Source organism: Microcebus murinus, chromosome 11 (assembly GCF_040939455.1).
Source record: "Microcebus murinus isolate Inina chromosome 11, M.murinus_Inina_mat1.0, whole genome shotgun sequence".
In the NCBI taxonomy this organism is placed as follows: domain Eukaryota; kingdom Metazoa; phylum Chordata; class Mammalia; order Primates; family Cheirogaleidae; genus Microcebus; species Microcebus murinus.
Window position 1 is genome coordinate 461,413 of NC_134114.1, and position 67,823 is coordinate 529,235.

Consider the following 67,823-nt stretch of genomic DNA (forward strand, 5'->3'; position numbering starts at 1 on the left):
GGAGGCACACCTGGGGGGAAGGTGACAGGAGCACCTGGGGGGAGACACACCTGGGGATGGGACATGGAACACCTGGGTGGAAGCACACCTGGGGGGTGACAGGGGCACCTGGGTGGAGATACACCTGGGGGAGGTGACATGGGGGCACTTGTGATGGAGGCACATCTGGGAAGGGGGTGACAGGGGGCACCTGGGTGGAGGTACACCAGGATCGGCTTGGCATGGAGTGGCACTACACAGTGCAGGTGTGAACACACTCTGTAATTCATATCCGTGGGGAGTGGTCCTGGTTCAGCACCTAAGCACTCACCTCTGTCTTGAGAATAGGTTTTACTTTTAAACTCTTATCTGAATCATATTGAAATAATGCACTGCACCTGAGTAAACCATACTTCTGTGTTATTAGCATTTAATCATTCTGTTACTCAGCCCTCTCTTTGCACAAAGCCAGTGTTTTGTTTTGTTTTGTTTTGTTTTGTTTTGTTTTGTTTTTTTGAGACAGAGTCTCACTCTTTGCCCGGGGTAGAGTGCCATGGCATCAGCCTAGCTCACAGCAACCTCAAACTCCTGGGCTCAAGTGATCCTTCTGCCTCAGTCTCCCGAGTAGCTGGGACTACAGGCATTCGCCACCATGCCCGGCTAATATTTTTCTATATATTTTTAGTTGGCCAATTAATTTCTTTCCATTTATAGTAGAGACAGGATCTGGCTCTTGCTCAAGCTGGTTTCGAACTCCTGACCCTGAGCGATCCTCCCGCCTTGGCCTCTCAGAGTGCTAGGATTACAGGCGTGAGCCACCTCGCCCGGCCCACAAAGCCAATCTTGGTGGGAACCACGTGCAGCTGTGTCTGTCTCAGGTGCGTCGTGTCTCTAGCTGCCAAGCACTGCCAGGCCGAGCTCCTTCCTGCCAACACTGAGGTCACCTCCCGTCACATCTGGAAGACAGGGCGTCCTCTCCTCCAGCTCCTACAGCCGTGCCTTTGGTTTTCAGCAGGAAACGATTTTGACGGTGGTGGTGGGTGGATGCTGGGCCCGCCCTGACCCAGGACCGACGCCCTGGCGCCTGCGGGCTGGAACAAAAGACCTGTCTTTGCGTGATCTCAGGGCCTACTCCACTTGTCTGAGTGCTCTGGAAAAGTTTTCTAGAGCAGTTTTGAAAGCTTGCAGCAAGAAGGCGCCCAGCTCATTGCTTGTTTCTTGAATGTCTGGGTCAAAACTTCCAAAGACGGGTGTGGAAACCTGGATGTCCTCGCGGTCTGCGCGGAGCAGCACGGCACGCAGCTCCTGGGCGATTGCGTCGTATTTCTGCTGGTCAAACTTGGACATGGCCAGCTCGTCCTGGGGGTAGGGGGCCCCCTCAGGGTAGCAGTCCTTGGGCACCGGGAACTCAACGCACCGCAGCTGGGGGAGCTCGCAGAGGGCCGTGAAGAGGCGCCTCAGGGCCCGGGCCGACAGCGGGTTCCCGAGGAACTTGAGCTCCCGGAGCTGGTGGCAGGGGCTGAGCCCCAGGACCATCATGCTGACGTGGCCGTCTGTGAGTCCACACTCCTCCAGGGTCAAGACCCTCAGAGTCTGGGCCGCCCGGCCGAGCAGCCTGAAGAAGGTCGCAGGGTACAGGCTGGCCAGGTTGTGCCCGCTAAGGTCCAGCACCTCCAGGTGGGCAGTGTGGACACAGTCTGCCAGGAAGGCCATGTCTGCGTGATTCAGGGCACAGTTGGCCAGGTCCAGTGCTCGCAGTGGGGTCCTCAGGGGGCTGCAGGGCAGGGTGGGAGAGAGCACAGGTGAGAGGAGGGTCCCAGGAGGGAGCTGGGGATTTGGGTGGATGTGAGTAATCCATTCATCTGTCACGGGTCGGGGGGGTGGGGGGGTGGTGTCAAAATCCAGCCTGCCATCTGGTTTCCCACAGCCTATGAGCTAAGAGTGGTTTTTGTATAGAATTTTTTTTTTTTTTTTTTTTTTGAGACAGAGTCTCACTTTGTTGCCCTGGGCTAGAGTGCCATGGCATCAACCTAGCTCACGGCAACCTCCAACTCCTGGGCTCAAGCAATCCTCCTGTCTCAGCCTCCCAGAGGCTGGTTGGTTTTGTATTTTTAAATAGCTGCACCTGGCCTGGTTTTTGTATTTTTAAATAGTCAAAAAAATCAAAGCAAGAATAATAGTTTGTAAAATTCAAACATCGGTGTCTGTGACTAGTGTCACTGGGGCATTGCCTTAGGTGTCCCTGGGACTGGCTTTGTGCTGCAATGCCAGGGCTGGGCGGGCTGCTGCCAGAGCGGTCTGGCCTTTGTCCTCAGCACCTAAAATGATGAATGGTCTTATCAACACCCTTTCTGTGTGTGTAGAAAGCTCAGTGCAGGGCCGTGCAGGGGCAGTGAGTCAGCAGAAAGTGCCATGACACCATGTACCTCTGAGGGGGGACAAGGCACATAGTTTCAGAGCTGGGAAGGGCCGAGCATCTAGTCCAGCCTAGACCCACCTGGGGACCTAAAGAGCCCCCGACTTGGCCCCAGACCCCGTATCCCGATTTGGCTGGCTGGGGCGGCCGGGAGGACTCTCAGGAAGGGTTTGGGGTCAGCATTCACCCGGGCTCGTGAGAAGTGCACACTCTCTCCCACCCTGTCCCCATGGAGCGAAGTGGGGGGGGGATGGCTGGGCCCCTGAGCTCTTTAATGCCCTGCCTGAGGCTGACCCCCTCTGTTCCTCCCTGGCCAGGGCCCTCTCTGCCCTCCTCAGGCCTCCTGCCCCACCAGGCCTGCAGATGCCGGTGACAGCTCCCGGCAGCCTGAGCCAAAGGCACCTGCACATTCGGATTTCTGACTCTGCAGTTGGGGTAACTTGTTCTTCAGCAACAGATAACAATACACCTGGCTACTTCTGCCTTGTGTCCTTGCTGATTGGCACGTTCTTTTGCCAACTAGTTAAACCATGTCCCTGGAGTTCTGTCATGTCCCAGGTCACACACAGACCCACCCGGTTCTCTTCCGGGGGCTCCGACGCAGGGTCGCCCCACCCTGAGGCGCAGCTCCTCTCCGCCTGCCGTGGGGGCAGCGCAGGGGAGGGCGTGTGTGGCCTTGTAAGTGAGCGGCCCCGGGGCGCTGTCTGCCTGCCATCGGGGCCCTGGGCTGGCCCTGCCCTCAGTGCCGTCCCCGGACTCACCTGAGCAGCGTCTGCACCTTCCCGGTCAGCCTGGAGAAGGCCACGCCCAGCTCGGTGAGCTGGCTCATCTGGCTGAGCTCCCCGGCGATGGCGGCGAGAAGGGCGTCCTCCCCGCCGGGAGTCGAGGCACAGGCAGGAGGAGTGTCGAAGGCCTTGGTGGGCAGGGTGAGCGAGGCCAGCTGGGGCAGGCCCACCCGCAGCAGGTCGCGCACGTGGCCGGCGTGCAGGCGCACGTTGTGCACCACGGCGAGCTTGCGCAGCGTGCCCGGCCCGGCCAGGCGCAGCAGCTGCAGGAGCTGGCGGGGGCTCAGGCTGTCGGCGCGCAGTGAGGCGCAGCGCACCCGCAGAGGGGCCTGGCCCGCCGGCCTCAGGGCCTGCACCACCGCCTCAAAGTTGCCCTCGGTGACAAAGAGGTCGGCGAGGACGTGGACGGGGCGCGCGGCCTCGAGGGGCTCGGCCTGCAGCGCGCAGCAGGTCTCGGCCAGCAGCCGGGTGCGGCCCCACTTGCCCAGGGGCCTCCCGCAGGGGCACCGCTGCACCTGCACGTCACGGACGCCGGTGAGGTCGGCCACCCGCAGCCGCCGGCGCCTCCCTCCCCGCAGCACGTGGTCCGCGAGGCCGCGCACGCAGGCCTCCAGGCAGGCCCTGCAGGCGCGGTCCCGCAGGTCCTCGGCGTGGTCGCTGCTCGGCCCCAGCAGCGCGCCCAGCCGGAACTCCTCCGCGGGCCAGCGCGCCAGCACGGCGCGGATCACCTGCGCCTGCTCCAGCAGGTAGCTGGCCTTGAACAGGAGCGGGTAGAGGTTGTGGGCCACGCTGTCCAGGCTGTGCAGGGCCAGCTGCGGGCAGGACACCAGGGCTCCCGCAGCGATGAAGCGGAGCGACCGCATTGCGCCCGCAGCCCAGGGCAGGGCTCTTCCCGAGGCGTGTGCCCTTCGTGCCTGTTTTTAGCCTCAGCAGCTGTGAGCAGCTCCGCACTGGGCAGAAAGTGGCTGGCCCGGTGGTCATCTGACTGCTATTTTCGTCCTGGACATGTGTTTGACTACAGCCGAGGAGTGTCTGTCTGGCCGCTAGGCACCCACAGCAGGGCTGGTCAGAGAAGCCCCTGCTGGGGCTGCAGGAGGCCAGGGCTGGTCAGAGAAGCCCCTGCTGGGGCTGCAGGAGGCCAGTGTGGGCAGGTGCCGGCCGGGGAGGCCAGGGGGCAAGGCCCGCAGATGGTCTGATCTCCACCCGGGTCTGCTGCCCGGGCCCTGGGCCCGTCCCACACCAGAGCAGAGGATGCAGTCAGGCCCCTGAGCCACATGTCCATGGTGGCCTTTGAGGGCTGGTCCCTCCCTTGGCCTCGGATCTGGGAGTCCTCGGGCCAGGGATGGGGCGGGCGCCTTGCACAGCTGTTTCCTGATTTCAAGAAGAGGCAAGTAATGCCAGACCCAAGGGGTGCAGAGCTGCTGTGTCCCTTCTCTGTGACTTTATTCTCCACTCTTCTAGGGCAGGTGGGAGGGGTAGAGCCTCCTGAGGGGTGCGGGCAGCTGCCGGACCCCTGGACCCCACTCTCCCAGCACTGCTGCGATTTGGGTCAGGGCCAGCACACGTAGCTCACAGGGCCCCAGGAGGGGCACAGGTCTTGGAGGGGCTTAACCATGAGAGACCCACAGAGAGAGACAGAGAAAGAGAGACAGAGACAGACAGAAACAAAGACAGAGAGATAAAGAAGGAGAGAGACAGAGATAGAGACAGAGATAAAGACAGAGACAGAAACAGAGAGACAAGAGAGACAAAGAGAGAGAGACAGAGATAGGCAGAGACAGACAGTGGGAGGGCAGGAAGGAGCTGGCGGGGGTGAGCCTGGCTGGTTTTCTGCCTGTGGGGCCCACCTGGCCTCACCATCGACCCTCCTAGGCCTGTCCCCGCTCAGCCTTAGCAGCACCTCTCCCAGGGAGGCCATTGGTGGGACACGATGTACCCATGGGGACACTGCCAGGAGGTGGTGGGACTTGGCCCCAACATCGCCCTGCAGCCTCAGCTACCCGAGCCATCCAACTCCTGGGCCTCCAACTCCCAGGCTCAAGCCATCCTCCTGCTTCAGCCTCTCGAGCAGCTGGGACTACAGGTGTGAGCCACCCACCCTGCCAGGCCAAGAGGTTTCTTTTTTTTTACAATCTTCAGAGTTTATTCAAATTTAACCAGTTTTATACATCTTTTTTTTAAAATGTTTTATTTATTTTTGTTTTTATTGATACATACTAGACGTACATGTTTCCAGGGTCCGCGTGATAATTTATGACATCATGTGACTTGTAAAGATCAAACCTGGGCCACTCAGGGAGGGGCGGGGCCTCACACAGAAGCACAAGCCGTCTGAAAAGATGGGACCTGGGGCCCCACACCTCCCCGAGTGGGCCCAGGGCTCCCTGCCCGTCTGTGTATGGCTCCTGCCCGCCCGGGGGGGGGTCCCAGAGGCTGCAGGGAGAGGCTGTTCTCCTTGAACAAACTGCTCGGGGGGCCTCTGCTCAACGAGGCCCTCACTTCTGCACTCTGTGTCCATCTGCAAGCACCGTTCAGTTTTAGCAGGAGTCCTGATCATCAGCGTGACCGGAATGTTCCACCCTGAGTGTCTGATCACCCTCCATGTCCATGTTAGCCATTGCATGTCTGTCTTCATCTGACATGCCCACGTGGACTGATTTGCATGTGGAGCCATCCTCGCATCTCTGGAACAGAGCCACGTGACTGTGGTGTGTCATGGTTTTTATGTCTTGTTGGATTTGGTTTTCTGGTGTTTCGTTGAGAATTTCTGCATCTGTGTTCAGCAGGGATACTGGCGTGTAGTTTTTCTGTGCGTGTCATCGTCCGGTTTTGGTAGTCGGCGTAATGCTGGCCTCATCAGAATGAGTTAGGAAAAATATCCTCCTCTTCTCTTTTTTGGAATAATCTGAGGAAAAATCTTTCAAGTCCTTATTTATAGGTTTGGTAGAAATACGCAGTGAAGCCATCTGGGTATAGGCTTTTCTGGGGGGAGCCTTTCTATTACCGATCCAATCCCATTACTCATTATTAGTCTGTTCAAGTTTTCTACTTATTCTTGATTCAATCTTAGTAGATTCTATGTGTCTGGGAATTTATTCATTTCCTCTAGATTTTCAGTTACCATACAGTTGTTCATAATAGTCTCTAAAAGTCTTTTTTATTTCTTTGGTATCAGTTGTAATGTCTCCCTTTTCATTTCTGATTTTGTGTATTTGCATCTTCTGTTTTTCTTGGTTAGTATGGTTAATGGTTTATCAATTTAGTTTATGCTTTTAAAAAGCCAACTTTTTGTTTTGTTGATCCTTTGTTTTTGTTTTTTTCAGTCTCTATTTTGTTTATTTCTGCTTTGATATTTATTGTATCTTTTCTTCTACTAATTTTGGGTTTGGTTTGTTCTTGCTGTTCTACTTTGGGCAGGTGCTCGCTGGGCTGTTCATCTGAAATCTTTCTGGTGTTTTTTTTTTTTTTTTGAGACAGAGTCTCACTTTGTTGCCTAGGCTAGAGTGAGTGCCGTGGCGTCAGCCTAGCTCACAGCAACCTCAAACTCCTGGGCTCAAGCAATCCTACTGCGTCAGCCTCCCGAGTAGCTGGGACTATAGGCATGCACTACCATGCCCGGCTAATTTTTTCTATATATATTAGTTGGCCAATTAATTTCTTTCTATTTATAGTAGAGATGGGGGTCTTGCTCTTGCTCAGGTTGGTTTTGAACTCCTGACCTCGAGCAATCCGCCCACCCTGGCCTCCCAACTTCTTCTTAATTTCTTCATTGACCCAGTGGTGGTTCAGGAGCCAATTTTCATGTATTTGTAGTTACCAAATCTCCTTGCTATTGATTCTACTTTTTTTTTTTTTTTTTTTTGAGACAGAGTCTCGCTTTGTTGTCCAGGCTAGAGTGAGTGCCGTGGCGTCAGCCTAGCTCACAGCAACCTCAAACTCCTGGGCTCGAGTGATCCTTCTGCCTCAGCCTCCCGAGTAGCTGGGACTACAGGCATGCGCCACCATGCCCGGCTAATTTTTTATATATATATCAGTTGGCCAATTAATTTCTTTCTATTTATAGTAGAGACGGGGTCTCGCTCTTGCTCAGGCTGGTTTTGAACTCCTGACCTTGAGCAATCCGCCCGCCTCGGCCTCCCAGAGAGCTAGGATTACAGGCGTGAGCCACAGCGCCCGGCCTTGATTCTACTTTTATTATATTGTGGTCTGAGATGTTTGATATGATTTTGATTTTTTAAAAAAATTTGTTGAGACTCATTCTGTGGTATAACCATTTTCTATCCTGAATAATGTTCTATTAAGAGGAATGTATACTCTGGAGCTGTTGGATAAATGTTCTGGAAATGTCTATTAGGGCCATTTGGTCTAAAGTCCAGTTCAACTCTAATGTTTCTTGTTTGATTGTCTCAATAATCTGCTTAGTACCAAGAGTGAAGTATTACATTCCCTATTACGGCACTGGATTCTGTCTCTGCCTTTAGATCTAATGATACTTGCTTTGTATATCTGGGTGCTCTGGCATTGACTGCATATATTTCTAGAATTGTTATATTTTCTTGCTCAATTGACCCCTTTGTTATTATGTACTGACCATCTCTGTCTCTTTTTTACTGTTTTTGACTTAAAGTCAGTTTTATCTGATCTAAGTCTAGCTAGATTGTGCTTGATTTTGGTTTCCATTTGCTCCTGAGGAAGAAACTGCAGAAGGCGCCAGGGCACTGCCCATGGGCAGGACGCACCCGCATGTGCTGGGCCTGCTCCCACCTCCCGCGAGACTGCGCTCAGCCTGTGTCCCCCATGGGCTGTCCCTGTCCCGTCCACCCCACTGTCCCCCACCGGCTGTCCCTGTCCCGTCCACCCCACTGTCTCCAACCGGCTGTCCCTGTCCCGTCCACCCCACTGTCTCCCACCGGCTGTCCCTGTCCCGTCCACCCCACTGTCCCCCACCGGCTGTCCCTGTCCCGTCCACCCTACTGTCTCCAACCGGCTGTCCCTGTCCCGTCCACCCCACTGTCCCCCACCGGCTGTCCCTGTCCCGTCCACCCCACTGTCCCCCACCGGCTGTCCCTGTCCCGTCCACCCCACTGTCCCCCACCGGCTGTCCCTGTCCCGTCCACCCCACTGTCTCCCACCGGCTGTCCCTGTCCCGTCCACCCCACTGTCCCCCACCTGCTGTCCCTATCCCATTCACTCCACTCTCGTTATGGCCCTCGGGCTCTTCTGCAGCCCACTGAGCTCTCACCTGCTTTCTGGCAGGGAGCCCTGCTCACCTGCGCCCCCCCACTGCTGTGCTGCCCTCCCGGCTGCCCAGGGCCAGGCTGCGGCGGGACCCGTTTTCTGGCCCGTCTCCAGCCAACCACACGCCCTCTCCGCCGCAGCACGCGCTGCCCCGTGTGGCCACTGGGGGGCGCCAGCGCCACTCGGTGCCTGCGCGCCCAGGCGGGCCTGGGGAGTGACGCCGGGCCCGAGCGCGGCCAGGCCGGCGGGAGCGGGGCGCGCGCCCCGGAGGGGCCGAGCGCGGGACCAGGGAGCGGGCGGCGCGGGCGGGAGGGCCGCGGTGAGCGCGAGTGCCGCCCGCGCCCGCCTCCCGCGGAGGGAGCGGCTCCGCCGGGGTCCCGGGCGCCGCCAGGGCGGGGCCGAGTCCGCCGCGCGGGTCTGGAGCGCCGGGTCTGGAGCGGCGCGGGCGGGCCGGCGCGGGCGGGTTTGCGCCGAGCGCCCGGCTGCGACTCGGGGCGCTGCGGCTGAGCGGTCCGATCCGCGCTGCAGGACGACGCGGGCAGTCCCCGAGAGCAGCTCTGCGGCCCGCCTCCCCTTCCTCCCGCCGGGCGGGACGGGAAAGGTTGCCGGTGCTAGGAGGGTGAAGGGCGTGTGTCCCACTGTTTGTTTTCTAAACACAGATTGTCGCTAGGGAACGTGGTTCTCTCCGCAGCTCCCAGACCGAAACTCGCAGAGGGCAAACGCCATACCTACACACCACAGTCCATACACACCTGCACACACCCATATACACTTAACACCCTACCTGCACACACCCCACACCTACATACACCACACACCTGCACACACGCCATACAAACCTGCACACACTCACATACACCTGCACACACCCATATACACTTGTATAACACCCTACCTGCACACACCCACCTACAAACACCACACACCTGCACACACCCCATACAAACCTGCACACACCCCACATATATCTGCACACACCCATATACACTTGTATAACACCCTACCTGCACACACCCCACACCTACAAACACCACACACCTGCACACACTCCACATACACCTGCACACACCCATATACACTTGTATAACACCCTACCTGCACACACCCCACACCTACAAACACCACACACCTGCACACACCCCATACAAACCTGCACACACCCCACATACATCTGCACACACCCATATATATATACCTGTACAACCCACTTGCACACCAACACTCCGCATACACCTGCACACACCCTTATCCCTTTGTGCTATGACAAAATACCTGAGACTGGGTAACTTAAACAACAGAAAGTTCTTTACTGACGTCTGGACGTCCCAGATCAAGGCCGCAGGTTTGGTGTCTCGCGAGACCCGGCTCTGCTTCCTTGATGGCCTGCGTCCTCACAGGACACAGCGGAAGAGCAGACCGAACACCTATGACGCCGCCTTTACAAGCCTTAATCCCATCCCCAGGCACAGCCCTCCCGGCCACAACCTCATAAAGGCCCCACCTGCCGCTGGCATGTTGGATGTGAAGTCACCACACCTGAACTCTGCAGGACACACGAACCACAGCACACCCACACGCCAGCTGACAGGAGTCCTGGCCTGGGGGTCAGAGCTGCTGGCCCTCACACGCCAAGGCCTGCTTCCTGCTTCCTTCCAGGGCCCCGTCCTGAGGCCCTGCCCACATGACAGCTGGGCCCAGCACCCCATGGCCAGCCCAGAGTGCAGGTCATCATGGAACACTGGCCAGGGTACAGAGGGCCAGCCGACAGCTGCCCCCAGGCAGTGCCAGGAGCAGTGCCAGAGCCAAGGCTGCATCTGCTGGGTCCTCCTTGGAGAGCTCTCGTGTCCTGTGGGAGACACAGGTGTGGCCCCACCTCTGGCCTCCACATGAGAGGGCTGCCACAACAGCAGCCACCTTGCACCCATGAGGACAGGGCCCAGGGACCACAGAGATGCTGAGCTCAGGGAGGCCCCATCCCTACCCTGCCAATAACTGTTGAACTCCCTGTGGCTCGAGAGAGCCCTGAGCTGTCAGCAAGGTCAGAGAGCTGCTGGTCACCCCATCCTGGAGAGCTCTGGCCTGGCCCCAGGGCCTTTGAACCTGCAAGGTCACAGCAGGCCAGGGTGGCTCCACACTGTGGGAGCTCAGCTGGGCTTCTGGGGGCCCCTGGCTCTACAAATGTCCCCATCTCCCTCTTGGTCCTACAGGACGCTGGCAGACCCTCTCTCTAGTCACCTTCACTGAGCACTACAGCCCAGTGCACGGAGACTGCCCACAGTGGCGGCCTGAGCTGCGGGGCTAGCGGCCAGGGACTGCCCAGTGCCCTATGGGGAACTCCACTGGGCGGGGCCCAGGCCCAAAGGCCAGAGTACTGGGGTGGGGTGGCTGCCCCCCCCGTGGCCCCAGGTAAGTAACCACCAAACCCCGTTTCCATGCAGAATCCCAGCCCACGGTGAGCTGCTTCGAGCTGCTCTAACAGAACACCTGAGACTGGCGACTCAAAAAACAGGTTTATTTAGCTCATAGTTCTGGTGACTAGAAGGTTCAAGACTGGGCATCTAGTGGGGTCCTCGGGCTGTGTCCTCTCGTGGTGGGCAGTGGACACGGAGCCACGTGCAAAGAGAGCAGGTGGTGGGTGGGGGAAGAGGGGGGCGGGTGCACCCAGGACGCTGCTCTCTGGGAGCTAATCCTTCCTGGGGGCATGCAGAAGGCCCTCATCCTTCCAGGAGGGACCCGCCCTGTGCCCGCACACTTCGCAAGGAGGCCCACCTCCCAACCTGCCATCCTGGGACAGAGTTTCGACACAGGCTTGGTGGGCGCAAACCAACCCGCAGCACCCACCCTGGGTGCCAGCAAGCAGGCCCGGCGCAGGCGTGCGGCCCCACCAGTGTCTCGGGCCCCAGCAACCCGCCAGGGCACGACAGAGGCTGTGGGTTTCTGGGAGACACGAGAAAGTCACGATTAACTAGAGAACGTCACCAGCACCCCCCCAAAAGGGTGGCGACTCTTAAGGCCCATCGCCTGCACAGGGCTCGACTCTGAGAAGAGGGCAGTTCTTGGAGTAGACTTCACAGCCGCTGCACAGCGGAGGTGTCGCCCAGGCTGCGGATGAGCGGTTGTCGTGCCTCTGAGGAAGAAAGTCCCCCACGTGACCCAGCATTCATGGGTCCCCGTCCTTGGAGGCGCTGACGTCGAGGCACACGGCAGCCTTCTCCAGCGGAGCAGCCCTCGGGGCCCTCAGACGGGCCAGGCCCTCGGCCACTGACCAGCACGACAGACGGGGTGCGGAGGAGCAGGGCAGCCTCATGCGCCCTGAAGGCGGCCAGGACGCCCATCTGCCTCACCCCAGGTCCACAGAGTGTCAGGGACCTCCCCAGCTGACCGGGCAGCCTCGGCCACTCAGGCCCTCCCCTGGGGACGTCTGTGCTCCAGAAGACAAGCTCAGAAGTGCGCAGGACCAGGGCCCCGTCGCCACACATGTTGGCAAACATGCAAAAGCCATGACCCCCAGCCCAGGTCGACAGGTGAACGCAGACACAGGCATCTCACGATGCGCTGCCCAGCCAGACCGAGCTGACACCCACCTGCGTGCCTTCTTGTGGGCACACACCGGGCCGTTCCCATCACAGCCCACGTGACGTGCTGCCACCGGCCACATTCCAGCTGCACAAATGACACTTCTGGGAAGCTCCCAGCAGCTCTGCTTTGACGTGGCCAGATTGGCCCAGCGCTGGCCCACCAGGCGCCACGTGGCAGGCCAGGCGTGGGGAGCAGGTGACGCCAGTGCACACGCACCGTGGTGGTCCTGTTTGGAGTTTAACTCCAACAGAGAGGAGCCACATGTGTTCCGCCACCCAGTGCTGCACCCAGACACCCGCAGGGGACAGCCCGGGCTTCTCTCCTCCCCAAGCACCTGTCAGCTCTGAGGCGTGAGGACCCCGAGCCAGGCTGGCCTATGACGCCCAACCAGTGTGGCCTGAGCAACAGCCCCTCACCCCTGCCAGCCTGGCCAATTTTTCTGCCCACCAGGAGTCCCTGCAGGTCTGGGCAGAGACCGCCAGCTTCCTCAGGCAGGGACTGGCCAGGGCTGGCCCCAGCCCCAGCCCCTTGCTGCCGAGCCACAGGCCCGTGGAAGGCACAGGTCACACCCAGGCCCACGCTGACGCAGGCTGCAACGTGGACAGACCTTGGAAACACGCTGCGCAAAAAGCAGCCAGACACAAATTGGCACATCCATTGTGATCGCATGGACACGTGTGCAGCATGGGGAGGTCTGGAAACAGTGGACTGGCGGCTGTCGGGACCGCCAGCAGGTAGGGGCTCCTTTCTGGGGTGGTGAGAGTGCTCTGGGGCCTGACAGGGTGGTGGCTGCAATGGGGCAAATGGCAGGGAATTGAACACTTTCAAATGATCAATGGTTAATTTTATGTCATGAATTTTACCAAAACAAAATAGATTTTAAGACACGAAGGCCTTAGGTCAGGTAGGTCTTTCTTCTTCCATTCTGAGCGGCAGGGTGGGCGAGGTGCCAGGCTTCCGGAGGTCCTCACCTGAGCAGTTGGCAGCTGTGCCGCACCTGGGGCTGGCGTCCAGGAAGCAGCAACATCCCTGCACCCAGCCAAGGACAGCACCCCAGGCAAAGACAGCAAGCTGGGCTCTCGCCGCACGCCACCCCGACGTCCTGAGACCCCAGTGGCTCCTGCACAGCGCACACCACACCCCACGCTGCCCCTGCAGGGCAGGGAGGAAGGGGACGCTGCGGGAAAGGGAGGGGCACTGCCCTTGGAGGTCACCCGGGGGACCTGCAGGAAGCATCTGCCCTCCTCCCAGGGAGCCCGACCTCTGGAGTCCTGTGGCGCAGAGGCACCTGCTCACCAGACTCGACATGGGGCTCATCTCCGGGCCACGGACCTGCACACCCGACCCCACCCGACCCCAGACTCCTTTCGGCTCAAACTAGCCACAGCTGCACTGATACTCCATCCGGCAGGACCGTGCCGCCCGCTCTACAGGGCTGTGGCCATGTGGCTCGCTGGCAACACCTGCGGCAGCTGCCCACTGCCCATGGGGCCTCTCCAGCCACGGCCCCTCCCTCCGCAGGACAGTGGGCTTCGGCGTGTGCCCGGCCGCTAGAGGGCCAGGGCGCCTGGCTCTCTCGACTCTGGACGTCCCACAGGGGCAGGGCCCCAGCAGGAGGTCCTGCCAGACGCACAGGCGAGACCCGACATCACCGTGGGTGTGAGAACTGGGCTGGGTGAGCAGGAAGAAGGGTCTCGTGGAGAAGTCCCGGTGAGGGGCCCTTGCCAGGCCGGGAACAAGCATAAGCCCTTGAACTCTGCGCAGAGCTCCACTAAGGTCTGTGTTTATAGAGCTCTGCGGACACACAAAGGCGTCCGGCCAACACGTCCAGTTACCAATGACTTAGACACCGCGTTTTGCGGTGACAGGCAGGCTGTTTGTTCTTCCCTGCAGAACACGCTCCTTCCTCAGGCTTGTCCGTTACACAGAAAGCGGGAGGCTGCCCGCACCCCAGCCCATGCTGCGTGCTCCCCGCACGACCCTGCGCAGCGTGGCTTCCGAAAGGAGCATGCAGGGCCGACAGCAGACTGGGCCACCCCAGGAGGACGGTGGGGCAGAGACAGGCGTGTCCACACCGTGATGCTCAGAACAGACCACACACGGCTCCACAGTCCAGCCTCCCCCTGTGTGTGTTATTTCCACTGTCGAGGTTTGCAGGCTGGTGTCCCTCTGCTGCTGGCAGGACAGTACTCGCCTTCACACCTCCCGGCTGCACCCAGAGGCCAAAGGGAACAAGATAAAGGTCTTCGTTTAAAAAGAATAACCTCTGCACATGCAAATTAAAACTTACAAAAGAAATAGCAACAATCAGAAACTACCTACAAGGCTAGTTCTTTGTAGAGGCGGCAGGTTCTGGAGACTGAAGAAACTCGTAGGGGTCGTGGGTCACATCCTGCTGCTCCCCAACGCTGAGGCGAGAAGGGCTTCCTACAGTTTGAGAGAAACATGGGAGTTCGACACACACGACAGGTTTGCCACGCAGGGCTCGTGAAGCCAAGTGTCTGCCTGGGTGGGCCTCGGTCAGCAAAGCCAAGACTCAGCCAGCCAAGCTCCCACAGCTCGGCGCCTCTCGCCATTCCGGCACCCAGAGGGCCGCCTGTGCCTGGATGAGGTTGGCCCGGCCGCCGCTCCACGGGAGAGGAAGCTCCCAGGCCAGGGTCCCTCAGACAGAGCCCAGGCCCAGTGAGTGGCTCCCACGTCACCCAAAGGTCACTGGGTTATTGGGGCCTCAGGTGTCAAGCTGACCACAGCCACCCGGAACTGAGCACTCCTGGCGCTACTCGGGCTCTGGATGGAAAATGGTGGTCCTTCCTCAGACAGCTGCAGCCACGCCTCTGCGGCTGGCTACTACTTGGGAAAATGTCGGGGTCCACTCTGCTGAAGTAACAACTCAGCATCCACACGGGAGGGCTCCAAGAATACCACAGGGACGTTGGAGGGGCCGCAGAGCAGACGCCTGGTGCCGTGTGCTGTGGCTGAGACATCCCCACTGGGGCCGACGTCTCTCCTCACACACCAAGCCCTGCCAGGAAGGCCACGTGCTCCCCACGAGAGACACTGCAGACGGGGACCTTGTGAGGTCAGGCACTGGCCAGCAGGGCTCAGGACTGACGTCTGGCGGAACGTTTGCGGAGACCTGTCGGGTGGCAGCAAACGTCCCCAATCAGGAGGTCAGCTCTGTGGCTCTGCCCTGCGCCCAGACAGAGGGGCCGTGGGCGGCAGGGACAGGAGGGCGTGCGAGGACACAGGCAAGGCCGAAAAGCCACAGCACCGGCTAAACCCCAGCGGAAACCACCACCCCAGCGCAGCCGCTGCACACCGGAGGCGCCTCCTCCATGCTTGCGGGCCCAGCCACCTCCACACACCGGCTCCACCTCAGGAACCTCCAGTCCTCGTGCGACTTGGCTGCCCCATGTCTGCGTGTTGGGCCACCTGTCCCGGGCCATCTCTGGGGCCGCCTTACCCAGGTGGTGCTGGTCCCTCTCGGAGGCATTGGACAGCGAGCTGAGGTTGGATGACGGCCGGGAGCCGCCACGCTCCGCCTGCGCCTCGTGCAGGTCCTGCAGGAGCTTGGTGGTCTCGTCCAGGGTCAGGTGGCCGTCGTCGTGCTCCAGCTCCTTCTTCACCTTCCCTGCGGACACAGACGGCGGGGGCTGGAGGCGCTTGGGCAACCCTGCCCACTGAGGGCCCAGCCCAGAGGCCACGCGGGAGGAGGATCAGCCCCACACCCAGGTCTTCTCTCTCGCTCAGGACGGTGGCCCGCGAGCAAGGCTGGGCGAGCGCTCAGCAGGCAGGCACTCAGCTGAGGACAGCAGCTCGTTGTGGCAATGGGCAGAGGAGAAGGCAGCGTCTTCCACTGACGCAAAGCCCTGGACAAGAGACCCGGCCCCACGCCAAATCCAGGCCGCCTCACACACACGTGAGAACTGTGGCTGGTGTAGGAAGGGACTGGCGTTGGTCTCTGTCCAATGCCTCCGAGCGGACGGCAGACAGAGTGCAAGGGGCCTGCCAGAGCCAGGCAGGGGACCCAGCAGAGAGCTGGAAAGACAGCCCCCAGACCATGCCAGACCAGCTGCCAGAAGTGCTAGCTCACACAAGCGTGATAACCCGTGTCCCGACACTCAGCCCCTTTCTACCTGGCACCTTCCACCCCAAGAGCCCCCAGCCTCTCTCGTCTCAGCCAGTTTCTCCACAGCTCTGGCCACGGCACGGGTGCCTTCCCCAGGAAGCCCTGCTGAGTCCAGGCTGCCGTCCCCCAGAGGGGCCTGGACGGTGTTCTGTGCTCTCTGCCAAGACTGCGGCTCCACAGGGGTGGGGCCAGCACGGTGGACGGTGCCTCTGCCGCCTCCCCAGGGCCTGGCGTCACACCTGGCACACGGCTGGCACTGTTCTCGCAGTCGTTGAACGGACACAGAGCTAGAACACAGACGCAGTAGGACAGTCACAGCTGCCGCGTCTGTAGTGACGGCTGGGCCGCTGTTCTTGGGGAGGCTGGGCTGGGGCTGCCGTCCAGAGTCTCGGGCTCTGGCAGGGCCCCTGCAGCTGAGGAGGTGCTGGCAGCACAGAGCCACATGGTGAGGTGCTTCACACAGAAACCCACTTTCTTCCAGGAGCCTGGAATCTGCTATGTGCTGGGCAGCGACCAGCCCCCAGTAACCCGCCTGGGCATTTCCTGCCAGGCACCTGCACGAGACCAGAACTGGCAGAGACAAGTGGCGCATCACCCACGAGCCAGCAGGACCCACGGTTCCAGCAATCTTCAAGTCACAGGCTGCAGTCGAGAGGCGGACGCAGGTGAACCCAGTCTGGAGCCCTATGGAAGGTTCTGCGGGCTGAGGACAGCAGGCCCTCAGCCCACAGCCCACCGGCCAGGCCGGGCCACCTGGGAACGTGCTTACCCGGCAGCTCCGTGGCAGGTGCTGGTGGGGTGTCCTCTAGCTCAGTGCTGACGCGTCTGCATGTGGGTAACATCAGATAGATCCCACAGCGGGATGGCACACGACTGCTCCCGCTTCAGAGGCCAATCCCAAGCCTGTGGTTCTGCCTGGTTCTAAAATGCCATGATGCCCTCCTCTGCTTTGAGTAATGTGCTAGAGTAGCTTCCTTAGCAATTTATCATAAAGGATGCCCCCCATCCTTCTGGTTTTTGTGGAGGCACTGTGACCAGGCCTGGCTCCCTGGTGTCGCCAGGCCCATCTTCTCATTGGCAAACAAAAAGACACTTACATCTTGGAGATTCCAAGGGGTTTAGGAGCTGTGGGCTAGAAACCACGACAAAGACCAAACACCAGGATAGACGCGTCTCCTCGCAACCCTAGCTAGTCAGGAGGGGAGGGGCAGACCAGACATTTACTTCTCACCACACCACACTCCTGCAGGGCAGAGGCACCTGCTGCCACTCACCCAGAGAGCTGAGCAGGGAAATGTCCAGAGACACGTCAGAATACGGCTTCACCGACACAAAGTCCAGGACAGAGCCACTGCCATCCCCTAGGGTGTCCCCAGCCTGTGCAAGGCAAGACAAAGACGAAAAGATGGAGCTGCAATGAAGAGTAGATAAATATGACACAGAAGCTGAGATGCTACTTAGCACCAGCTGTGGAAATGACTGTAATCGTTTGCTACACTGGAGCCCAGCCTCATGAGTGGGAACAGCCGCCTATAGCATATGCAACCCAAGGCCCCACCCGTCTGAGCTCACAAGGAAAACACTCCTCCCAACAGCAGAAACAAGCGAGCCTTTGCTAACTATCTGGGGACTCCACTAGGCACTAAGGGAATCAGTGGGTCAGGAAGACACACAGAACCGAGAGGGCCCATGACTGCTTTCAGGGACTCCATGGAGCAGTGCGCAGCGGGTCCCAAACCAACAGAGAGGGTCCTCCTCCCAGAAAGGGCGTCCTGAGGCCAGTCTACAGCAGTCCCCATGGCTCTCTGGTCAGCTCCTGCAGCCCAGCTTCCCCCGGCAGATGGATGCTAGGGGGTCTCTCAGCGCTCCCAGGAACCCCAGACCAAACCCCATACCTGCCAATGGGCAAGTCCTGCGGCTGGGCACATAGTGTCCTGCCTCCAAGAGCCCCCCACTCCAGAGACAACACCTGCTACTCAACAAGCAGGTCCCAAGTGGCCCCTCCACCCCTGCATGGTGTCCGTGAGGACAGTGCCCAGCAGAACGAGCTGCTGCACAAACCCTGCTTCTGGATTTGGGAGAACGTCCTGTGGCTTTGCACCCTCACCTCAAGCCACTAAAAAGCAGCAGGGTTCTAGAAACGCACCAGTTTACCTTGTTCTTTAGAATAAGCATCAGCTTCTAAATACAGCGACACCTGAAGCCTTTCCTGCTCACCCACTTCAAAGGCCGACACAGCTGTGCTCAGCCTAGTGCTTCACTTACACATTTGAAAACCCACCTTCACTTCGTCTGGAGGTTTCGCAGGAACACTTCTCCTCTGCAAAGTGAAAGAGGCCAGAAACCAGCTTTTCCAAAATGATTTTACGTGAAAGGGCAATGTGTTGACATCATTTGCTACCCCAGCTCAGGTGTGTGCCGTCTTCATGCACCGAGCTGGCGGTAGCCTGGCCCTGGCCGGCCACTCGCTCAGCACCGGCAAGACCCCAGGGCTGTGTGCTGGGGAGGGCACCCCAAGGGCAGAAGACAATGGAAGGGAGCATGGACACCCACCCCAGCCCTGCAGTCTGGGGTGATTCAAAGCGTACCCAGGTCCTGGGGGCAGCTCGGGAAACAACCATGCCCGGCAGTTTCACCCGGAACAGGACCAGGCTCGAGTCCCGAGGGAGGTGGGCGCGTAGGAACAAAGGTGCCGCACAGTCCTGGCACCGCCAGCTGCAGGCGAGCAGGGCCTCTCCTCGGCCTCCACGGCATCGCCGTCCTGTGCCCCGGCAGGAGCACAGACTTAGACACGCCCTGGTGTTCCGTATGTGCCAACCAACAGCCATTGAGAGTGACTCTTTCACATGGGGTGTTCGTCCAAAGTGTTTCTGAGAGTTCACCAACTTTTAATCAGAAAAGCAAATACTGACATTTTTCATGCCTCGTTCCTCACATGAGCTCTCTTTAATGTTTCGTATTGAGTGTCATTGGACGCTGGGGCGCATCTGAAATAACTCTGACGCAAGTTCACTTTCACAAAAGGCACCAAACTGGAATTCAGAGAGTAGCTGACAGCGCAACCTCATCTCAGGGCCTTCCCTCCCTCAGCAAGGACACCAAGTAGAAACGCCGGCTTCAGACTCGGCGCCAAGAGCCAGAGCGCACAGGCCACGGGCCGGGCTCTGGAGAGGAGGACGCTGCTCAGAGGAGGAGCGCCAGCAATCTTTGAGGGGCCCGGAGCCTGCTCCGCACGTACCTGCTCTCGCACAGATGAGACTGCAAGGCCAAAGCAGCCCCAACAGGAACCATGCCCCAGACATTCCCAGGGCAGGGACCCGTCCACGCCCCACCAGCCAGGGCAGAGGCCTCACTGCGAAGCCCGGCACTGAAGAGGCCCCAGAAGGCCACTCAGCATAGCCCTTGATAGAGGCTGCCCCAGACCCCACCAACCAAGCTGAACAAGCCTGACAGGGTCAGGTGATCCATAAGTAACTTCACTCTCTGCCGTCACAAACGTCAATGTCCTTTAAAAGACAACAAAATCCAGACCAGTCTTGTCCAACAGAAACACAAACATATACCTAATTTTAAATTTTCTAGTGGCCACATTAAAATCACGGTTAATGCGCACTAACTGTAGCATACTGTACTTAAGGCAACATACTGAAAACATTTTATTCCAGCATGCAGCCCATACAAAGTAGTTATTGGTAACAGAATTTTATCTTTTTTTCATTTAATCTTTAAAATTCTACTTTGTTGTTCACACTTAAGCCAGATCTAAATTCAGACTAGCCACATTTCAATTTCCCAGTGGCCACACGAGGCTGGTGGATGTTGGGTACAGACTCCCAACGTGGAACGTTCACCATGCCGTGTCCGACCAACACCACCACAAATGCATCCCGGCGGTGACCTGTGGCTACGCCAGAGCACAGCCTGCAGCAGACAGAGCCAGCGGCGGCAGGATGGCAGGAGGAGCACGTGAGGACTCAGACAGTAGCTACAACAAACAGCATGACCGGGCTCAAAGAATTAAAGGAAAACCAACATAAAAGATGCAAAAAAGAACCAAAGGGAATCCTAGAGATGAAAACTTCCTGTCTGGGATCAGCGACAGGTTTAGAGATGGCATGAGAATAGTTTAGTGAGCCTGAAACCACAGCAACAAAAACTATTCAAACCAAAAGACAAAGCGCTGGTAACGCCTACAATGACATCGAATGTCTAATGTGTCCAAGTCCTAGAAAACAAGGGGAGAGGCAAGGGCACAAAATGGCTGAAAAAAAAATTGGCGGAAAATCTTCCAAATTCGGTGAAAACTATAAGCCAATAGTTTTACAATTTTCAAGAAACGCAACAAATGACAGGCAGAATGAACACAAAGAAAATCAGCCCAAGGCACGTGGCAAAAGTCTCCCACTCAAACGCCCAAGAGCACACGGAGCCTCCAGGAGCCACTGGCTGCAGCGCCAGGCCCCGCCGCACTCCTTTTGTGACAACCTTGACAAATGTGACACGGCCACACTTCGCAGGCAGCGCAAAGGCCAGGTGCACATCAGACCTGGTCGGCAGGCCGCAGTCGGCCCACTCTAGACCTGACCAAGAAAGGAAGGTCACAAACGGAAAACACAGATAAAATGACTACAGACTTCTGAAAACAACACGAGCCAGACTCTCACAGTGGAGAGGAAACAAAGTCAATCCGGAACGCTACACCCAGGGAAAATTAAGTTAAAAAATGAAAGCAAAATAAAGACTTTCAGACTTTATCCTGAGCGAGTTCACTGTCAGCAAGTCTGTAGCATGGAAAGTATTAAGGAAAGTTCCTCAGGATGAAAGAAATCTGGGTGCGCAGAAAGCCAGGCGGCACAGCAGGATGCCGGCACCCGTGAGTCTCCTGAAACCACCGCACCGTCTGACTCTGGCAGAGCTGAAAAGCCCGTGAGGGAAGGCTGGCTGGAGATTACCTAAAGCAGCAAGCACTTCCCTGAAGCCCGGCCTGGACGCACGCTCTCTACAAGGAGCGCTGCGAGGGCAGGTGCCACGAGGGCGGAGCCGAGGCGCAGCCCACCTGCTTCAGCTGGAGGAGCACCCTCGAGTGGTCTCCGCCCGTGATCTGGTCCAGGAGGTCGTCCACCATCTTCTTGCTGTAGCTCCCGGCATCTTTCACGAACTCCTGCAGGCTGGAGGGGACCACAGGACAGGTCACGCTGGGGCACCCATGTGCCCTGGTGCCACGACGCAGAGGCCTGTGTCAGCGAGCCTCCTCAGACACTCCTCCATGCCCCTTCCAGCTTTGGCATTTTGGGGGCTGTGAACTGACAGTTTTCACTATATTTTCAAAGTGGACCGTGACCCCAAAAGGCTAAAAAGATCTCCAGGAAAAATAATTAAAAAAAAAAACAACAGGGCGAGAGCAGTGAACACATGCACACACTGTAACACAACACACACGTTGTGACATGCAGAAATACAACAGATGCCGGACTGGCTTTAGTCAAAGGAAGCTGTTCACAGCCTCCTGCTAGTTCTGGCTGAAGAACACAAGTGGGTCATGGAGGGTTGCCATGGTGAGCGGCCATGCACAGTGGGCAGAGCACAGCTGGGCTGAGACTCCCACCGCACACCCTTCACCATCACCTCGATCTGGGCCATGGGAGTCACTAACAGAGAAATAAAATGAACAAAATCCTAAAAGCAAGCAGGGAACAAAAACTGCAGTCCTAGAATCAAAGCACCACGCCAGCGCCTCAGAAGGGCTCCCGGACTTCAGACCTCCAAAAAAGAAACATGGAGGCGGCTGTCCGGTAGCTGGGCCTTGGCGACAGCATGCAGTGACAGGAACAAGTGCCTTCACGGGAAACAGCCACAGCCTGTGACTGTGGCTGGCCACGACGACCTCACTGACCCTGGTGTGCGGAAGTGCCCCAGGACACAGCGTCTGCGGCCCTCTTGTGTGCTGTCTCCTGCAGCCAGCGGCAGGTACAATCGCTGCAATCTTGGCTGGGCAGCAACGTGGGACGTGTGCATTGTGGGAGCAGCTGCTTGGGGAAGGCAGGTGGGATGCCAGCAGTCTGATGACTGCATCACCTGAACAGGTGACGGCATCCTTGCAGAGCTGAGAACTACCACAGGGTACCAGGAAAGGAACTGAGGCCTCCGGGCCCAGCCTGGGGGGAGGCTCTGTGGTGGGCAGTGTGGGGTGACTAGCCCTGTAACTGGTGAGTCATGACACAACCCTCTCCAGTGAGGATTCTTGTTTATTCTGCAAATATATTCTGTGTTCATTTAAAAATAAAATGAAGATCTGATATGTAAAAATTCCATTTCTTAGGGGTTAGCAAAATTACTTCTCCCATAAAAAATTACTAAAATTCTACAAGTGTGGCTCACTTTTTATTTTGCCATAGAAAACTACAGAAAATATGCACAAAAAAGTTCTAGGGAAATTAATTACTACATTTGTGATTTTAATATTCTATTATAGCTCCTGTTCTGGGCTGGACCGTGTCTCCCTAAAAAGTTTACAACCCAGCACCCCAGGATGTGACTGAACTTGGAGTCAGGTAAACTGAGGTCATGAGGGTGGGCCCTGCGCCCATCTGACTGGTGTCCTTACAAGAGGAGACGAGGACACAGACACACATAGAGAGCCCACGTGAGGACACAGGGAGGAGACGGTGTCTAAACACTGAGGAGAGACGCCTGAGGACAAACTAGCCCTGCCCACAGCTTAAGCTCAGACTTCCAGGCTCCAGAACCGTGGGAGAGTAAGTTTCTGTTTCCAAGCCACCCAGTGTGTGACAGACACCTCGTTACTGCGGCCTGAGGAAACCAATGCAGCCACTAAGAAACACATGTCAACACGGTCACGAAGCAAAACTCCTACTGAACATGCACAGCTGGCTAAACACTCTCTTTACCGGCCCATGGCAGAGCAGAGTGGGCTGCTAGAAACAGATTTCTGCTGCCGTCTGGACCTGCTGCCAGGGCTGGGCCTGCGTGTCCACAGGCAGCGCCCCGAACCCCTCCCAGGACGCAGCTGGTGCCGCCCTGCAGGTGAGGGCTCCTGTGCACGGCCAGCGCTCACCTCAGCGCACACTGCACGCCCGTCTCGTCCCCGTAGGCCGAATACAGCAGCTCCGTCTCATCCGACTTCAAGTCGCCAAACACTGAGTTGTTCTGCGTCGAGAGTGCGGTGCTGGCGCTGGAGAGAAACGTGACTGGGGACAATGGGGACAGGAGGGACGTCAGGCTCATGAAAGGACGCTGAGCACAGGCCCCTCTCCACCGTGCCCACGGCTGAATGACCGCACTGGCCGCCATCCTGGTCACTCCTGCCTCCTCTCTGACCTTCCTGCTACCAAGCACAGTCGGTTTTCTGCGTGTGACCAGCCAAACGCAGTCCCTGGCCCTGGCTGACCCTCTGTGGGCGAGGGCCGCTGGGAAATGACTGAACTTTCTGCCAGGGAGGGGTTCTGTGGGCGCCAGAGCTCCATGGTGCCTGGGTCAGCGATGCGGGCAGAGGGCACCGGCTCACCAGCTCACAGGAAGCCAACCCACAGGCACTGCCGAGACTGGACTGTGCGTGGCCGGGCTGGCACCTGCTGAGGGGGCCTGAAGGGAGACCGACTGTGTCAGCATGGGGCCTCTCAGCCCTCGCATGGCCAGGCCCTTCCTGCTGTCTCCCGCAGGGAGCTGGTGGCATCCCCGGCCTATCCTGCTGGACGCCAGCACCCATCCCTATGTGACAACCAGAATGTCTCCAGACATTGCCCAGCGTCCGCTGTGCAGAGAACCCTGCAGCTGAGAACTGGGGGACTGTGGCAGGGGGAGAGGACAAGCGCTGCCCCCAAAGCAAAGCGTGAGAGAAACCACGGCAGCGAAGGAGGGTCTGGGGTGGGGGTGAGGCTGGTGCAGGTGAGGGGACCGACCACCTGATAGGGAGCCTTCACAGAAGGCCCCAGTGCAGGGAGAATTTTTAACACCCAGAGCAGGAGAAAAGAACACTCCAGAAAGAAGGAAGCCCTTGAGCCAAGGCTATAGTTTGGAGGGCACGGCGAGCTGTCTTGTTGGTGGGAGATGGTGTGGGCAGCGGTGAGACGGGGAGGGCAGGAGCAGGGTCTATGCAGCAGTCTGGGTTGGGGGACCTGCACTGCCCCTCCAGAGAGCACCCTGGCACGGCAGAGACGGAGCCTGGGGTGTCAGGGGCTCCAGCAGCAATGCAGACAGACACAATGACAGAGATGGGAGGAAGGGACCTGACGGGACAGAGCCAGGGCCCAGGGGGGGGATCACAGGTGCTAACCCTCAGAGGCCGGTCCTGCAAATGCAGCAGAGACAGAAAGCGCAAGGATGCGGGACACCAACCAAGGCTAAACTCAGGTGATGTGAACCAAGGTGCTCACTGGACATTTTTAAAACAAAGACACCAACTCAATATAATTTCCATGCCTGTCACTTTAACTGATCCTAACTTTATTAGGGTTATAATATGGATCCAGACACACTAATAAAAGCTCACAAAGAAAACCTTATAGTAAGAGGGGCGCTACTCCACTAAATCCCTGCCCTCCCCGAGCTGCTGCTGGCAACGTGGATGGGCCGCATGTTTACCTTTGTTTCTTCTCTCGTCTTTGAAGCCCAGCGTGGTGAAGGCGGGCAGCAGCTTGCTGGACAGCGAGCTCAGGTCCACGGGGTGGGTCTCCTCTTCTGCAACAAGGACATGGAGACTGTGAGCCGTAAGCACTTTCTCCACGCCGCGGCAGATCCGCTAGGCAGGGGGTGGGGTGCAGGGGCACAGGCAGGGACTCTACAACCACCACCAAACAATGAATTTACAAAAGCCAGCTACCATTCTCAAAAATAACTGTATTTCAGGTTCATGATTGCCCCAAAGCCAACATCATGAAAAACTTCTCATCTGCCCACCACACCAGCAATACTTCTAGCATTTTCCAGTTGCTCACCCAGCACCCCCAGAAGCATCTCGCCCTCCACATCCACAGCACACACGTGGAGCCTGCGCTGTGTCTCGCCCTGACCGTGCTGCAGAAACTAGTCACTCACATACCACTCTCGAGATCTGAGCAGGGATCCCTCAATTCGAACCTCAAGTCAGCTCTCTTTCTGAGCTGAGTAATGAGCAACTCATCTACTCTCTTCAGGAAAATGAGCTACGGATGGAAGAAATCAGCACACGCTGGGGCGCTTCCAGGCACCGAGGCTGCCCCACACGTGTGTGGACGAGACCAAGGAAAAGTGGGAACGTCCAAGGCCCCCCTCGAGGGGCTTCCCCGTCCTCACGGTGCCCCCCGTGCATTTCAAATCCACATGAGATGTACTTTCCTTCAAAGGACAAGCCTCTGAACTACTCCCAAAGAGATGGAAAAGTGTTAAACTACTACTTCAAGACCACGAAAACGCCCATATTGGGCTGGGTGGACCCAGTATTCATGTCCCCCTTCAACGTCTTCCTTCATGCAGTCATCAAGCCGACCTCTTCTCCCACAACCACTTTCAAGCTTCAGAGAACAGAAGTTGTTCAGCACTCTGGTTTATGGCGAAGACTGAACTTGGGTCATAGACCTTTCATGACACTAGCCAAGTTCAGCCTTAAGGACCTCCCAGCAGCTCGCTAGGCGTGCTGCCCAAGTCCTGCCGCTCTCCCAGGAGCCCTGTGGGACCACCGCCCATGCCTCGCTTGGGTCGGCACTGTGTCGCATGGGAGGGTACAGGGACGCAGGCCGGACAGCTTCCTTGCTGCCCCTGGGCCCACGTACGGTATCTCAACACAGAAGAGGTTCCCTGCAACCCTGAGCATGGACACAGGTCAGAGGATGGCATGCAGGTGGCAGGTAGCTGGCCCTGCACAGGCACCCACCGTCGGCGTCCGGCTCGGCTGTGTTGACCACGCTGTAGAGCAGGCTGCCGTCCCCGCTCCTCTTCAGGTAGCCCACCTGGAAGGGAGCACTGCCTCAGAGTCTGTCCCTCAGCACCAGCACGTGGGCCCACAGCTTTCCACTGCGGCACAGGTGAAATGCAGGCCGCCAGCAGGGCTCAGCGTGGGGAACCCCTGAAGGCCACAGGTGAGGAGCTCTCCATGAGCAAACGACACAGAGGCCCTCGCACGCTGGTCCCTGGAATTTAAGACTAACCTGCAAACAACAAAGCGCACACGTGTGCAATGAAAGGACTTCTTAGGGTCCTCGTGGTCCCTTAAAGGGGGTGCTGTTGAAACAAAACCTTGTACCAGGAAGCAACATTTAAAATTGTTCATAAGCCTGAACAAGAAGAGATGGAGCAAATCAGCTGCTCAACAGGCATGGGACTGCCCTGGCGGCACAGGGTAACCCACCGCCCCACCCCGTCCACAGCCACCAGGTCTGGGAAGAGGTGGCACCTGCTGGTGGGGGCTGTCGGGGTGTGGCCGGGCCAGAGTGTTTGTGCAGGAATAGCAACCCAGGAGTGTCAGAGCCCAGACAGGTGAGTGGGGCACGGGTGGGGGAGGACAGGTGGCAGATCAGCTACCCAGGGCATCAATCCGATAAACATGTGAAGGATAACAGAAGTTGGCTTCTCACGGCAGTTACAAAACTGAAAGGGAGAAAAGTGAAGCGGCCCCCATGGTGCTGTGTGGATTCGGAGGTTTCACTGTAAAAACAATGGTTTTTGGTCCATGTAAACTCGGTGTCAACAGACCTCTCCCATAAGCGGTGGGCACGTCTGTGCTGCACCCACATGCACACGCATTGCCCAGCTCTATCTGCTGAGAGGGCTTTGCCCAGCATCCAAGTCCTGGCCTCTAAACAAGGTTCTCCAGGAAAGGGACCTGGGCTCCCCAGAGGCACGGCCTCCCCTAGGCTGCACACCCACGCCATCCAAATGATCGACCCTGAAGCCATGCTGGCATTTTCAAACTTTCTAACAGGCATGTTAAAAAAAGCAAACCGAAGCAGGCAAAGTAACCTTAATATAGTTTATATAACCTGACATATGAAAAATATTATCATTCAACATTTTTTTTTTTTGAGACAGAGTCTTGCTTTGTTGCCCAGGCTAGAGTGAGTGCCGTGGCATCAGCCTAGCTCACAGCAACCTCAAATTCCTGGGCTCAAGCAATCCTCCTGCCTCAGCCTCCTGAGTAGCTGGGACTACAGGCATGTGCTACCATCCCCGGCTAAGTTTTTCTATATATATCAATTGGCCAATTAATTTCTTTCTATTTATGGTAGAGATGGGGTCTCGCTCTTGCTTAGGCTGGTTTCAAACTCCTGAACTCAAGCAATCCGCCCACCTCGGCCTCCCAGAGTGCTAGGATTACAGGCGTGAGCCACCACGCCCAGCCTCATTCAACATTTTTTACTTACAAAGCAGTGTGCATTTTGAAAACTTAATATGAAACACAGCGTTAAGTTCTAGTTAAGTTTGTGTACAGATTACGTGTTGAAACAGTAAGATTTTGGATATATCAGGTCAAATAAAACATTAGGGCTTGTGTCACCTGCATCCCTCTACTTTTGTTAATGTTGCCACCAGAAAGCTTAAAATTGCGAACATGACCCATGTTCTATTTCCGTCAGAAGTGCCTGGTCTGGAACCTATAGTGACAAAAAGGAGGTGGTGCTCAGGGGATAGCAGAGTCTGATTCATGGACAGAGGGGTCAGCTGGACTGGCTCCCCCCGCCACACCTGGCACAGGTGGTGCACCGCAGCCACAGGACAGTAGCTGTGGCCTGCTGGACCCAAGCCCAAGCCCCGAGTGACTGAGGGGCTCTCAGAGGCCTGAGCCTTACAAAAACACGTACGAGCGACACTCACTGCGGAGGGAAAGGAGTGACCTGGAGTGGAGAAGCCAGCGGGCAGGGCCTCCACCAGGACGCAGCGAGGATGCTGCACGCCACACCACTCCTGCAGGGCCCTGCCAGCGAAGCACCCAGACTCTGCTGAGCAAACGCGGCCGCAGGCCAGAGGAGCCCCTCCCACAAAGGGACCACGAGCAGCGTGTGCTTCTGACCTGGACCCCACAATGTCCCAGTGCTAACGTCCCAACCCGGTGGCTGAGCCAGGGTGCGCCCCCCCACCTGGAAGGAAACACACACCCAGCGCCTGGGCCAAGCAGCCCCTCTTGGGAACCCCTGGAACACTACCTTGCCGCCCGGGAGGAACCGGTTGATCCTGTCCCGCGCCTCGTCAGCTGCGTGCTCCACCAGCGCCAACACGTGCTCCTCTGCGGTGCTGTCGGTCAGGCTGCAGGCATTGCCTTCAGGCTCAAACACGCAGCTGCAAGGCAGGCGGGGACACCTGTCACAGGAGACTGTCCCTGCCACACCCCACCCCGCTAGTCGGAACACAACTCATGTCTGCCCATGCTCCCCAGACCCTGGAGCACACGTGGACTCCTGATGCCCACCACGCTCCTCTGTCCTGACCACAACAAGATGCTCTGATTAGAAGGAAGAGCCAGTGTAGGCCGAGGAGACGCTCTGTGTTTCTCACGACTCGGTTAAACGCTTCTGTCACTTTAACAGCAATAATAGCAGCGAAAACTGACAGAAGCCACAGGGGTTAGTCATTAAAGGCACCACTAGGCCTGGCGCGGTGGCTCATGCCTGTAATCCTAGCACTCTGGGAGGCCGAGGCGGGCGGATTGCTTGAGTTCAGGAGTTTGAAACCAGCCTGAGCAAGAGTGAGACCCCGTCTCTACTATAAATGGAAAGAAATTAATTGGCCAACTAAAAATATATACAAAAAATTAGCTGGGCATGATGGCGCATGCCTGTAGTCCCAGCTACTCGGGAGGCTGAGGCAGGAGGATTGCTTGAGCCCAGGAGTTTGAGGTTGCTGTGAGCTAGGCTGACGCCACGGCACTCACTCTAGCCTGGGCAACAAAGCGAGATTCTGTCTCAAAAAAAAAAAAAAAAAAAAAAAAGGCACCACTAGAAAAAGTGACCCAGTTTCCCTCAGGGGCTGAGCAGCACTGGCCGCAGGGCCAAGCAGAGTGGGCCGAGCGAGGCTGGTGCTGGCGCAGCAGGGCGGGCACTGCTGGGCTGGGTGTGGAGCTGCTGCCCCGGGAGCAGCCCAGGGAATGTGCCAAGACTCCAGCAGGCGGCCTGGGTTCCCCATGAAGTTCTCTAAATTCCAAACATCTGAGAGGCTTAGGGCACAACACCCATGAAGGCAGCCTGTCCTCCTGTGGAAGCTTCTAGAAATAGGTGGGTGGGTCCCTCCCTGCACACGTGGCCGGATCCAAATGCTGAAAGGACAGCTGCGGGCTTGGGACAAGCCCTGCCAGTGAGAACACCCTGTATGTGTCCCTGACGTGCAGTGGCAAGAGCACAGCGGCGCTCAGGCGTGGCCGATGGCACATGACCACATGCAACGCTGGAGATGTATCTCAGCCCATAGCTCTGCGAACCACAGCACAGACGGGGACCTGGAACTCAGAAGAGATACTGTCACTGTAACTTTGCCACTTGACCCCACAGACGAAGGGTGGGCTCCCAGCACCAGGACCACCCAAATCCCGGCCACAGGCCAGCAATACTCTCTCGAGTCAGGGGACTGAGGGGACCAGGCACAGCCATGAGCCAATGATGTACAAATGTTCACATGGTAGAGGGGTGGGAACCTCGTTAGGCCACTGTCAGCTGCTTCTGTGTCATACACACAGGTCTCATGGGCACCCTCTGTCCCTTCAACCTCAAACATACCGAGGCCTAAGGACCCGAGGGCTGGTCTGTGGTCGGAGGGAGGTACCTAGAGCAGACGCTGAGCCACCAGCACTGCGCCTCTGCTGCCCCTCTGTTCCCCAGGAGAGCCCACACACCATCAACAGGCAGGGCTGCAAACTAGACACACTTTTGGGAAATAACAATGGAAGGCCCTGACTATTAGAATTTCCTCAAAGATATTAAAACCAAACGTGGGGTCTGGCATGGTGCCACACACCTCTGATCCCAGCTACCCAGGAGGCTGAGGCAGGAGGATCACTTGAGCCCAGGGGTTGGTGGCTGCAGTGAGCTGTGATGACACCACTGTATTCCAGCCTTATGGCAGAGTAAGACCATATCTCCAAAAAACAAACAAAACCAGTGCAGATGGTCCCTGACTCACAATAATTTGACTTTTGATTTTTCAGCTTTACTACGGTTCCAAAAATGATGCACATTCGGCAGAAACCGCACTTGGTGTGACACTCTGAGGGTGGGCGGCAGCAATGACCACAGCTCCACAGCCACACGATCTTAAGGGTAAACAACCAACACACAATTCTATAATGCTACTACGTATTCGAAGATCTACACGAGACGAGACGCGAGATACCACTACAAAGACTGGCTTTGCGTTAGATGATTCTGCCCAACCGCAGGCTATGGAAGGGCTCTGAGCACGTTTAAGGTAAGGTAGGCTAAGCTCTGACATTCTGGAAGTTAGGTGGACTTAAGGAGATTTTGACAGACATTTTCAACTTACGATGGGTTTATCGGTACACAGCCCAACCTTAACCTTAAGATGGGAGCATTCGTACTAATGACTGTGACTTCAATGCTCTACCACCAAAGGGCAGCACAAGAACCCCTGTGGGTTTGGGATATAGGAGGGTTCCCTCAAGGACCACCCCTATCAGCTGCTACCTGTGGAGGGAGCAGAGCCCTGGAGAGCTGGTGCTCCTGCCTGCCCGGCAGCTCCCACACCTGCCAGCCTGCAGGCCCCTCCCTAGGCGCACATCTGCACAGCTGTGGAAGGAGCTCAGGAAGTGTGGGCCGTCTGGAGGCAAGAGAGCAGGCCTAGCATGCCGGCTGCCCAAAGTGGGCCCAGCGACATCTCAGGTACTTCGGGACAGGCATAGCCCAGGCTGCCAGCAGGCATCATGCGTGGCAGGGGACTTCGTGGGAGGGAAGGGCCAATAGACGTCAACAAACAGCCAGCAGCAGACACAGGCAGAGCCAGCCGGACAGGCTGTGCCACACTGGGGTCTGACAGCACACGCGGTGGGCGGGCAGGAGGGGCTGCTATCAGTGGAACAAGTTGTTTTGATGGTTGCAGGACGCAACAGCATGGGTGAGGATGGTGACATCACCCAGACAGCTCAGCTGCCTCACTCTCACGTGGGCAGGGAGGGACAGCTGCTTCCCTCTGCAATGCGGGGTCTAGGAAAGCGTTTGTTCCACCCAAAGGTTGCCTGGTCCGCACCTGGTGCTTCATGAGACTGGTCCAGGACACAGACCTCGAAACTCTAGCAGACCGCACTCCTCCGGCTGGACAAGCTACTCTGGGAAGTCCACACGACAGCTCCCCCACTCTCACCCTTAAAGCACCTGCCTTCCTGATCATGGCTGCTCAACTCCAACAGGCCAACACAGCTCCCACAGAGCCTTTACCTGATAACTTCTCTACTCGGCTTTTTGGATTTCTTGGCAGTTTCTACTTGTACTGGCACAACCTCAGGAACAGGTTCCTCAACAGCTGTATCTTCATTGCCCAAAAGAGCAGCCTGCTGAGAAAAATCCATGTCCTGCATAAACGACATGCTGCGCTTCAAAGCTAACAGCCGCTCCTAGAATCAGAAAGGACAGAGCAGCAGGGACTTTACCTCTCCCTCACAGCCAAGGCACCATGACGATGGGATGGGATGGGGATGGCCACGCCTCACCTGGCCTGACCACTAACTCTCCACGGTGGCGCAGCAGAAGTGGTCGTGGGGGCTCGGCTCAGAGCCGCCAGAGGGGAGCAGGCCAGAGCACGGCAGTTGCCGCACCCCCCTGCATGTGGCCCATGCAGCCTGGCTCAGGGCATGGGTCTGGGAAGCCCTCGGGATGGCAAAGGAGAACTGGAATATCCCATCTGGACCCACTGAGGCAGCTGTGCAAGCAAGCCTGCAAGGCTGGCTGCAACCCAGCAAGATGGACACCCAGGCTCAGGATCAACAGATCCGGAACTTTCTGGCAACCTTAAATGAGATGTTACAGCTAGGTCATGAGCAAGTGCAGGAAGGGGGCAGGCCTGGAGAGAGTGGCCAGGGACATCTACCCTAGAGCAGAGGGTCAACACCATGATGGTGACAGGTGGATGGAGCATGGAAGTCACGGTGAGTTTCCGTTTGGGTGTACAAGATGCAGAACAGAGCTCTGGTTTTCCTTGGCTCAGTGTAGTCGTTAGGTTTCTTACTTTGCTCATCATCTTGAAGCCGGCATGGAGGATCTTCTTAGCCAGCTTGTAGTACACAGTGTCTGGTCTGTTGTAGGTCATCGCGTTGTCACACATCAGCTTGAAATCTGCCTGGAAAGAAAGAAGAAAAGGATTCATCAAGTCTGCAATGCCACACAGACAACAGCAGAGTTCTCCGTTCCTGTCAAAAGAAGTCAAACGCAAAAGACTCATACTGATTGGAAAACAATTAAACTTGCCTCTCTCATCTAAAAAATAATTTTTAAGAACTCAGAAATTCTCATAGTTGCTCATTGGTCAATACTGGCATGAAAAACTTTCCACTGAAGAGTTGGCCAACATCTGTAACTTCTTTTGAGCATCACAAACACATCTTGTAAGAGGGAAAACAAGGGTTTCCTGTGCTTCCCTTTCTTCTCTAGCCCTCCTCCCTCTCTTTAGGAGGAAGTTGGAGATAAATGGGAATAAGCAACAACAATCCAATTCTTTTCAGTAAAAGCCAAGGGATGATGTTGAGGGTGGGGCACGATAATATCTTCCATCTCTCCGTTTTCCACAGCACTGAATTTAAAACCTTATCGAAACATAGTGCCCTGGAATTACTAGGGAAAGACTTTAACCCAAATAAGGAGGGCATTACCGAATAACTTACAGTAAGAGCGAATCATTCAGTACTTTGTTTCCGTACCCCATCTCCTCAGCACATGCCCCTGGCAGGTGAGGTGTGACATCAGGCAGGACACTGACCAGGATGCCAGCTGCCCTAGCCAACAGCGCCACCTGGGCCCTCACACGCCACACTGCACTCACGGCCAGCTGTGCAGTGTCCCCATGCCCCTCACGTGTGCCAAACACTCCTCCCGAGGACCTACAGCTGTCCGCCCCCAGCCTCCCCTCGATTCTCTGGTGAGTTTCCTATTCTCCCTCTCTCCTTTCAGTCTGTCGCACCGTGCTTCTGTGAGTCGGCAACCCTTCAGTGATGTCTCCAGTACGTAGAAACAGAAAATAGAAAAGTCCAGCTTTCCCAAAGTTAATGGAACCTAAAAAAGAAACCTAATGCCTTTTTCTAAATGACATTAATGCCAAAGTTATCAAACATCCATTTGGGCTTTCTTCCATGATTTCAAAACCAATAAGCAATCTCTAACTCTCATAGCTAGTACCAAGAAAAAGAGTTAAGAGCAAAGTACTCAAGAGATAAAAATTTATTATCCTATAAAAATTAACACCCAATTATTACAAGAAAAAAACAAGAACTAGGAAAATTATGTTTCTAAAAATATCCATTGTCAAGCCAAGCCAAACTGGACATAGCATTGCTAGAACCCACATGTCCTGTCTGTGCCAGCACAGTAGCTTAAAAAACAAAAACAAAGAAAAAAAAGAAACATATTCCTAACAGCATACAACATATAGTCTAGCTTCTACACCAAGATACAGACAAATGTTTACAATCAAGCCGTTTCCTCAATGCAGTGTTCGTGAAACATCACCCAACACAGAAACACCCATCTGCCCTAAGCCAGAAAAATGACCTAAAGTGAAAGACCTGTTCGCTAGACACAAACACAGAGCTGTATCACAATTACTTCAGGAAATCAAATGTGTTTACCTTAAATTCCGTGACTGATTTATATTCATTAGCTACAATTTTGTCTTTCATTGTGCCAAAATCCATTGGATGTTTTATTATCATCGAATACCCAGGAGCAATTGCATCGGTGACAGGAAAAGCAAAAAATCCATGAGGATCTTTCCTGAAAGTAAAGACACTTTCACTTAAAACAAAAACATTCTAAAATCTAGATTTCTAGAAGATACAAAATTCCTTACAATCCAAAAATGAGAAATAAGTGAACAAATTTTATTTCTTAAATATCAAAAATATTAAAGGTATGACTTTTAAGATTGTGACAGGTACTTTGGATACAACAAAAAGTTCCCCACAAGTGTTCTGGGTCCTGTCACTGCCCCAGCTCCTGCCCGTACAGGCGCCATGACTTTGGAATGGACAGAGCCCGGGACTCTACCAGCCCTCCCTGCTCTGCTCCCAGCCTCACGGCCCAGTGCTCACTCTGCACAGTGTACGCCCACCTGCCTCTGAACAGGCCTTTGCCTAGTGAAGGTGAAGGGTCTGGTTCAGCTGACGGGGCTGGGGTGTGGGTAACACCTCAGAAAATAAAGGTGACGTTGCACGTGCCCCAAACACAAGCTCTTTAGAAATGCCCAAGGTCTCACCTCTGAAGCTGGCGCAGGAAGTGCTCCAGCAGTTGCTGAATAGGCGTGCTCTCGTTTTCAGCTGGCAATTTGAAAAGTAAAACAAAAAAATGAGTAGAAACATTTTGTTATCTGTTAGAAAAACCCCATTTCTCATTATTTGTTAGATGTTTCATGGCATTTTAAGTTCAATCAAGGGTGAGGATGCGAAGATAAATCAGACTTGGCCTTGGCTCCCGTGAACCGCAGCTGGGAGGGAAGGACTCCCGCAGCATCAGCCTCAAAGCCCCTTACAGTGCCCAGAGCCCTTCAGGAAACAATACGAGATTATCAGTATTCGATCTGTTTTCAGCTCAGACCACTACTCTACACAAGGCACGGAGGAGAAAACAAAGGCTTTGGACACAGAGGTTGATCCTGAATTCACTGCTTGTCGTTGCACTTGCAATCCCTCAACTTCTGGTTATGTTTATGGTCCTCACCTGGAAAATGGTGACGCACGTGCACATGCACACAGGTTCTTGTGAGGACTACAGCTGTTAACTACATCCCCGGGCCCATAGTAGGCCTCAAAGGGTAGGTTTCTAACAGTGACACTCTTGACAGTGACCCAGGTATGTACAAGAAGCATCATCACATCATTAGCTCTGCAGGTACTCTGGGGGAGTCATCCATGTAGAGCCTCAACAGGCGCTTAGGCTAACGACTGCACTAACTTTGCAGACAGGGCCACTTATTTGCTTATTTCATGCCCAGCCTTCTTTATTCACCAGTGTGCCAGCAGGAGCCCCGAGTGCTACCATTTACCGAGCCGACTAGTGTGGGGCAGAGGTGCTGCAAGGAAACAGCAACCCCTCCCCATGATGACTGTACTGATATCCCTGCTCCCCCGCACAATGGACATGGTCAAACCCAAATTCAAGAAAAGAAATGCCTGAAGAGTAAAAAGACCATAGCCTCAGAGGGTCACGAGCATTCCAGATCTCTCCTTTGGTGGATGGAGCCAGCATAGTCTCTGATGGCCTCCTCCAATCTCTGATGTCCCATATCCCAACTGCCTCAGTTTTCCTAGTCTGGGAACCACCATATGCACAATTCATTGGGAAGAGACCCCCCCTGTTTAAGTACAAATGCCCCAATCCCTGTCAGTTGTGTGCATGAAAACAGCGTCAGGTGGGAATTCTCACCAAACTCCATCCCTGACAACGGTGTCCATGGCAGAAAGGTCACTGAAGGCCCCCAACTTTCTTCTTCCCCAGCTTATGGCCACTTTAAGCAATTTCAGACCCACCATTGGGGCCTTTAGGTTGCTTCTTCCTAGTGGGAACTGTGTGCATTTTGTTGACATATGTATATCTTACGAGTCTCACTATCATGGAGCTATTTTTCTGATGCTGCTCTATTTTGGGTAGTAAGAGCAAATAAAGCCAAATTTTTAGACCCAGTGTTGGCAAAACTTTTCTGTAAAGGCCAAATAAAAAATAGTCTAAGGCTGGTGCTTTCTTGAGGATGAGGTGGATAATCGCTTGAGCCCAGAGTTTGAAACCAGCCTTGGCAACATAGTGAGACCCCATCTCAAAAAATAACTTAAAAATCAGCTAAATGTGGTGATGTACACCTGCAATCCTAGCTACTTGGGAGGCTGAGGCAGGAGAATCACTTGAGTCCTAGGAGTTTAAGGCTGCAATGAGCTATGATCACACCATTGCACTCCAGCCAGGTGACAGAGTAAGATCCTGTCTCTAAACAAAAACATAAAAAACACTTTAGGCTCTATAGGCCACATATGGAAGGGCTCATGGTACAGGTCTTCTGTCTCCTTTTGGAAGTCTTTAAAAATGTATGAACCATTCTTACTTAGCTCATGGGTTAAAATAACAAAACAAAACTTAAGATGATCACGAGTGGTACCTGGACAAGCCCTGCTCAAACTCTAGACGTTCAAATATGTTGGTAGGAACCCTATGTCCAGGGACACCTGGCATGTGGCCCTGGCAAAGAAAAACGCCAGTTCTCTTCCTTCCCACCCTTCTCCCCACAGCAAGAGGTTGTGGTGCTGACCCTCAGTTTACAACGGGGAGCTCTGAACACCGGGAGAGTCTCTGACTGGGCAGAGCCTTGCCTGGCTGTGTCCGGCACGCTCGCACTGGCCGATCCGGGGGTGGCTCCACCTCCACCTTCCTCCCAGGGTCAAAGTCGTCGGCCTCACCCTCCGTGTCGCAGTGCTCCTTCTCTCGTTTCCGCTTCTTCTCCTCCTGGGAGGTAGAGCCAAAGGAGTGAGAGCAGCCGGCATGGTGGGGACCTCACCCCAGGCTGGGGACAGAAGAGACTAAACACACTTCCCAACCACCTCCTCAGTTTCCAGGGAAAATAAGAAGCCACGAAAGAAAAGTCCTCCCTCAGAGACCCTCCTTACCCACAATTCCCTCCCTCATAAAGATGCCCCAAGAGGGGTCAGCTGAGGTGCTTCCTGCTCCACAGGCCATGCAGACAGGCTGAGCCCCGACTGTGCAACAGCCGAGCGGCCACTACCCACCGGCTCTGCCTCACCTTTCGCTTCCTCCTTTCCTCATCACCAAGATGCTTCTCCTTCTCTGACTTCTTCTTTTTCTTCTTCTTCTTCTCTTTGTGCCTCTCTCGCTCATGATCTGACCTGTCGTCATAGTAGCTGGAGTCGTGGCCAGACCCTGAGAGCTCAGTCACCTCACTTCCTCCGACCTTCAGGACCAGCTTCAGTGGCTTCTCCAGGGGCTTGTCTGCATAGTCTGCAGAGACACGGATTGTGAGCTTCACCATGTGCTTAGGGGCAAGCTCCTGCCACCGGGGTGGGAAGGGCTGGTCCGGTGTATGGGCATCACCAGGAGAACAGCAAGGTCCGAGAGGGTGATGTGCCAGCCTCGTGAAGATGTACAGCAGAGGACTACCAAGGTCCTCTGGGAAAGATAGAGAGGCAAGCCCACAGTGGCATGGGTTACGCCCTCCCTTCCTCCCCACTCCTTCCAAAGTGAGCATCATCAGGTCCTTCAAACTACTTGAGCCTGGCTAGGGGAGGCCGTGTGGGACACTGTACACATCACTGGGTGAGGGAAAGGAACAAGACTGGACCTGGGACCCAGGAGCCTGATCTCCCATCCCCAAGACTCCCAGGCCTGCTATCCACCCCTGACACAGACAAACTACCTGCTACAGATGCAAGGCAGAAAAAGAGAAAAGACAGGTTGAACTTCTCCCCGAGCTGGGCGGGAAAGCCAGCAGAGATGCTTTGCTCTTTCCTCCAGAGCGGGAAAAGTCGCCTGTAGTAGTTAAGCCTGGAACCCAATCCTGGATGCCAGGGCAGTACATCCCCCGCCCTTCCTGCCAACCCCAGCCGGGGCTCCAACCCCGCTACAGGACCCAGGACCCTGGGATGCAGGACCCCATCCCTACCTCCAGGACCCCATCGCTGGGACCCCGCCCCCACCTCCGGACCCCGCCCCCACATCCAGGACCCCGTCCCTGGCCCGCCCCCACCTCAGGACCCCGCCCCTAGAGCCCCGTCCCCACCTCCAGAACCCCCCCACGTCCCTGGGACCCCGCCCGCCTGTCCGGCCCCCTCCCTCGCCCGCCGCGCCTCAGGAAGCGCCGCGGCCGCCTCACCCTCGTAGGATGAGCGCCACTCGGTCTTGTGCTTCTTGTGCTTCTTGCCCATGGCGGCGCCGGCGGCGGGCGTGGGGCGGGGGCCGGGAGCCCCCCGAGGCCGCCCGCAGCCGCGGCGAGCCCGGCCGGAGCGTGGCTGCCGCCGCCCCCCGCCCTAGCTGAGCTGCCGCACTTGTGCGCCGAAGTCGCTGAGCCCGCTGGGCAGCGCCGGAAGCAAGCTGAGGCGGCACCGGGACCGGAAGTGGTCTGGCTAGCGCCGAGCACTTCCGGGTCACGGGGCGGTGCGCCGAGCGCGGCAGATTCGAAGCGCGGGCGGGGCCGGCGGCGGTGGCGGCGGTGGCTGCGAGAAGCGCTAGGCGGCAGCGGCTACGCTGCGGGGGAGCTCCCGGCGGCGCCATGGACGAGGCCGTGGGCGACCTGAAGCAGGCGCTGCCCTGCGTGGCCGAGGCGCCGGCAGTACACGTGGAGGTGCACCAGCGCGGCGGCAGGTGAGCCGTCCGGCCCGGGCCGACCCCGACTGACCCGGCCAGTGCAGCCGGACCCGGTCGGAAGTGACCCCGACTGACCCGGCCCGACACGCACAGACCCGCCTGAAGTCCCTCCTGAGGAGGCCCCACCCGGCCGGGCTGACCTGAGCACACAGACCTGTACCTACCCCGCCAGGGCCTTACCCCGCAGGACCCCGGGACTGGGACACTGACCTGAGCCCGGCCTGAGGCAGAATTGGGGCGATGGGACAGCGCAGTTATGGTACATCGGAGGGCTCAAACTAGGCTGAAGTAAATCCTGGGCTGAAAGTTGAGTGAGATGTTAAAACTTTGAGCCAGAGTTTCTCAGACCCTTTCATTTTCCCTGGGTCCCCACGGATTTGGCGATTCACAGCAAATCCCACTCATTTGTGACTTCGAGCCAGGTCGTGGTATGGCTCCTGTGGGTCCCGTGGGCTGTACCCCTACCCCAGCCCACAGACACCTATATAGCTGCCTCAGATTCTCAGAGACACCTACACAGGATGCCACCGCAGCCTGGAGACGCCCGTGTACAACTGTACCTGGGCCCAGAGACATACAGGCATAGCCACACAGGAGCTGACAAACACCCCCGCACAACCACACTGTGCACTGCGGCTGCTGTATTGGAGGGTGCGGGAAGGATTGCAGAGGGACAGCGAATCGCCTGCCTGGCTCTGCGGAGCCAGTCCAGGAGGGCTCCGAGGGAGGCAGCCGTTGAGTTAGAACCTAAAACGTGACTAGTGGATCAGCTCAGCGAGCTGGGGCAGCAGTAAGGAGGCACGACGCTGTGCAGGTGACATTGGAGGAAGCTGAGTATCAGGACGGCAGCGAGGTGGGCTGAGGGAAGCCCTGGTTGCCAGGCTCTGAGTTTCAGGTTTTAGAGGCATGTTCCGATGCTAGCTCCAGGCCTGACCCCACAGCTGTGGAGTTTCTTCCTTCATTAATAGTAGCAATAGCCAACATTTATCAGATGTTGACTGTGCCAGGTGTCACCCTGAACCCCTTGGATATGTTGCCTGATCTAGTCTCTGCAGCAGCCCAACGTAGCAGGAGATCTCACTGATAACCCCCTTTCCACCTGGGAGCCCAGGCATGGGCCGCACATTTGGTGGAGGGACCTGAGCAAGGTTGGCATGGATCTGACCACAGGCCAGCTCCACCTGTCCTCCCAGCCACTGTGCATTCTTGGGTGCGGTCTGAGTTTTTGAAAAACATTTTTAAAATCTTGCATTTTAACTGAGATTTTATGCATTTTTTATTGGTTTTTCAGCACTGCAAAAAGAGAAGACATAAAGCTGAATGTGAGGAAGCTGCTCAATAGACACAATATTGTGTTTGGTGATTACACGTGGACTGAGTTCGATGAACCTTTTCTGACAAGAAACGTGCAGTCTGTGTCTATCGTTGACACAGAATTAAAGGTTAAAGACCCACAGGTAAGTTACTAGTGGGGCCAAGTAACAGTTAACCCTTTGTTGGAATCAAAGTCAGGGTCATGGATATATTTTGCTGTTTGCTGTCAGGATAGCAGATTGCCAGACACTGGCTCACGTGTGTGTTAGTTTGGGAGACTACACAAGCTCTGTCAGGAGCCAGGCCCCTGTTGTAGGGATATGGACCGCTGCACCACCTCTCTGTATAGTAGCAGGACAGACTGGAACCAAGGAACTAGGATGCAGTGCTGTAGAACAGTAGGCTGCGCTGAGGAGGCTGTGTACCTTGTCTCATTCTTTTGCTCAACAAATACTCATGAAGTGCTCAGCATGTGACCTTAGGAGGTGGGGGCATGGGGGCTGCAGAGGTGTGGAGACAGACTTGCCTGGTAGAAGTTCCTCATCTTGTTCCGCTTTCTCTCTGCCTCACCCACCATCTTACTGAGTTCACGTGTGGGAGTTTGGAACTTTGTGTGAGAGAACGGATGTCCTCTGCAATTCTAGCACTTGTAAAACAACCACCTGAAGGCCTCACACCTGTAATCCCAGCACTTTGGGGGGCTAAGGAGGATCACATGAGGCCAGTTCAAGACCAGCCTGGGCAACATAGCAAGACCCTATCTGTACACAAAAAAAAGTTAAGAAAAAAGAAAAACAATGTATAACGTATTTTAAGGAAAATACATCACTTAGAACTGTGCAATTCTTGTCTTATAAAGAACCAAATTTGCAGGATAAGCTTGATACTAAATTGTGCTCATGAGGTGGACTTCCACATTTGTATACTGGGACTTGTGTTTGCAGCACGTCTGAGCCTTATCCACACTGAGGGCTGATGCCATCGTCATGGCTCTGGCCAGTCTCGGGAAGACCTTCCTAATGGTCTGGTGGAAGGACAGATGGGCACAGCCTAGCTGGAGGAGTTGGGGCTGCCAGGGAAAGCTTTGATGTTCCCTCTTTGACTACACATTCACTGTAGGAGTTTTAACAGACAGTTATGCGGTTTTGTAGATACGTATGAACAAATGTTTATTACATGTTAATAAGTCAAGGAATTGAAATATTCCGTTGCCAATCAGATTAGTTAATGAACATAGGAATTTCAGACATCTGCACCAAAAATGAATAGCCATTAAAAACAATGAAATAGATTTCTATCTACTCCTGTTAAAACGTCTGTAAGCTGAAATAAATGTGAAGTTATTTACTTCACAAGTTAGAAAACTATATGTGTCAATTTTTCACTAAATCTGTGAGTGTGCTACTGACTATAACATCTCTGGGGTTGGATTTAGGGGTCAGTCTTCATCTATTTTGTTTGCATGTTTCTTTTTTTTTTTTTTTTTTTTTTTTTGAGACAGAGTCTCGCTTTGTTGCCCAGGCTAGAGTGAGTGCCGTGGCGTCAGCCTAGCTCACAGCAACCTCAAACTCCTGGGCTCGAGTGATCCTTCTGCCTCAGCCTCCCGGGTAGCTGGGACTACAGGCATGCGCCACCATGCCCGGCTAATTTTTTATATATATATCAGTTGGCCAATTAATTTCTTTCTATTTATAGTAGAGACGGGGTCTCACTCTTTTTTTTTTTTTTTTTATTTTTTTTTGGGGTCATCCTTTAGCTTGTAAGGGGTCTCACTCTTGCTCAGGCTGGTTTTGAACTCCTGACCTTGAGCAATCCGCCCGCCTCGGCCTCCCAAGAGCTAGGATTACAGGCGTGAGCCACAGCGCCCGGCCTTGTTTGCATATTTCTTAGCAAGCATGCATTAATTTGTAATTATAAAAAATAGTAAAGTTTAAAAAAAATAAATGTAGGGCCCTAAGGAAGAAGGATGGGTATACATTTTTAAAAAAGCTAATCCTAAATCTGAACTAATAACCTCATCTAATCTAGAACTAGTTTTTAACATAGCATATGTTCAATTTTGTTTTTGGACTTTAGCATCTGATTTGTACAGCTGGCATTAGAAAGTGAGATATTTTAAATTTGCGTAGATTTCTTTGGTTTCTCCTTCTCCTTATAGCCCATCGATTTGAGTGCATGCAACATTGCATTTCACATCTTCCAGCTGAATGAAGATGGCCCCAGTAGTGAGAATTTGGAGGAAGAGACAGAAAACATAATCGCAGCAAATCACTGGGTTCTGCCTTCAGGTGCGGGGTGTGGTGGCCCAGGGTGGGGCAGCTGAATGAGGCTGAGGTCAGAGGATCACACGCTCCTGGGGAATGCCAAGTCAGTCCACTGAGGGGGTTCTATCTGTCCATTTGTTCTGTAGGATTTTGGGATGTTTTATCTCTTATGAAGTGGAAAGTTTATCACAAAAGATGACCGTAGAGATTTCCAATGTAAGACCATATTGTCTTTTTGGACGGGTACAAGGTGGATACCAGCAGAGCCATCGGGGTCTGACAGGCAGAGTCCAGGGGTGAATTCGGTCATTGTGTGGGGAGAGTGGAGGATTTAGTGCTTGTATTAAAGCACACATAACAACAAGATGAAAAAAAATTCTTTTTCTCTGTTTATCTATTAAAAATCTCATGTGACCAGCATTGATTTTGCACCTTCAGTTTAAAAAAAATCAAAATTTGAGGGAAAATTTGAAAAACTGACACCTCCCTGTAGTCAGGATCTTAGTCGACTGTATGTGAACAGCTAGTGCACGTGTGGCGCAGGCAGACTGAGTAGGAGTGTAACACCTACCTTCCTAAAATTAGGTCTTCGTTTCATTCTCTCACAGCTGAGTTCCACGGGCTTTGGGACAGCCTGGTGTATGACGTGCAAATCAAGTCACATGTAAGTTGCTATGCTCTTCCCCCAAAATGCCCTGTTATTTGAGGAAGCCTGAGCACCTCTGAGCTCCTCGGTTCAAACGGGCTTTGGGAACCCCTGCCCTGGGTGTCTGCCCACGAGCACTGCTCCAGAGTGGAGCTAGTCTCTGCCCCTCCCTGCGGGGAACAGAGAAGGGAGCAGACTGGGGATAGTTATCTCGAGTCCTGATCTTGCCCTGAACTCTGAGAAATGAGCAGGGCCACAGTCCTTCCATGCTGCAGGATGTGCTAGGAGACTGTCACTCAGCCATCCAAGGGTGCCCTCAGCATTGTGGCTGTTGTGAAATTTTGAGTAAACAGGCCATGTACTTGCCCACTGTTGTGGGGACTTACTCGTTACTTGATAAATCCCTTTGTAATTTTGTTGAATGTTGTCATTTTACATAAAGGTGGTCCTTTTCTTCTCCTCTCATATTCGTGATGCTTATGGGTCCTGTTGCGCTCTGACTCGAGAGCCTGTGGGTGCTCCCCTAGCATGGGGATGGTGGTCCCTCCAGAGCAGCCTTGCTCTTGCCCCTTCTCATTTGGGTTCAAGCTTCAGTGGCACGTGTATCAGAGCCTTTGCCTTGTGGGCACCTTTGTATGTTTAATCTGTTTTACTCTTTTCTCCCATCAGCTCCTTGATTACGTGATGACTACCTTACTGTTTTCAGACAAGAATGTCAACAGCAACCTCATCACCTGGAACCGGGTGGTGCTGCTACACGGTAACACACAGTCGCTGACTAGGCAGGACAGACTCGGGCAGTTGTAAAGTCAGCTTTCCTGGAGCCCTTGCCCCTCTGGGCTCCCGCAAGGAGTCACAGCTGTTTGTTTTCTGCAGGAGCCAGCTAGAATGCTAGAATATTCTCTGTGAAGCTGACCCGCTCACAACACTTGGGGCATTTGTTCATTGGGCCTTCATTCAGTAGCCCCCACTTATCTGTAGGGTACATTCCAACACATTCCCCAGACACCTGGAACCACAGATAGTCCCGACCCTATGTATATTCTTTCCCATATGGATTTTCTTTTTTTTTTTTGAGACTGAGTCTTGCTTTGTTGCCCAGACTAGAGTGAGTGCCATGGCGTCAGCCTAGCTCATAGCAACCTCAAACTCCAGGGCTCAAGCGATCCTCCTGCCTCAGCCTCCTGAGTAGCTGGGACTACAGGCATGCGCCACCATGCTCAGCTAATTTTTTCTATATATATTAGTTGGCCAATTAATTTCTTTCTATTTATAGTAGAAACGGGGTCTCGCTCTTGCTCAGGCTGGTTTTGAACTCCTGACCTTGAGCAATCTGCCCACCTCGGCCTCCCAGAGTGCTAGGATTACAGGCGTGAGCCACCGTGACCGGCCTACCCCATATGGATTTTCTTGTGATAAAGTTAAATGTATAAATTAGGCACAGTTAGAGATGAACAACAATAGCTTATAATAATACAAACGATTATAATAATATGCTGTAATAACAGTTATTTAATACATATGAATTATTTCTGGAATTTTGTGTTTAATATTTTGAGGCTATGGGTGACCGCGGGTAACTGAAACCTTGGAAGGTGAAACTGAGGATAAGGGGGAGTGCTGTGTTACACAATATTCAAATAACTCTGCCTTGTTTCCCAAAAGGACATAACTCCTGAGGACAGGAACTGTCTCATGTTCTTTGTAGTATGCTCAGAGCTTCAATTTGTGTGCAGTAAACTAAAAAGGCCACACTTTAAAGAAATTCTTCTCAGAAATTCTTCCCGGTTCTTCTCAGAAGGAAAGAATGTGTTTTGGGGTTTTGTTGTTGTTTTGGTGTCACTGAGTGGAAAGGGGACAAAGGAATTACATGGACTCAAGGAACACCTTGTTTACAGCAGAGGAGACGTGGGAGCAGTGCTGGCCTCCGCACCAGCTGAGGTCATGGGGCTGTGCGTGGCCTCGGGACGACAGTGAGTGCCCGTGTCCTGGCAGCTCCCCAGCACACTGTCCCCACAGAGGCAGAACAGGCAGTCGGCCAGTTTTTGTGGTGAAGTACGGTATCTTCTGTTTTGAACCAGTTGTACATTTCCTCTTCAGTTATTAAAAACACTTGCAGAGAACTAGGGTTGAACGTGTCTCTGTTCTGCGAGGTACGTGCGCCCTTCCCTGCGGGTCACATAGGCTTCTGGGAGGCCCTGAGCTGGGCACTCAGGGCAGTAGCCGAGCAGGAGGAGCCCTTGCCTCAGCCACTCCTCGGGCTCACGTTAGCCACCTGCAGTGGCAGCAGGCAGTGCTCAGGCTGGGGAGGGCAGATGCCCCTCCTCTGCTTATCGGGAAGGCGCCTGACCTTTGAGAGGTGGCTTGGTCAGTGGCTGTCACAGAGCATGTGGGGAGGAGGACAAGTGTCTGAAGACGTGGACTAGAAAATGCAGTGCCTGCTCAGAGCGCTGCAGGGCAGTGGCCAGGAAGCAGTAAGTGACAGTGCCAGGCCAGGGGTGAAGCTAAGACTGGACAAACAAGTTGAGTCCAAATTAATAAAAAGAATATTACTGGTAATATTTTATTGCATTTAATCTGCTGGCAGACTTCTTTCCAAGTTAATGGGTATTTGTAGTAATAGCATGTTAATGGGGTTTAACTCTGCTCTTTATTTTATTACCTGTGGATAATGCAACTATTAGGAGATTTGTTACAGCACTGAGTTAAAAACTTATTTGCCTGGATCTTGTTATAGGTCCTCCCGGAACTGGAAAAACGTCCCTGTGTAAAGCGCTAGCTCAGAAATTGACCATCAGACTTTCGAGCAGGTAACATCTATCTGGAGATTGGAAAGATGAGAGCAGTGGCAATGGGACTGATAACACACAAAGCCACTTTTATTGTTCTGAACCCTCGTGCACAAATGGTTGTTTCCTCCCCTTCAGTGTAAGTCAGGTCATCGCTCTGTACTCTGCGTGGCCTCAGGGTGTGGCCTCAGTCTCGTTTTACCTGCCGGCTATGGTCTGTCTTGGCGAATTGCACTTTGGAAAGGCATGTCTTCTGCTGTTGGAGGGTGTGTTCTGTGAGGTCGGCCAGGCACGTGGCAGCCTTGCTGGCTTTCTGTCCCCTGCTGTCAGTGACTGAGAAACGCCAGTCTAGTTCTTTCAGGCTGTTAAAAATATCTGTATTTCATTTTGAACAGTTTCTATTGCTATATCTTCAATTCACTGATTTTCTGCAGTGTCTAATCTGTTCAATTCCTTCTAGTGGAATTTTTATTTCTGACAGTGTGTTTTTTTTCCTCTGAAGGTTCTGTTTGATTCTTTTCCCTCTCATTGTGTTCCTATTAAAGTCTTGAACACATTTAGAATAGCTGTTTTAACATTCGTGTCTACTAATTCCATCCTCATCATTTCTGAATCTGTTTCTATGGACTGGTTTTTCTTCTGGTTACGGGTCACATGTTTCTGCTTCTTGGCATGTCAAGTCCTTTTTGATTTAATACTGAACATTGTGATTTGAAGCATGTGGATTTCCTTGTCTTGCTGTAATGACTTGGACTTTGTTCTGACAGGCATTTTAGTTATTTGTGATTGGGTGATCCTTTTGAGCTTTGTTTTTAAGCTCTGTTAGGGAGGGATTTAGGTTCCGTGTTGTCTTAGTACTAGAGTGTGGTCCTTCTGGGGTTTCCTATGCGCACCTGGGGTGATCAGTGAGGCCCCCACTTTTGGCTATGGCTTGAGCTCCACCCGACCTATGTGGGCTGGGAGCCCTCAGCTCACACATCTGCAGTCCCTCTCTACTGGCCTCGTGGAATTTCCCTGCTCATATACTCCTCTGTGCACGCCTTCTGGGGAGTCTCCTCCCCCGCTGGAATTCTGCTCTTCGGCCTGCAGCCGCCCCGACTCCCTGAGCTCTGCTCTCCGTCTCCTGCACTGGGGGGTGCCTTGCTCCGGTACCCCCCAGGGCTGTGGCTGGAAGGTGGTGGGAGGCCGAACGCCAGGGCGGTGGTGGGGTTCGCTCCTTTCCCTTCTCTCGGGGTCGTAGTCCTTCACTGTCTCTTGTCCAGCGTTCTTGCCAGATGCTATTCCATTTATTTTGTCTGGTTTTCTCATCATTTAAGGCAGAAAATAAATCTGATACCTGTTACTTCACACTAGAGGGAATCCTATGAGATTTAGTTTTGTGTATCTATTGTGTTTTCTTTTTAAAAATGTAAGTAATTTTCGTAGGAAAATTGCTCTATTTCAACCCTTCATGTGATGTTCAGCAACTTGGTGTTTGTTGTGACATATCAAAATGCATCTGTATTTTAAAGATCTCTGGGGTCAGTTTCCTGAAACGCTGGAAATATAATAATATTTTCCAGTACAAAAGATCTGGAAATACGTTTTGTGGCTTAGAAATGGTAAAGAGAATCCTTAGCAAGCCTTTCTTTCTCGTTCCATTAAATAGCCAGTGTTTTATGATTTATTTTGTTTAATATTCGACCTGGTTTATTTCACTGGACTGTCCCCCTTTCTCTTCTGTAAACAGTCTTAGTAATTAATGATCCTTTTCTCTTTGTTTAAATGGGAGGCCAGTGATGCTTTCTGAAAGTACTTGTTACTTTTCTGTCGACTTTTGAGACGGAAGAAACTGGAAAGAGGGCCTGGGAGTCAGCTCCTCTCTCGCCTCAGCTGCGTTTCCTGTTTGATTCGGTCTCACACTGAGTGTGTCCAGCTCTGTGGGTGACTCCTGCGTGGGCAGAGGAGTGCTGCTGCCGGTTCTGTGGCTCGGGGTCTGCTCTGGAAAACAAATCACGGTGCCCTCATTTAGGGTTTCATGGAAAGAGAAAAAATGTTTGGCTCCTGCCAAAAACTCTTGATGCCTGTCTTTCGTTTTGTTTACTATCTTAGTGCTGGTACTACTTTTCAAATGTAGAAATATAAGTAGCTTAATCATGAGAGGGCTTTTACTTTTTAACTCAAATAGGCTATGGGAAAATTAATTTGGTACAGTCCAGAACTACTGATTGCATTGTGTTAAGTCTTTCATAATTGTGTAGCACACAGGCCTTGGTGCCTTTATTCTTTGTCAGTGATTGTCATGACCCGAAGATTCAGGAGTGGCTGCCACCGAGGACGCGACAGGACTGCTCAGTAATTTCTTAACCCCTTCTGTCGTCTTAGGTACCGGTACGGCCAATTGATAGAAATAAACAGCCACAGCCTCTTTTCCAAGTGGTTTTCAGAAGTAAGTATTAAATGTTCCAGTCGTCTGGATTGCCAGCCATGTAGCTGAACACACGTCCTGCATGTCAGGCAGATGCTTCTCTCCGGGAGGGAAATGGGCAGAATGTTAAAGGAAGGACGGGCTACCTGTGGTCAGAGGAGGGTTCCAGAGCTAAGGCCTGCAGGACTCCCTCAGTCTGTCCCAGCCCCCGATGGGTGTCATGAGGTATCCGCTGGGCCTCAGGGTGCAGCCCGGCCTCCTCACATGGACGGCCCTGCTGCAGACGCCATTGGTGCCTGTGCGTTCTGTCACCCCTGTGAACTGCAGACCAGAGAAGGTGACGTCCCTCCCTCTGAGGGCTGTGCCCAGGCACTGGTGTCAGCACGTCCTCTAGCGAGATGAGGCAGGACGCCGCACATTGGAGGCCGGGAGTGCACTGCAGCCCATTTGTGCGCTTGCCCCTGTGCTCCATCTCGTCCCCAGTCAGCGGGGACAGATGGGTGAGCAGGGGCGCAGTCACCCACGCTCTGCTGCCCTGGGAAGAGCAGGTGCAGGCACAGGTCCCCGCAGGGAGGGAGCGTGTAGGCTGACCTCTGTGCTGACCTGGCTGTTCTCCATCCACGGTGTTTTCTGAGGGGCCGTCGGGTTGGTGGGGGCGTCCGGGGCGGAGGCCAGGCGGGGCCTGTGTGCTCACGGCAGTGGATGCTGAGAGGGTGTTTTGGTTCCAGAGTGGCAAGCTGGTGACTAAGATGTTCCAGAAGATCCAGGATTTGATTGATGATAAAGACGCTCTGGTGTTCGTGCTGATTGACGAGGTGGGCGTTTGCAGATGTTAAACCCATAACTATAGGAAATTCATGGCCAAGTTGCCTCTTGTGTCATGGGACGCGGCCTGCTCCTGCCCCTCTCTGCCCTTCCCTTGCTCTGCGGGCCGTACTCTGGCGCCACCGAGGCCTTCCCTGCACCTCAGGCCAGGCGTGTGCACCCTTCATGCATGTGCTCACTCACTCAGTGGCCTAGTGCCTGCGGCTGCCCGTGAAGTGCCAGGCGCCCTTTTGACCCGATGCTCTGTCCCTGTCCCCACAGGTGGAGAGTCTCACGGCCGCCCGCAACGCCTGCAGGGCAGGAGCCGAGCCGTCAGATGCCATCCGCGTGGTCAATGCCGTCCTTACCCAGATCGATCAGATCAAAAGGTAACGCTCTGACGCACAGTCACTTCACGTGTTAAATCAGAAGCAGTGGAGCAGTTTGTTTCAGAGGATGTGTGACTGTTGTGCAACTCCAGGTCTCCCCCCTCCCAGGTCTCCTGGGTCAGCTGCAGGGGGGCTTGGGCCCGCCTGTCCTGTGCGTCCTTCACCCCTGAGGGCAGGCTTTGGAGAGGCGAAGGCCGCTCCTGGTCTGGTGTGTGCTCCTGCCGCAGCCCTCGTCCACAGAGTGCTTGCTTCCCCTCCGCAGCCTGCCGCCGGCGTCCCCCTCTGCCCAGGGGCGGGGGCCTGCGTGTGGCCTTCTCTCGGCACCGTGTTCCTGGGATGTATGCACACTTTTCCCCAGCGTCAGACACGCTCCCCACTTTCCGGGGTTCCCCGTTCCACCGGGGGGCCCCACCACATACCCACAAGCCAGAAATGGGGCCACCTTGCGCTCCTCTCCCCACCAGTTGTGAGGCTAAGAGGGCCCAGGAAGGAGCAGGAGCCGCAGCTGCCCGGTTCTCTCGCCCACGTCCCTGGGTTTGACTGCGCTAGAGCTCTGGGCGCAGGTCCTTCCGGCACTGGCTATCTGCCATGCGTCCCTGGGTTTGGCTGCCGCTTCTCCTCACCTTCCTGACAGGTAGCGCCTTCGCCCCCCCAGTCCCACCTGTGGGTGCCAGGGTGAGCAGCCTGTGTGCCCACCCGACCCCGGCACCCTGCTCTTTCTCCCGTGGAACCCCGTGCTCCCTGTCCCCGTTCACCCTGCTGACTTGCAGCGGGCTGCCCACCCTTGCCAGCATCGAGGTGGAGTGGTACCTGCAAGGTTCCCGGCCATGGAGCTGTCTGTTCCCCCCAGCCCAGGAAGGCAGCTCTGCTGGGCCCACTGCACAGCCCCCAGACGTGCTCCCAGGAGCACCTGTGCCTGCATGCTGGGCCGGAACACTGGCCAGTGGACTGGGCAGCCATGGCTATGTGGGGCGTAGAGGCTAGACGGGAAAACAGACAATGAACGTGAATGATCCAGCTCCACACGTGTCTGGGGTCGAGAGAGCTGTGGGATAAACAGTGTTGTGGCCATGCCCAGGCAGGGTTGGCGGTAGGTGGCAGAGCTGCGGGAGCTGGGCGCCCAGTCGGGACCCTGCACAAAAGTGAGATCTGCTGCAAGGCTGAAGGCAGTGAAGGAAGGAGTCACGTGGGGGTCTGGAGGAGCTTTCCGGAAGTCAGTGGAGTAGCGGGGCAAGGGCCCAGGAGGGTCTGTTTACTTCGTCATATTGCTGCCAGGAGAGTCGGGTATGGGCAGAGGTTAGGGGGTCACCAGACCGTGGCAAGGCCTGTGCTGGGCCGTGGCTCTGGTGTGGGACAGGGTGGGCTGAGCGGGGCTGGGTGCCCCTTTATGTCCTGTGAGCAGGCCTGGCTGCTGTCCCTCCTGCCACCCCCACCCCGGTACAGTGGGATAGAATTGAGCCACGCGTACACGTGGTGACCACAGTCCTTGCTTCTTGGCCACCACAGGCATTCCAATGTGGTGATTCTGACGACGTCCAACATCACTGAGAAGATCGACGTGGCTTTCGTGGACAGGGCTGACATCAAGCAGTACATCGGGCCACCCTCCGTGGCTGCCATCTTCAAAATCTACCTCTCGTGCCTGGAGGAGCTGATGAAGGTCAGATTCCTTGTGTTCTCGATTAACTGAGTGGCCTAGACCGAGCCACTCCTAGTATAGAGTAAGGCATTTCAGCACAGGCATCGGTCATCTTTTTAAACTGAAATGGCAGTTTTGTTATATCTGACAGGTAGAGCTAATGGTCCACATTATGGCCACTGATTCAATATTTGTGCTCTTTTGGCACAACGTGCTCGTCATTTTTCGTTATTTGGGGTGCTGACGTATAGGAAGTTGGTGAGTTGGGCGGATGACCTGCCCAGAGCTGGGCTGGGCATCCTCGCCTCAAAGAGGAAGAACGAGCTGACTCGGTTCGAGGGAGGTCACGCCAGCTGCAGGGGTTCGTGGGGCTGTCATCTGACTGAAGTGATCACGTTTCCACTTCCCGTGTTCTGGTGGCAGTGGAGAGCGCTGTGTGAGGGAGCGCGGCTGAGACCCGTGTTGTCCCTGCGTTTCGTGTGCTGTGGAAGTGGACGGGTAGCAGGCAGAGACCGCACGGACTCCCGAGGGAGCAGCCGCACAGCTTTGAGCTTAGGGGCCTCCGTCAGTGACCCAGCAAACCGACAGACGGGGTTTAAACCGTGCTATTGTCGTGGATGAGTTGCCGACAGTGGGGGGTGAATTGCCCACCCACCCTGTCGCCACTGCCTGACACCACAGAGCGGTGGCCTCAGCGTCCTCAACAAGGGTGACACAGTCTCTCTTGGCTGGGGACAGCAGAGCTGGTCTCAGCCATGAACCCGCAGAGGTGGGCGCTGGGCCGGCGCCATTTGGGCCTGCGGCTGCTCTGTGGGATAGGAGGAGCGGGGCTCTGTGGGCTGCGACTTGCGAGTGCCGGGATCTGGAGGGAGATCTGAGCGCAGCGCTGCCGCCAGGGAGCCCTGTGTGACGGCACGTCCCCCGAGAAAGCCGCTTATGTCAGAGGCCCCCACGTGCCCCTGACGCGGCCTCTAGCCCTCAAAGGGCACCGTCTCTGCGCTTGTGCTGGGATCTGAGCTTTAGATTCTAGGTTTTAGCTCAGAGGTATAGACTCGTTCTGGGAGCTGAGAGCATAGGGCAGGGGTCATTTCCCAGGCAGTTTATATAGAATTAGGACATTCAGGTGTTGTGGTGGATACGTGGTTTTGACAGATGTCGGCATGTGACTGAGACCCCTACTCCATCAGGGCAGTTGGCATTTTCACGTGTGCCACTGGACATCCAGTTTCGCTGGAGGGTGGAGAGGGATGGGGCCCAGGGGGGCTGCAGGGGAGCAGGGTCCCCAGGGAACCCGCGGAGCATGACTCAGCGAGTCAGAAGGGACGGTCAGAACACACCCAACAAAGACTGGGTTTCTTAATTTGACCCACAACCTTCACCAAACCTCCACAATGTGCAGAGAATGCCATTTTCTTTCTCCTTTCCTGGGTTCTCAGAACCGTTCATGTTAGAATTCCGTCACAGTAATGGTCACTGTGCCCACCTGACCTGACAGTTCAGCGAGGCCACGGGCAGAGAGTGTCTGACTCCAGACAGCTGATCTGCAGGTGAACTTGTGGGACCCCGGTCCTCAGTCAGCCGGACTCCGTGTCACACTGCTAAATAAGTCTCGTCTTAAACACAGACAGACCAGGCCCTTCCCTGAAAGTCAGGTGGAGTCGTGGCTCCAAGTCTCAGCTCTGCCCACCTGCATTTTGACGCAGTAACAGACTGGGTTTGGTACCTCTTGGTCCCTTCCAGCCCTGGCGTGCAGTCAGGCGACGTTTTGGCCAGAGCCACAGGAGAGGCCCAGTTGCTCTTGTGAGGCTGTGCGTCAGGGCTGGTCACGTCCGGGTCTCTAAGACGTGACGCGGCTCACTCGGGTCTGCGAGGCTCCCTCTCGCTGACTGTGCTCGTGCTCTGTGCGGCACCCTGGTGACCGGGCCTCTGTCCCCCAGTGCCAGATCATATACCCGCGCCAGCAGCTGCTGACCCTCCGGGAGCTGGAGATGATCGGCTTCATCGAAAACAACGTGTCGAAGCTGAGCCTCCTCCTGAGTGACATCTCCAGGTGCAGATTGACGCACGTTTGTGCCGTAGTCACTGGGCAGTCCCAGGGAGGGTCTGGGTGTGAGCTCTCGACACGCCACGGAGGTGAGCGTGCGTGTGTGTGCGCGTGCGTCTGGGTGTGCATGTGAGCACAGCCGGCACGCGTGCTGAGGCCTGTCTTCCATAGCACGCTTCCGTGTTCTCAGAGTTGGCAGCAGGGAAAGGGCTTCTCTGTGGAGGGAGGGAGGCAGGGAGGGAGGGAGGCAGGGTGGAATGGAGCAGAGCCTCGAAAGGTGGAATTTGGGTACGACTGGAGCAAAATCGAGGGGTGCAGGAGCGACGTGCTCGGGCTGTACAGCAGATCGATTGCAGCGCAGAGACGGCTGGTACAGGAGGGGGAGGGGACGTAGCGGGGAGGGTCACAGATTTCTGGACAGAGTTTCAGATTTATTCTGAAGCTGAGCGGAAAGATTTGGATTTGTCGTTGAAGAGGTTCAATTTGGTTGAGATGGGACAGAGAACAGTGCAGAGACTTCTGCAGTCACTGAAGCCGGGCACCGGCCTGGCTACTTGGGGACCCTGTGCTGGCTGACCATGTGCCCACCGCGTTGCACTCCACATGTGACGCCCACGCCTGGTGTGCTCAGGCAGGTGCTGCAGCCCCTGAGCACGGGACGGCAGCCACAGAGCGGGCTCCCAGGTGGCGTCGGGGGTGCTACGGGGCAGGAGGACGCCCCACCCGAACCAGGAGCTGAGGCTGGAGAGGACAAGCCCACTGCAGGGGCTGCAGGGTGAAGGGACACGCAGGGAGGACAAGGCCAAGGGCCGCAAGGAGAGGTGGCGCCTCCGAGGCCCAGGTTGTGCCTGGGTTCTCAGGACGCCTCTGCCAGCCTCAGGCTAAGTCCGTGACAAGCGAGAAACGGAGTCCTGAGCCACGTGACTCTGAAACCAACCCCTGAACCGGTCGTCTCCACACAGGAAAAGCGAGGGCCTCAGTGGCCGGGTCCTGAGGAAGCTGCCCTTCCTGGCTCACGCACTGTATGTCCAGGTGAGTCCTTGCGCGCCCCCCACCCACCGTCCTCAGGGCTCCGCCCACTGGGAGTCCCACCTGGTACCACTGAGGCAGCCCTAAGGTGACGTTCTGGAGCAGCAGGGGCAGCTGACAGGAGCCTCTGAGCAGTAGGGCCAAGGTGGTGGCCGTGCTGCGTGTCTCTGCCCGCCCACTGGTGAACACGCCCACGTCTGCCTCCGTGGTGTTGACAGCTCCTGTCCCAGGCCCTCCCTGGCCCCTGCCAAAGGCTCGTGCCCTTTGGGTCTGGGCTCAGCCGACAGCGACCTGGCGCCACGGCTCTCCCCCCTGTGCTGGGCCCACCGCAGACCCGCCAGCCAGGAGGCCCCCTGCACCAGCAGCGGTCAGGGCGAGGCTCTGCGTGTCGGCAGTGCAGATGCTGACGTCGAGATGAGAAAACGCATGTCTAGAAACAGTCCCTTTCAGTTCAGAGTCCACCTTGCTTTGGTCAGTAGCAGAGTCTGTGCTGGGCTTGGCACTCGGCGCTGAGGACACAGCTGACCACGGACCATGAGCGGGAGCCTTCAGCTGCAGGGAGGTGGCAGCTCAGGGCACTGGGCCGTTTCACTTGTCTGGTTATCGGCCAGGGCGTCCTGGGGTCTGCAGAGCCCCAGGCGTAGGGCGGGCCCTTTGAGGGGCCTCCAGGGTCTGTTCCCGGCAGCTTCTCTTCTCGCCATGTTGGCGGCTGGCTCCGCTGCTCACCTGTGGGACACCGTATCGGGCAGCCCACCTCGTGTGCCTTTCTGCAGTAAAGAGTGCGTAGTGCCCTGGCGTGTGTGGCCCTGTACCCCCTGCCACGCCGTCGGTGCCATGCTGGGGTGTCGCTGCCAGCTGTCCCCAAGGGTGGGCGCCCCAGTGATGCCTGTGTGTCCCCCAGGCCCCCACCGTCACCATAGAGGGGTTCCTTCAGGCCCTGTCTCTGGCGGTGGACAAGCAGTTTGAAGAGAGACAGAAGCTGTCGGCTTACGTCTGATCCTGGGCTTCCCCGTCGTGGCTTTCTACGGGAGACTCACGCTAGCGAGGGACGCCGCCTTCCTCAGAGCAGCCGCCACCCGGGAAGGCCCCTCTGCAAAACGGGGCTCAGATCCGCATGCCAGAAGCCCAGGGGGCCGAGCTTTGTTAAAAGAAGTGTTATATTTACATTATTTTAAAATGCATATTAGAAGACAAATTATAACAAAGATGTCACTTTTACTGTTTTTGCAGGATAATTCAGATTTTGTTTCTCTTTGTGAAGAACTACCTAAGCGTGTTCATAACCATCCCTCCCCCAGTTGGACACAATGCTAACAAATTTTGTTTTTAAAAAAAGGAACATTAACATAGGTGTGATAGAAACAAAAGAGAAGGCGTCAGCCTAAATAAGCGGGTGATCGCGGCATGACAGGTGCGCACGTCACTCCCCGCAGAAGGCAGCGGGTGCTTCCTGGCGTCAGCTTGTTTGATTTGATGCAAAATGTTTTGGAGACTATTTAATGGGTAAGAAAACCCAATTCCTGTGTCACAGAAACTGAGAAAAAAAATTCTAGGCCAAGTGTTCTCCTGGAACAAATACCCAGACATGGTCCAATTTGTGGGGAGAGTGCAGGGCCCCCCCACGTCCGGGTGAGACTGCGCCGACGTCCCTGGCGACCCAGCGCCGTGTTTGTTCAGTGATGTTATTTGCATCTCAAAGGAGATTCGCGTTAACAGAATATAAAATAAATGGATCTATAATTGACATGTTTCACAGAACATTAAGGTTTGGTCTCATGTAAGAATAAATTTCATATTAGTGCTTTGTACATGAATGAAGTCTACCTTTTGAAAAATGGGTTACCTTTTGTTATAGAACTTTTTAAACGTTCACTTTTTTAAGGAATTTTCTATTTTGGTTCTAAATGTCTCTCCCAATTGTCTTGACTTTTATTAAAAAGCACCCACACGGTTACTTTCAGCCTGTTGTGTGCTTTGCGCCGTCCGCTGGGCCTTCGCTCCAGGGGCAGAACTGGGCCCTGCGCCAGCTGGGGAGCAGAGCCGGGCTCTCGGCCTGAGACCGCCTCGGGGTGCTGGTGGGGGCGCAGCCATGCCCAGTCGGGGAAAAGGTCTTTTCATTAAGTGAGTGTGACCCAACCTCACTGTCCAGGAGTGAGTTTGGATCCACCGGGAAGGAGGCCCCTGTGCTCACAGGTGCTTGAGACGTTCCGGCGTTGGGCCAGCTGGGCTTGTGAGCAGGGCGGCGCTGGTCTGCAGGCGTGTGCTGACGCCCCATGGGAGACGGGAGTGTCTCCCGTGGGTGGTGACTGTGGATAGCGTGTGCAGAAGGTCCCTGCAGGGGTGGGGGGCGAGTGTGGGAGTGACCCCAGCTCTGGCACCACTCGCAGGCGGGCCCACCCCGTGCCTGGAGGACGGTGCACTGTTTGCTGTTGAGAGCTAGAGCACATCTTCCTCCCACAGGGTGCAGCTCAATTCCAGCAGGCAGCGTGGTCACGTGTGGATCTGAGACTTGTTTTCTGTTGGGGGGTCTGGCATAGCTTGTCCTCCAGGGCTGGTGTAGCCCACTTCCTCTGGGTGTCCCTGCTGGTTCTCTGCTCCCTGCCGCCCCTCCGCTCTGGCTGGCAGGACCGCGGGGCCCCGCCCTGTGCGGGTGCGGTGGGCATCTTTGGGTCCTGCCGCACCGGCCACCCCTTCCGCAGGCTCTGCATCCGGGGACTCAACCAACTTCATATTGAAGACATTTGGGGAAAAAACCAAAACAACAATTTAAAAAACCACAGTACAGTAATATTTACATGACATTCACACTGCACTGGGTGTCACAGGTACTCGAGAGGTGATCTGAGGTGTGTGGAAGAATTGTGCAAGTTACATGCAGATACCGTGCCTCTTAAGTCAGCCTGGAGTGTCTGTGCACTCCGGTGCACACGGGGTCCATCGCTGGCCTGGATTTTGTCACGGTCTGGACCCTCAGAGGCTCCTCCTCCATGTGGCTCCCACTCTGGCACTGCGCACCCGGAATTCCAGCAACCTTGTCCTTGCTGAACTCTGACCTCTGCCTCCTCTCCAGAGAGCCCTCCGGGCTGTGCTCTTCCCCTCGGTGCCAGGCCACGGGTGACCCCCAGGCCGTGCGACTGCAGGACTCAGTCCCGGCCCTGTTGCCACAGCCGTGCCCACAGCAGCCTCCCTGGAGGGCCCTGACCCTGTGTCGTGGCGGGAGGTGTCTGGACCCCGACGTTCTGCAGAGCGAGGGCCCCGTTGTCAGCCCTTTACCGAGTGTTCCCGCCCGTGCTCCCTCCACCGCACCTTTCCACAATCATGGGACGGGGTCCGGGGCCCCAGGGCTCCTTGCTTCCTCCTTTGTGTCTTGGGGTGGAGGGGGACGCCATCGTACCCCTCACATTGGAGGGACCACCCACGGTCCTGGGGAACGGAAGCCTTGGCAGCCGCCATGGCAAGACGTCCAGGTGACTCCAAAATGGAGCCTGAGTCCACGCGGTGTTTTGGAACACAGCCATGCTCGTCTTCAGTGGTGGCCTTTTGTGCAAGTGCAGCTGCACCCGTGTTGGGACAGCTCGTGGCTCCCAGGCCTGACACAGTCTACGATCTGGCTATTTAGGGAAAAGTCGCCACAGCCAGGCCACCCCAGTCCCCAGAAGTGAGAGGGCTGCACCGAGAGGGTGTGAAGAACGGGGGAAGAGCCCTCACCCCCTGCACGCCTGCGTCTTGGGCCCTCCCAGGGCTCCGTGTAGGCTGCGTCCTGCAGCCTCTCCGTGACCTGGGTGGGTGGCCGGGCTGGTGCCTCCCACCCCTGGGCCTCTGGCCAGGCAGCACGGCCTCTGGCCACTCCCTGAGGGCCGGTGGGACCAGGGGACCCGCCCCAGTCCCCATAGCTCGGGCTGCACACCACCCTCCTGGCCTACAGCTGCGCACACCACCTGGGTGGGCTCGCCTCTCCCAGGCCTGCTCTGCCCAGCTTGCGTCTCGTGGAGGGATTAGCCGTTGGGGCCAGGGACGCCCTGCTCCTCCCAGCCTCACCTGCCAGGCCCTGTGTGCTGTCAGGACCGCTGACATCCAGGGCAGCTGCGTACGCGCTGTGCAGGGGAACAGGGGCTGCTGCCCCAGGACTGGGTGAGAGGCTCTGGACCATGGCCCGGCAGGGGTCCTGGGCCCGGTCCTGGGTCGGCCCCACTGCAGAGGGGACAGAAGACCCCGGGAGCTGGTTCCAGCAGAGGGGATCGCTTCCACGTGCAAGCCAGTTCCCTCTACCAAGAAGTTTCCTGCAAGTGCCCTCATCAGTGGTGGATATCGGTGACGACAAAGACACCTGGGCCAGCATCGCAGCTAACGCTGCAACGGCGAGGACGCCTGTTCTTCCAGGGCGCGGCCTCGTCTCTGCGGCCCTTGGCCTCCCACTGCAGTCAGGCCAGCCTGCACCCTCCCCCCTGCGGGACACTGATCACAAGGCTCCCTGGCCTGCACAGTGGCATCTGCGCCTCTCCCACTGTCCTCTGTGGTCACTGGTTGGGGTCATGTCCTCCAGTGCCGGGGACAGCTGCCAAGGGCACGTGGCCTCGTGATGTCCAGGCAATTGTGGGAGGAGCCGCATGGCTGCCCACGATGGGGGGGCAAAGCTGCACTCGGGCCACCAAGGCCCTCCTGGCCCGAGTCGGTACCCGCACCACCACGGTGGGCAGGACAGTGACACTGGCCAAAGAGCAGATGGGGTGGACGAGGAGGTGCCCACACCCCCCGGGCATGGAGGTGGGGTCTGAGAGCTGCAGAGTCAGCAGGTGGGGGGACACTGCATGCTCCAGGTTTGGGAGTGCCTCGTACCCAGACAGGAGGAGAAGGGCCACCAGGAAGGAGTCTGCACACAGCACAGATCTGAGCCGTGAGCTCCTCGGGAAGTGCGTCTGGCGGTTCTGCCCTCCGGCCACTGGGGGGCGGCACCACCCCGCGGGACGGGACAGGCAGGCGCCCGGCAAGGCCCAGGCAGGGAGGGTGGTCAGTGGAGGCCCCCCCTCGTGTCCCTGCTCCCCACGTCTATGTGTGTCCCAGTGCACACATGTGCATGCACGTGTTTGGACACGCATGTGTATCTGCAGGGGAGCCGGAGGCCATGGGGACACAGGTGGGCTGCAGTGTGAGGAAGGGTTTGCAGCTGCCTGAGCCCCCAGGCAGGGCACTTGGCACCCGGGCACCAGCGTCACCCAGTTCATGGGTGGCCCTGCCATGGGTCGGTGGGAACAGGAGCTTGGGGGAGCACAGGAGAGGCCAGGATGGTCCTCGGCCACCTCCTGCAGGTGACTGCAGGCGGCTGGGAGACGGGCACCCAGCGTCCGACCCTCCTGGGGTGCGGGCCCCACGCTGCAGCTGCGGCCAGTGTGGATCAGGGGGGCCACCCTGCCCATGAAGGGCCGTGGCTGGCAGCACTCTGGGCCCGTGACCGTCTGTGAGGGGCTTGGGTGCAGCTGGGACGTCCCAGCTCCCGGAGGCCCACGTGTCCTGCCTGGGCTGCAGGGCGAGGACACATCCCCAGGAGGCTCTGTAGATGGAGGGCAGAGTGGGGGGCAGGGAGAGCCCTGCCAGGCCTGATGAAAGACCGTTCATCCTCCCACGTGTGGTCACACAGGGATGAGGGGCTCTGGCCACGTGGCCACACCCAGCACAGGCATGAGGGCTGGGGTCAGTGGGGGTCGCTGTCTGGCCAAGCCTGAGGGAGCCCGTGGCTGCTGCGATTCCAAGGGGCCAGGCCAGCAAGTCAGAGACAGGCAGGACCCGCAGCCCCCGGAGCCCAGAAGAGCCGCAGCCCTGCCCGCCCGTGGGCGGGAGGGCAGTGCTAAGGCCTCCATGGCCTCCCCTGTGCGCTGGCTCTCAGCCCTCCAGCGACCCGACACTGGGGCCACTCGATGGCCAGCGTGGAGTCCCAGTTGCACGCCCGGTGCTGGAAGGTCCCCAATCAGCCGCTCTCAGGCCCTGGAAACTCCTGCGCTGGGGCCTGGCTGAGCAACTCATCCCCCGCCGCCCAGCCCGGCGGGCCCAGCCTCCTGAAGCTCCGTCTCCTGCCTGCTCCGTGGGGCCCGGCACGTCCCCTGCTGTGCTGTGCTGGGACCCAGCCCTAGTTCCTGGGGCACCACTGCAGGCCCAGGCAGTTTGGAGGAGTCTGGGGGGCCATCTTGGGGCTGTCCGTTCAGACGTCCTGCCCCTTCCCCACAGGGCCACGGCTGACCAGGGCCACCCCAACCACGGGGTCCTCTGCACGCCTGCTTTCCGGCTGCACCGGACGCAGCGTCTGTGGCAGAGACTCTCCAGCCCCCACGCTGGGCATGCCTGCATTGGGGGGGGCGGTGAGGAATGTCTCTAGTGCAAGGCATTTGGCGAGCGTTAGGGTTAGGGAGACTGCCGCCTCCCCCGGCGCAGAAGTCGGAGGGAGCCCAGAGGATGCGGGGACTGGCGATCTGCAGACACTGTGTGGCTGGGCAGTGGTTTGGGGACGCCCTCACACCTCTCTCAACACAGGTAGGACAGAGCCCTCGCTGTGGAGCCAACCCACAGGCGTCCCGGCCTTTGGAGCAGGGTGGCAGGTGCTGTCCCAGGGCAGCTGCGCCGGGTGCCGTTCGGCTCTGGGCAGTTGGGCACCCGCTGGCGGAGTGTCGCCAGGCAGAGGAGGATGTCACCCAGACTCCCAGGCAGCCCGCGCCTCTGCAAAGGTGCAAACCTGAAGGTGCCGGGCCCACAGCTGTCACGGCAACAGCTGCTGCCCTCTTCAGGTCACCAGTGCCCCTCTCCGTCCCTCAGGGCGTAGCTTTTTAGGGACAGGACAACCCCCGGAGGAGTCCTCATGGACTGGCCACCCAGTGGACACGTGGGACCTGCCTCCTTCTGAACCCCAGGGTTCCCCAGACAGGAGACGTGGGGGCGCTCAAACGGCCCCTCGCCCCGCTGGGAGGTGGCCACGCACACGCGGAAGGCCTCACGGGCCGCGCACACTTGCACGGCTGCCTGGCGCTCAGCTCCTGCCTTCCTACAGCCTTCAAGTCCCCGTAAAGCAGGGGCGGGGGCAGATGTTGAAAATGTCGTAGCACAGAAGTGTGCAGTGTGACAGTGGCAGACATGCCGCTTGGCGTGGGGACCCCGTGAGCTGCACCAGGGCGAAGCGGCGCAGCCGAACTGCCAGCGAGAGGCACTCACGGCAAGAGGCCCTGTCGGAATCACTCTCAGCATCTTCAGCGTTACCCTCTCTGTTCAGTCTAACTTCTTTGTCTCTCGAGTTATCTGCGACGGGAAACCTCCTGTGTCGTTCGAGTGGTAATTTGTGACTGGAAACAATTTTCTGTCACCCGAGTTTCCGCTTACGACTGATGCCTTCGTCATCACGTGAAACTGGAATCTGTCCCTCCCGATGGCCTCGGCGATCGTTTATTTATGACTAAAACATTCTTTCTCTACCTCCTTAATTATCATTTATGGCTGGAAACCTTTTTCTATTACCTGAGTTCTTGTGTATGACAGAAAACTTTATATACTTATATTTTGTATATATGCGTTTTATAAATAATTTTATATAAAATTCATCATCTGAATTACGATTTGTGACTGAAACCTTTGCTTTTCTGTCACCTATCACTCATGACTGGTAACTTTCTTTATCAATCACCTGAGTTTTTATTCATGACTGAAAACCTTTTTCAGTCACCTGAGTTACTACGTCTGACTGGAAGCTTTGTTGTTCTATCACCTGAGCTATTGCTGTGGCCGAAAACCTTGCGCCTCCCTGAACTATCGCTACCGACTGGAAACCATTTGCCCTCTCAGCTGAGAGATCATTATTCCGAGACCTTCTTCCTCAGTCACTGAGTTATCATTTACTCACTGAAAACCTTTCGCTGTCTATCACCTAGTTACAATTTACAACTAAACCTTCCATTCTCCACACCTGAGTTATCACTTATGACTGAATACTTCTTTCTCAGTTACCTTAATTATCATTTAACACTTTCTCTGTCACCTGAGTTATGATTTATGACAGGAAACTCTACTTTTCTGTCACTTGAGCTGTCATTCGTTACTGGAAACCTCTTTTTCTCCACCATCTGAGTTATCTTTTACCATCCTTCTCTGTCACCTGGGTTATCATTATATATTGTGATGCCCTCTTTTTCTGTCAAGGGAATTATCTTTTGTGATGTGAAACATTCTTTCTCTATCACCTGAGTTATTTTTTATGATAAATAAATTTCTTTCTCTGATAACTGGGTTATCTTTTATGACAGGAAACCTTTTTTTCTCTGTCACTTGCATTATGATTTATGACTGGAACTTATATCTCAATCACCCGAGGTATTTATGACCGGAAACCTTCAATCTCTGTGATATCAGTTATCATTTGTTGCCAAAAACCATTTTTCTCTAGCACCTGAATTACCATTTATGACTAAAACCATTTTATGTCTATCACTAGAGTTATCATTAATTACTGGAGTCATTCTTCTCACTTGAGTTATTTTTTTACTAAAATCTTTCTTTCTCAAGTATCTAAGTTATCATTCATGACTGAAAACATTTGTCTACCAGCTAGCATTTGTGACTAGAAACCTTCTTTCTATCACCCAAATTATCATTTATAAATGGAAGCCTTTCTTTCTCTTCCTCATGACTTATCATTTATGACTGGAAAACTTTATCTCCTGAGTTACTGTCTATTTTTTTTATTATTTATTTGAGACAGGAATGCCCAGGCTGGAGTGCAGTGGCACGATCAGAGCTCACCCGCAACTCCCAACCCTGGCCTCAAGTGATCCTCCTGTCTCAGCCTCCCAAGTAGCTGGGACTACAAGTGCATGCCACCACACCTGGCTAATTTTTATTATGTTTTTTGTAGAGATGGGGTCTTGCTATGTTGCCCAGGCAGGCATCCAACTGCTGACCTCAAGTGATCCTCCCACCTCAGCCTCCCAATGTGGTAGGATTACAAGTGAGAGCCACTGTGCCTGTCCTCTACATCACTTACCACTTAGTTATGACTAAAACTTTTCTCTATCACCTAAGTTAACTATGAAACATACTTTTCACTTTTATAAATCTATAATTATCATAAATTATTATTTATGACTGGAAGCGTTTCTTATCTATCAACTTAGTTATCACGTAGGAGTGATAACTTTCTCTGTCACCTGAGTTATCATTTATGGCCAAAAACCTTCCTTCTCTGTCTTTAGGTTACTTGTTCATGAGGGAGGCTTCTCTCTGCATCACTCGAGTTGTTTATGACTGAAGCATCTGTCTCTGACACCTGAGTTACATTTGTTCATGACTGGACACCTTGTTTTTGTCACCTACGTACCATTCATGACTAAACCTTTCCTTCTCCATCACCTGAATTACACCTTTGATTGGAAAACTTCTTTCTCCAGCATCTAGTTTTCATTCTTGACTCAAACCTTCTTTTTCAGTCATCTCAGTTATCAGTTATGACTGGAAACCTTTCTTCTCATTGCCTGAATTATCAGTTATGACTGGAAAGCGTTCTTCTTAATCTACCAAATCCACCAATCTACAGTTTCAATCACCTCAGTTGTCATTTATAAATGGAGACCTTTTTCTTCTACCACCAAAGTTAGCATTTATGACTCAAAATCATTTTTTCTCCTTCACCTGAGTTATTATTACCAGAATTGTAATAATAATTGTCATAACTGTCACCTGAATTGTCAGTTATGACTGCCAGCATCCTTTCTTTCACCTGAATTATCATTTGTGATTGGAAAACTTTATCGCCTGATTCACCATTTATTTATGACTGAACACTTTTCCTCTGTTATATGAATTATCATTTATGATGGCTGGATCATCCTTTCTCTTCATTTGTGTATTATTTAATGATTGAAAACCTTTTTTCTATCATTCGAGCTATCATTTTTTTTTTTTTGAGACAGAGTCTCGCTTTGTTGCCCAGGCTAGAGTGAGTGCCGTGGCGTCAGCCTAGCTCACAGCAACCTCAAACTCCTGGGCTCGAGTGATCCTTCTGCCTCAGCCTCCCGGGTAGCTGGGACTACAGGCATGCGCCACCATGCCCGGCTAATTTTTTTATATATATATCAGTTGGCCAATTAATTTCTTTCTATTTATAGTAGAGACGGGGTCTCGCTCTTGCTCAGGCTGGTTTTGAACTCCTGACCTTGAGCAATCCGCCCGCCTCGGCCTCCCAAGAGCTAGGATTACAGGCGTGAGCCACAGCGCCCGGCCTATCATTTATTTTTGACAGAAATTTTTTTCTCTATGGCGTAAGTTACCTATGGCTGGAAGCCATGTGTCCCCGCGCCGTGCGTTTTCCTTTCTTTCTCACCTACTAGAAATGGCTCTTTCTCTGCTACATGGCTACCACTAATACTCATGACTAAAGCCTTTATTTCACTATCGAGTGAATTGTCGTTTAAGACTGGGAGCCTCATCTGTCCTTTATTTGGGACCTTCTTTCTCTGTGACCCGAGTCATTGACTTAAGGCCGAAAGGTTTCCTTCGCTTACCGCCCGTCTCATTGCTTGCGACTGGAAAGCCTTCCCCACCACATCTCAGTTGTCACTTACGGCTGAGACATCGCTTCACCACGTGAGGCATTTACCACTGACACCGTCATTTACGGTTGGAAAACTTCTTCCTCTGTCACTGAACTGTATTTGATCCACATCTTCGTTCTCTGCCACCCCAGTTACCATCACAACCTGAACCTTTATTTCCCCAGTGCCTGAGTTGTAATTTGTGACCGGAATCCTCCTTCTGCTACCACCAGGGTTGTATTTATGACTACAACTTTGCTATATTATCTGAACGGTGTTTAGGGCTGACTGGGGCTTATCTCTTTTGAGTCGGGGTTGGGGTACAGGCAGCTCCACCCAGTTTTCAAAGTCAGTTCTCCCTGGTTCCCCGGGCTCCTGTCTCAGCCTCCCCAGCCTGTAGGCTGCACCCTGGTCGGGAGGTGTGTTCTAAACTGCCTCCTCCCTCATGTCCAGTCTGATGAGAAACCCATCCGTTGACCTTTAAATCTCAATTATTATTAGTTTCGTATTTCCCAAAGTTAGGTTTGTTCCCTGATCTGCCCATTCCTTACTAATTTTCCAGTCTCCTCCTGTGTCTGGAAGTGCAGTGAGCAGGTTTCCTCAGTCCAGCCGGTGTCTAAGTCCCCGAGCCGCCCCACACTCCCGCCTCCTGCTTGCCTGGCCTCGCTCTGCGTGTTCAGGGATTTTGTGTTGGGAGCTACTCGGTTTCCCTGGGATTTTGTTTTTGGAAGGCCTATGAGAGAGGCCTGGGGTGGGGGTGTGTTTCCCCAGACACAGGATGGACGCGTTACTTCCTTGGGTGTCTCGGGAAAACTCCAGCCCAGGCCACTTTCAACCAACGTCTTAGACGGGCTTTGCAGACGCCCCGGCAGTGTGGATTTGGGTGGCACGTGGCATGTCCCGAGGGCTCATTGTGACTCCCCAGGGGAGACGTTTTCCTCTTGCCCAGTGTTTCCTTGGTCTGTGGGCCGGGAGGTTTTCCGGCTCGCTCTCCCGTGCGCCCTCCAGGCTCCTGCCTCTCTGGTGTCGCCCATTATGTCTTGTTTTGTCTTGTTCTTGACACAGGGTCTCTCTCCATCACCCAGGCAGAGTGCAGTGGTGCGATCACAGCTCACTGCAGCTTCTGACTGCTGGCCTCCAGCGATCCTCCTGACACGGCCTCCCAAAGTGCAGGGGTTATAGGCCTGAGCCACCGCACCCACCTGTTGTGTGTTGCAGACACATGTCCCATGAGGTCGTCTGTGTGGCTGCCCTGCAGGCTGGCTGTCTGGGGCATCTTCTCTCCCGAGCTGTCACGCCCAGCGGGTTCCTGGCCACACTGTGGAAGTTGTGGGAACGGGGTTGGCGCCTGGCCCGTGGTCTCGGGGCATCCCTGGGCTGCTCTGAGAGGCCACTGCCAGACACACGTGGTGAGTGGAACCAGGGAGGGACCCAGGCTTCCCGCTGGCACCCCAGACTCCACCCTGTGGGATGTCTCCCCTCAGAGCCCTGCAGACAGCGGGGCCCTCAGAAGTGGCTCCAGGTGGGCGGAGCTCGGGGCCCTCACGAGGGCGGACACCGGTTGTTTGGATCATCCCTGCTGTCCCTGCCCCGTCCCAGCAAGCTTCGCCGTAGCAGGTGTGAGGGGCTAGAAGTGGGGAGGACTGGGCAGCGCAGCGAGCGCGTCACAGCCGAGAAAAGTGTGGCTGATGGGAATGGAGCAGCCCCGGGCCGCCAGCCGCGACTGGGCCGGGACGGAACCCGGCACGTGTGGGGCAAACGGACGGACTGGTCCACTCAGCGTCCTTCTCCCAAGTGGGGCCCATCTCCGAAAGGAAGTTCTTTCCACCTCTGCCACCTTTTACACCCCCAATCGGGGTTTCTGGGGTTTGGTGGGCACCGGGCAGATGTGGTCCAGCCGGCGGCCGCCAACAGCACTTCACTCACCTGCCACTGGCGCCCGGACACCCACCAGTCACTGTGACTCGTGCGTCGTGGAGCCACCATGCACCCAGGTGGCTGGACACCTGGGGAGGGGCCGCAGGTGCCCCCAGGAGCTACACCGGCCAGCTCGCCTGGGCGGGGCTCACCCCGGACGGGAGCCCGGGTCCCTGGTGTCGGCGTTCGAGGTGGCGCTGTCTCGAGGGTCTGGGACTCGAGGTCGGCTTCACACCAGGTGCTTTCTGGCTGTCTGAAGTCCACGGAAACGTCCCTCAGAAGAAGTCCCACCCGGAAGCCCATGCTGTACGTGAGGAGGAACACAACTTCTCCGGCTGGAGGGGCAGGTGGAGGCTGGGCCCCGGCGGTGGTTCTGTGGCACCCTCGTGGCCTCTCCATGGCATGTCTGAGACGCACCAGGCTGTGTAGAGCCTGACCACACCTTCACTGCGGCCTGCCTTCTGGGGAGGATATATTTCTTCCCTGGCTTGGGGTTCGTGATGGGAAAAACCGGATCACGGGGAAGGGTGAGTGGGAGAGGAGTGTGGTGGGAGTGTGTTCCAGGAAAAACACCCCGTGGTCAGCTTCCCGGAGAGGCTGGGGTCTGAGCTCTCGGGGGAACTCCTTGATCTCTTCCCTCCTGCTGAAGCAAAAGCAGGAGGCGGTTTGGGGTTCTGGGAGCAGCAGCCCGAGCCCCAGCCCGCCCGGCCCAGCCACCATTGGCTGGACCCGGTACACAGCACCGAGCCTCTGGCAAGAGCGTTGCTGCAGAAATGGCGCCGAGCTCTGGGGAGAGTCCCGGCCACGGCAGCAGCAGGCCCCCAGGAGCTCTCATCCACCAGGCTCAACCCTCCCACACTGGGGTCCACGGCCGGGGTCTGGGCAGGAGGGGCTGAAGTCAGGGCACCTCGAGGTACAGCAAGGCAGGCAGTGGCTGCACCTCAAGGGACCTCCGCGACAGTGACCTGCCACCCCAGGGAGCAGGGCCCACGTCCGAGGGCCGCACCACGGCCAGGAGAGGCTCGGTGCCCAGCAGTCACGTGCCACAGCTGCCATGAGTGGAACTGATTTAGGGTTCCTGCCGGGCGTGGCCTATGGCAGGACCAGCTGTGGACACCGTGTCTTGTTTCTCTTAAAGCTTCCTCCTGTGACCAGGCTGGTCACAGGCAGGGCTGGAACCCAGGTGCACGCGCTGGGCAGGGCGGCGTACGTGCCCCACACGGCGGTGCCTGCCTGGGCAGGGTCGCTTCTGCTCACAGAGCCGGCCACGGCCTGGCCTTGGGGTCACGGTTGAGGCTGGCAGCAGCCACACACCCATTGCTGGCACTGACCCCCGACCTCCTGAGGGACGGCCGCCACCAGGACGGAGGGCTCAGAGGACGGGGCGGGAACTGCGG

At 55.6% G+C, this 67,823-nt stretch overlaps 3 protein-coding genes across 6 annotated transcripts; 1 reads left to right on the plus strand and 2 right to left on the minus strand.

Annotated features, from left to right (window-relative positions):
• Positions 1-400: 400 nt before the first annotated feature.
• LRRC14B (leucine rich repeat containing 14B) lies at positions 401-4,140 on the minus strand. Its single transcript, XM_012774163.2, has 2 exons — positions 3,157-4,140; positions 401-1,753 (listed from the first exon to the last, which is right to left on the minus strand). Exons 1-2 carry the CDS (start codon positions 4,041-4,043, stop codon positions 1,108-1,110), a joined length of 1,533 nt encoding a protein of 510 aa, XP_012629617.1. The 5' UTR covers positions 4,044-4,140; the 3' UTR covers positions 401-1,107.
• A 6,769-nt stretch (positions 4,141-10,909) lies between these two features.
• Positions 10,910-38,376, minus strand: BRD9 (bromodomain containing 9). Of its 3 annotated transcripts, none has more exons than XM_020290033.2 (17): positions 38,135-38,376; positions 37,049-37,263; positions 36,621-36,753; positions 34,520-34,580; positions 33,894-34,038; positions 32,282-32,392; positions 31,495-31,607; positions 28,261-28,393; positions 25,995-26,070; positions 24,728-24,823; positions 23,202-23,334; positions 21,183-21,294; positions 18,408-18,446; positions 17,401-17,503; positions 15,461-15,628; positions 14,320-14,424; positions 10,910-14,206 (listed from the first exon to the last, which is right to left on the minus strand). In XM_020290033.2, the coding sequence occupies exons 1-16, from the start codon at positions 38,184-38,186 to the stop codon at positions 14,324-14,326; spliced, it is 1,791 nt and encodes a 596-aa protein (XP_020145622.1). In that variant the 5' UTR covers positions 38,187-38,376; the 3' UTR covers positions 10,910-14,206; positions 14,320-14,323. The 3 variants fall into 3 exon arrangements, with proteins under 3 accessions (XP_020145622.1, XP_012629592.2, XP_020145619.1); XM_012774138.3 differs by having other exon boundaries at positions 31,495-31,610; XM_020290030.2 differs by having other exon boundaries at positions 31,495-31,670.
• Positions 38,377-38,402: 26 nt separating this feature from the next.
• TRIP13 (thyroid hormone receptor interactor 13) lies at positions 38,403-55,904 on the plus strand. 2 transcript variants are annotated; one of them, XM_012774139.3, is made up of 13 exons: positions 38,403-38,622; positions 39,917-40,082; positions 42,098-42,227; positions 42,812-42,867; positions 43,519-43,609; positions 45,587-45,659; positions 48,003-48,066; positions 48,774-48,860; positions 49,132-49,238; positions 50,745-50,898; positions 52,815-52,927; positions 53,884-53,953; positions 54,852-55,904. In XM_012774139.3, exons 1-13 carry the CDS (start codon positions 38,531-38,533, stop codon positions 54,945-54,947), a joined length of 1,299 nt encoding a protein of 432 aa, XP_012629593.1. In that variant the 5' UTR covers positions 38,403-38,530; the 3' UTR covers positions 54,948-55,904. The 2 variants fall into 2 exon arrangements, with proteins under 2 accessions (XP_012629593.1, XP_012629594.1); XM_012774140.3 differs by having other exon boundaries at positions 54,885-55,904.
• Positions 55,905-67,823: the final 11,919 nt, after the last annotated feature.

Bases quoted from the DNA above. Each gene is read 5' to 3' on its own strand.
- BRD9 (XM_020290030.2), bottom strand. From the start codon at position 38,186: ATGGGCAAGAAGCACAAGAAGCACAAGACCGAGTGGCGCTCATCCTAC. The intron at 37,264-38,134 runs GTGAGGCGGCCG...GTGTCTCTGCAG, and splicing joins GTGGCGCTCATCCTACGAGG to ACTATGCAGACAAGCCCCTG. The intron at 34,581-36,620 runs GCAAGGCTCTGC...TCAAATTGCCAG, and splicing joins AGCGTGCCGGACACAGCCAG to CTGAAAACGAGAGCACGCCT.
- TRIP13 (XM_012774139.3), top strand. From the start codon at position 38,531: ATGGACGAGGCCGTGGGCGACCTGAAGCAGGCGCTGCCCTGCGTGGCC. The intron at 48,067-48,773 runs GTAAGTATTAAA...TTTTGGTTCCAG, and splicing joins TTTCCAAGTGGTTTTCAGAA to AGTGGCAAGCTGGTGACTAA. The intron at 48,861-49,131 runs GTGGGCGTTTGC...CTGTCCCCACAG, and splicing joins TGTTCGTGCTGATTGACGAG to GTGGAGAGTCTCACGGCCGC.
- LRRC14B (XM_012774163.2), bottom strand. From the start codon at position 4,043: ATGCGGTCGCTCCGCTTCATCGCTGCGGGAGCCCTGGTGTCCTGCCCG. The intron at 1,754-3,156 runs GTGAGTCCGGGG...CCTGCCCTGCAG, and splicing joins AAGGTGCAGACGCTGCTCAG to CCCCCTGAGGACCCCACTGC.